Consider the following 72,089-nt stretch of genomic DNA (forward strand, 5'->3'; position numbering starts at 1 on the left):
CTGGGAGATGTTTTACCCCAGAAGAACTGAGGAAAACAAAGCCATTCAAGGACGGCCACATCCCAGTAAAGAAGTCGGTCACCGAAGAAGAGGCTGAAGAGTTCCTGAAAAAGATGAAAATGCAAGACTATTCCATTGTAGAGCAATTAAGGAAAACACCAGCTCAGATCTCTCTTTTGTCTTTGCTGATACATTCAGATGAACACCGCAAAGCCCTGATGAAGATTTTGAATGAGGACCATGTTCGTGATAAGATCACGATGAACCACTTGGAAAAGATTGCTAACAAGATTTTCGAAGCAAACAGGATCACTTTCTCAGATGATGAACTTCCTATAGAGGGTACAGAACACAATCGAGCTCTTTATCTCACAGTGAAGTGCGAGGGGATTCTGCTGTCTCAAGGGTACTGGTGGATAATGGTTCCAGTGCAAATATTTGCCCTCTGTCCACTTTGCAAAAGTTGAAAATTGGCACTGAAAGGATCCACATTAATAATGTATGCGTTCGAGGCTTCGATGGAGGAGGGAAAGATTCTGTTGGTGATATAATGCTCAGATTGTCAATAGGGCCAGTAGAGTTCACTATGGAGTTCCAAGTGCTAGATGTGGTTGTCTCCTATAACCTGTTGTTGAGCAGGCCCTGGATCCATGCTGCCAAGGCAATCCCGTCTTCTTTGCATCAAATGGTAAAGTTCGAATGGGACATGCAAGAAATAGTTGTGCACGGTGATGAGAACTTATCTGTTTACAATGACACAATCATTCCATTTATTGAAGTTGAAGATGATAAAGGGCCTTGGGTTTACCAAATGTTCGAAACAGTGTCTGTCGAGAAAATTCCCGAAGGAGAATGCATTCCAGGTCTGAAGATACAATCCGCGTCCGTCATGGTAGCAAATGAAATGTTGAAGAATGGTTTTCTGCCGGGCAAAGGTCTGGTTTCATCTCTGCAGGGTATTGTGCATCTGGTGTGTCCACGTGAAAGTTTTGGTACATTTGGTTTGGGATTCACACTCACAGGGAAGGACGTCAAAAAGGCTAAAAGTTTGAAAGGAACGGCATGGTCACTCCCTAAACCTGTTCCACATATCTCCTAGTCTTTTGTAAAGTCAGGGGTCGCCAAACGCCCAATATCAGTGGTCCCAAAACCTGTGGTCGACTTTGATGAAGAGCTGATCAAGAGGTTCCAGAGTCTATTTGATGAGGTTAATATGTTCAAAATTGGGGAAGGTTCCAGTAATGCCGATCTGCAGCTTGTTGGGCCAAATGTGAAGCTTAGCAATTGGAAAGCTACTCCTCTCCCCATCCGGAAGGAGTTTTGGTAGTTTGCTTTGTTTTCCTTTCTGTTATCTGGGTTATTCCAAGGTTGTAATCCAGATTTTTCTTAGTTTTGCTTGTTTCGATGTACAAACCCTTCTATCCTCTTATTTTCAATGAAATACAATTTCCTGTTTTCCATTAGTCCTGATAGCGTTTTATTTTTATTTTTTGCTTTTTCTCTCTGTACAGTTCTTTTTATGCTGGTTTCAATGACATGACATGCATGAGGAATTTTCAGCCAAATCTTAAAAGCCAATTCAATTCTGAAATAACGATCCAAGAAGTAGAGGGTGATGATGAAACAGAATACGATGAAGAAGCGGCATTTGAGGAAGTCAGTAGAGAACTAAAACACTTCGAAGAAAGACCCAAGCCTAATTTGAATGAAACCGAAGCAATCAATTTAGGAGATTAAAATAATGTCAGGGAAACCAAGATAAGTGTGCATCTGGAACCGCAAATCAAGGAAGAAATAATCAAAACACTGTTTGCATACAAAGATGTCTTTGCATGGTCGTATGACGACATGCCGGGCTTGAGCACTAATTTGGTAGTTCATAAATTGCCAACTGACCCTACATTCCCTCCTGTCAAGCAAAAGTTAAGAAAGTTCAAGACTGACATGAGTGTGAAGATTAAAGAAGAAATCACAAAGCAACTGGAGGCAAAAGTCATTCGGGTTACTCAGTATCCCATTTGGTTAGCTAATGTGGTGCCAGTACCAAAGAAGGATGGTAAGACGAGGGTGTGTGTTGATTATCGTGATCTCAACAAGGCAAGTCCAAAGGATAACTTTCCATTGCCGAACATCCACATTCTGATTGATAATTGTGCCAAGCATGAGATTGGGTCTTTTGTGGATTGTTATGCAGGATATCACCAGATCCTGATGGACGAGGAAGACGCAGAAAAGACAGCATTCATCACGCCATGGGGGACGTATTGCTACCGGGTAATGCCATTCGATTTAAAGAATGCTGGGGTAACTTACATGAGGACAATGACTACCATATTTCATGACATGATACACAAGAAAATTGAGGTTTATGTAGATGATGTAATCATAAAGTCAAAGAAGCAGTCCGACCATGTTGGGGATTTGAGGAAGTTTTTCCAAAGGCTCTGCAGGTACAACCTCAAGCTCAATCCGACGAAATGTGCATTTGGTGTCCCATCTGGGAAACTGTTGGGATTCATAGTCAGTCGACGCGGTATTGAGTTGGACCCGTCAAAGATCAAGGCCATCCAGGAATTACCACCGCCAAAGAATAAAACTGAGGTGATGAGCCTGCTCGGGAGGTTAAACTACATCAGCAGGTTTATTGCTCAACTCACGACAACTTGTGAGCCCATCTTTAAGTTGATGAAGAAGAATGTTGCGGTTAAGTGGACTGATGAGTGTCAGGAAGCATTTGATAAGATCAAGAATTACCTATTAAACCCCCCTGTGTTGGTCCCGCCAGAACCTGGGAGACCTTTAATTCTCTATTTGACGGTCATGGATAATTCTTTTGGTTGTGTGTTGGGTCAACACGACATCGCGGGCAAGAAAGAGCAAGCCATTTATTATCTCAACAAGAAGTTCACTCCTTATGAGGTTAAGTATACTCTTCTTGAAAGGACATGTTGCGCCCTGACTTGGGTGGCACAAAAGTTGAAGCATTATCTGTCATCCTACACTACTTACCTCATTTCTCGCATGGATCCTCTAAGGTATATCTTTCAGAAGCCTATGCCCACAGGGAGATTGGCAAAGTGGCAGATTTTACTCACAGAATTTGACATCATCTATGTGACTCGGACCGCGATGAAAGCCCAAGCCCTAGCCGATCACTTGGCCGAGAATCCGGTGGATGAAGTATATGAGCCACTGAAGACTTATTTTCCTGATGAAGAAGTGATGTATGTTGATGAGGCTGATCAGGATGAAAAGCCAGGTTGGAAACTCTTATTTGATGGAGCTGCTAACATGAAAGGTGTCGGAATAGGGGCTGTACTCATTTTTGAAACAAGGCGTCACTACCCCGTAACAGCCCAGCTTCGATTTTATTGCACTAACAACATGGCTGAATATGAGGCATGCATCCTGGGTTTGAGGCTAGCCATAGACTTAGGAGTTCAAGAAATATTGGTTTTGGGAGATTCAGATTTGTTGGTTCACCAGATTCAGGGAGAATAGGAAACTCGGGATTTGAAGCTCATACCGTATCGATAGTGTCTACATGATCTTTGTCAACGGTTCAGGTCGGTAGAATTCAGGCATATTCCGAGGATTCATAATGAGATTGCCGACGCCTTGGCTACTCTGGCATCAATGTTACACTATCCGGATAAGACTTATGTCGACCCTCTGCATATCCAAATCCATGATCAGCATGCCTATTGCAATATGGTTGAGGAGGAACCCGATGATGAGCCTTGGTTCCATGACGTCAAGGAATACATCAAATCGGGGGTATATCCGGTACATGCCACAGGTGATCAAAAGAGAACCATTCGACGTCTGGCTAGTGGATTCTTCTTAAGTGGGGGAATATTGTACAAGAGAACTCCAGATTTAGGACTACTAAGGTGCATAAATGCTAAACAAGCTTCGACTATCGTGGCCGAAGTGCATTTCGGGGTTTGTGGGCCACATATGAGTGGGTATGTCTTGGCGAAGAAGATTCTTCGAGCAGGTTATTATTGGCTCACCATGGAACGTGATTGCATCAGCTTTGTTCGCAAATGTCATCAACGCCAGGTGCACGGTGATTTGATTCATTCCCCGTCATCTGAGCTGCACACAATGTCGGCGCCTTGGCCCTTTGTTGCTTGGGGCATGGATGTCATTGGACCGATTGAGCCGGCAGCGTCAAACGGGCATAGGTTTATTCTTGTGGCCATTGATTATTTTACCAAGTGGGTCGAAGCCATAACTTTCAAGTCTGTGACCAAGAAGGCGGTGGTGGATTTTGTCCATTCGAATATAATTTGCCGGTTCGGAATTCCCAAGATAATCATCACAGATAATGCTTCCAACCTCAACAGTCATTTGATGAAAGAGGTTTGCCAACAGTTCAAGATCATGCATCGAAACTCCACTCCGTATCGTCCTAAGGCAAACGGAGCTGTTGAGGCTGCTAACAAGAACATAAAGAAGATACTTCATAAGATGGTGCAAAGTTCGAGGCAATGGCATGAAAAGTTACCTTTTGTTTTACTGGGTTATCGCACTACTGTTCGCACTTCAATAGGTACAACTCCCTATTTGCTGGTATATGGAATCGAGGCAGTTATACCTGCGGAAGTTGAGATTCCATCCATGCGGATCGTTGTTGAAGCTGAAATTGATGATGATGAGTGGGTCAAAACCCGGCTAGAGCAATTGAGTTTGATTGATGAAAAAAGATTGGCAGCAGTATGTCATGGTCAATTGTATCAGAAAAGAATGGCAAGGGCATACAACAAGAAGGTTCGTCCCCGAAAATTTGAAGTGGGTCTGCTGGTATTGAAACGCATCCTTCCACATCAGGCTAAAGTTAAAGGCAAGTTCGCCCCAAACTGGAAGGGGCCTTTCATTATGACAAAGGTGTTGCCCAATGGTGCTTTGTATTTAACAGACATAAAAGGTAAATGTGTGGATATGGCTATCAATTCTGATGTAGTCAGGAGATATTATGTATGATTTCTTTGCTTATCTTCAATCGCATTTTGTACTAGGCATGTTCAAAGTTGGAATGACGAAGGCATTTTATTCTGCTATCCCAAACACTTTTATCATTTGTTAGCCCTTTTTGAGCCTTATTTATTTTCTTTCATACCCCTCTTTTGGAATCAGAAGCAGAGTTAGAAATATAAAAGAAAAGAAAAAAAAGAAAAAAAAGAAAAAAAAGAGAAGGAAAAGAGAAAAGCAAAGAAAGAAAAGAGAAAAGAAAGGAGAAAAAGAAAAGCAAAGTAACAAAAACAAAACTCTTATGTTGGAACTACGTTAGACTTGATTCCTTTTAAGGATACGTAGGCAGCCTTACTCTGAGGTTCAGTCCCATCAAATAAAAAATTTAAAATTTCCCAGATTCAAAAAAAACTGGGGCAGAAGTTTTAGTTTTGCAATAGGTCTGATTCCAAAAGTTGTAATTTTGAACCCTTTCATCTTAAGTCATGTTGAGCCTTATACCACATTTTCTTTCTAACCCTTTCCAAAAGCCTATACTACGGTCCAAAGAAAGACCTTCCGATCAATCTTTGAGGATGCCAAGTCAAGTGAGATAGAGGTATGATTTCCATCATGGGTAACACTTTGTTCATTGGGTACAAGGAAAATAAATAAAATGAGAGAGTCTTATTGGTGAAAACCCTCACGGGCACCGTAAGGCGATGGTGAGCTGAGGAAAAATTTAAAATGAGAGAGTCTTATTGGTGAAAACCCTTATGGGCACTGTAAGGCGACAGTGAGTTGAGAGAGGAGCAAATGAGAGAGACTTGCTGGTGAAAACCCCTCGGGACATTACAAGCCGAATGGGGTTCATAACTTTACAGAGAAATTGAATTATGGAAACCCCGGTTTTGAAGTATGAAGACATGGCATGAACTGAAATGTGATTAGTTGGATGGATTAGGCTGATTAATCCGAAATGCATGTCATGATCATTGGAGCCAGTTGTTTCATTCAGATAAGTCTCTTTTCCATTTTTCTTCAAATAGTCATCTCAGTTTTTCCTTTTTATTCCTAATTCTCGAAGTCACTTCGCTTCATCTCTTTTTGGTCTATTTTTCTAAGTCTTTGTCAAATCAGTCTTTGTTAAGCAAGCAAGAAAAGACTTCAAAGCTCATTACCAGCTTTTTATTTACACCAAGTGAAATTCGGCCAGGCACATCACAAGTGACATGATTTAGAATGAGCAATGCGGTGGTAACTAAAGGTCAGTGGTCAAGTGATTCGTGAATTCGTAGGAAATGCAAAGGTTCAACAGTTATCAGAATGAAAGTGCCATACGACGAGTTGAGTGTAAGAGATTCAAGTCATTCAGAGGTTTTGTGGTCGAGGTCCGATCAAAAGGTCAAATAATTCTTTGTAGCCCGAAGCAGCTAATCAAAATGAAGCGGGGTAGTGGCAGAAGCAGACACTTTCAGCAAGGATGCCACAAACTAACCACCATATTTTCAAACTGACAAAATTTTCTTTGTTTTAGGCAGGGGAAAGAAATCTTGTTTGCTTTGCTAGGAATCCCCCATGAGGAAAGCATGTTCCAGATAAGTTTAGTTTTAACTGTTCAGGACCCTCCTAGATAATGGGATTTAATTTTAAGTTTTCAGAACCCTCCTGGATAATGGATCTAGTTTTAAATTTTCAGGACCCTCCTGGATAATAGGATTCAACTAACACTCAAGAATGTTCCTGGCATAAACTGGGGCAGAAAAGTTTCTCTGTTTTGTCTGTGTTGTCATAATTGCAGGCGCCCACCTGGAGAACAAGGGAATTCATTTTAAGTTTTAAGTCATCAGGCGCACACCTGGAGAACGAGGGAATTCATTTTAGCTTTAAGTCAAAATCAGGTGCCCACCTGGAGAACGAGGGAATTCATTTTAGCTTTAAGTCAAAATCAGGCGCCCACCTGGAGAACGAGGGAATTCATTTCAGTTTTAAGTCATCAGGCGCCCACCTGGAGAACGAGGGAATTCATTTTAGCTTTAAATCAAAATCAGGCGCCCACCTGGAGAACGAGGGAATTCATTTCAGTTTTAAGTCATTAGGCGCCCACCTGGAGAACGAGGGAATTCATTTTAGCTTTAAGTCATCAGGCGCCCACCTGGAGAACGAGGAAATTCATTTTAGCTTTAAGTCAAAATCAGGTGCCCACCTGGAGAACGAGGGAATTTATTTCAAGTTTTAAGTCATCAGGTGCCCACCTGGAGAACGAGGGAATTCATTTTAGTTTTAAGTCAAAATCAGGCACCCATCTGGAGAACGAGGGAATTTATTTCAAGTTTTAAGTCATCAGGCGCCCACCTGGAGAACGAGAGAATTTATTTTAAGTTTTAAGTCATCAGACGCCCACCTGGAGAACGAGGGAATTCATTTCAGTTTTAAGTCAAAATCAGGCGCCCACCTGGAGAACGAGGGAATTCATTTCAGTTTTAAGTCAAAATCAGGCGCCCACCTGGAGAACGAGGAAAGTCATTTCAGTATTCAATTCAAGTTAGAAGTAGCAAAAGCTCGCCTCAAGAATGCGAGCTGACAGTCCGAGATGACCAAAGGAAGAAGTCTCAATCCAGAATAAAAGAAAAAAAAAACAGAAGAGAAGTGAATCCAAAATGCAGAAGCCGATGAATGATGTGAACTGCTCAATACATGGCTGAAGTCACAAGCTTTGCATGTCCCGTCTTGATCCGAAAAGCTGAAGAAGAAATAACTAGCACCTGCAACTAGCAAGCATCAAGGTTCAAATCAAAAGTCCGCATGAAGAACCATTCAAGACTCAAGAACAAGCTTCAGAAGATTCATAGATAGGAATCTTGTAACTCGTAGCTGATAGGCTTAGTTAGTTTCTTTTTCATTTTGACTTTGGTGTAATAGGGAGCTCAGCAAGAAAGAGCAGCAGCAGCAGCAGTGAAATTACAGTTTCTCGGTAGTCCCAGCTACCAAAACTTCCAGAACTACACTAACCTGATTCCTCCATAGCCGAGGATATGTAGGCAACCTCGGAAGCAAGGTTCGGTCAAACGTTTTTTAAAATGCTTCCCATGGAATATCTAAACGGGCAAAAGATCGCTCGTATTTGCTCAATGTATCTTTGCCCAAAAACTCTTCGTGTTTTCAAGCAAAGAGGGGCAGCTGTGAGTACGTGATTTTTGCCCGACTAAAATATTCCTATAGAAATTCACAAATAGATTTTTCTTAATTGTTTTTAGTTTTATAGAATTTGTAGGAATTTTGGTTAAAAGTTGCTTGCATTTAGTTGCATATTTAACATTCTAAAATCATAAGAAAAATACCAAAATGTCTGAAGTATTTTGTGCATAACATTTTTGGTCTAGTTGCATTTAGGATTTAATTGCATGAGTTAAATGCATTATTAAACGAAAATCACAAAAAATATGAGCCGTTTTTACATTTTTAGCTTTAAATTATAAATTAGTAATTCTTCTTTTATTAGTCTAAATTCATTAATTATGGTAAAATAGATAACTAGGTTTATTTCTATAAATTAGATTGATTTAGGACTTAATTTAGATTTTTAATTAATTAATTTTATTAGGATTTAAAATCAAGAAAAAGAAAAGAAAAGAAAGAAAAATCTGTTTGGTCTCGAATTTGGGCCAAAACAATTTCTGGCCCAAATAATTACCCCAAATCCGCCCAACCCAACACCTACAAACCCCCTCACTCGGCCCAGCCTCGTCACTTAACCAAAACGACGTCGTTTCGTTAACGGCGATCTCAGCCGTTGATTTTCTTTGATCGAACAGCCCGCAACTCCCCCCTCTAACCCTTATATCTGTCGTAACTCCCCTCCCCCCCCCCAAAACCCTTCAGACCCCTCTCATTTTCCTCTCTTTCTCTTTTACTCACCCAAACCCTAGCCGCCCCCAAACCCCTCGTCTCTCTCTCAAACTCACTCCAAACCCTAGCCGCACAGAATTCCCACACCGGTGGCGCCACTCCAAATCCCCTAAAACTCACACCCTATGACCCTCATACCCTCCTAATCCCTAATCCCCTATCAATTACATCAGAAACCCCACCAAAATTAGCGAATCTTAGATCTAAAATTTCAGAAAAATTCTAGTCTGGTTTATTTTTAAATTGCTTTGGTATTTTTGTTAGTTCAAGACTCACATGCATCGAGTGATCTTGATGAGAGCAATTATTTTAGACTAGTCTTGACCCATTTCGAAGTTACCGGAGTCCGGTCCATTCATCGTTCGCGGCTAGAGTTCATCATTTTCGTTGCTCGTCGGTCTGTTTCGTTTGCTCATTTCTTTAGCGTTTAAATTAGTACTCTTTTTCCTCATTTGTTCTGGCTCTGTTTTTTCTTTTTTTTTTTTTTTGTGTTTGGTTTTCTTTCTTTCTCCTTTTCTTTTTTTTCAGTTAATTGATTAAACTTCGTCGTTAATTGCATGCTCAATTAGTTCAACTAATAAAATGATTTAAATTAATTAAAAGTTAAGTACTTAGTAAAATCTCTGATTTTATTTGAAATTCAAATATGGCATGTGTTGTTTCATTCTTTTGTGGGCTGTTTTCTTTAAGGTCGGATCTGGGCTTGGTCTTGCGCCATTTAGGTCATAGCATTTGGCCCAAACCTAAGTAGATAGTCTGCTTCTAGAAGTGGCAGCTGGCATTTTTCAGTTAGAAAAGATTCCCTCCCCTCGGTTATTTTCTTCCCTGAATTCACACTGACAGAATATTCACACACTCCCTCTCCCTCATAAAAAGGACACTCTTATATTCTATAAAAGAGGACTCTTCCTCACATTCTAGAGGACAGAAAAAAAGGGACCTGCATATTCACTCACAGGGATACAAACACAGAATTCACTCTGTATTTTTTCTACTCTCATCTCATACGGATTTTGGGTCATTTCTGGATTTCTGGGTTTGAGTTTGAAGCTGTTGTGTTGTTGGTTTTCTGCTGCTGTTTTTCTTGCTGCTGCTTCTGCCCAGTTTTTTTTTTAGAGATTTATTTTCTCTTTTACTTATCTTTGCTGCTCTAAGCTGGACTTCGCCAAAACCAGTGTCTTATTTTCCTGCTATTTTTGTTCCAGTCTAGGTATTTCTTTTGAACTTTGGATTGCTAATTGGATGGGAAATGTATCTCTGATAGAAGACGCATGTGGATAATGAAGTTAATGGAATTAGTTTCGTTCAGCTCTAAAGCTTTGTTGCTTTATCTCTGTTTTTGGTATTTTATCTCCCTAGTGTCGTATTCTACTTTAAGGTTTACATAAGAAGAAACATAGATTTATTGCTTGTTGTAGTTTATTTATGGTTGTAATCAACCAATATGTAAATAACGATGAAGCTGTCTCTACTCCTCGTCACTTTAAAATACTTCGTCTGTCAAAAACCGAGTACACTGAGAAATAAGGATATGAGATGAATTCATAAATAACTGTATGTGCTGTTTGGACATTGTTCGAATTCCTTGAATTTTGAACTTTGAAATTCTGTTTGTTTTTTGTGCAGAATTAGTATGAAATGAACCTGTAATGACTATATTTTGGGGTTTTAGCGATTAGCGAAATTTGTATGTGAGTGACTGTTATTTGCATAGATTTCCTAAGAGTCAACTAGCTCATTTATCTAGCATATAACAGGAACATGAAATTAGTTTTAGATTGGGGGACCTTATAGTTCATAAATGCCAATTGCTGAATCTCCGTGGTTTTGAGTTGAACAGAGTTCTTAGACCATGAATTGTGTTTGTCTGGGTTACCATGGCTAGCACTCCGTACCGGTGAATTTGTTACAGAAGCCCAAACTCTTTGAAACATTGCAAAGTCTCTTTGAAATCACTGTATGCGCATATGAGCTTTTATAAAAAATGACTGCCAAAACAATTCTAGTAATTCTAATGCTTTTCTCCAAAATAACTTTGTTAATAATCTAAAAGAATGAACTACTCTCCACATATGAAGATCCATGAATTCTAGACTTCACACTTAATCCCGATCATAGAAAGAAATACTAATGAATATCGTAGCTTGCTTTAGGAACGAATAATCAATCATCATGACTATGGGTACGGCTCCCGTGGCATAGTCATGATACATAACCGCAATTCAAGTGTGCATTTCATGCGACTCGACCTTTACTTCAAACAATAATAAAAACAAGCACGTCGTAAATCACGGGTACATTTCATGTGGCGCGGTTTGTGACGTGTGCCAAAATGACAAGTGTACGACATCGTGACTTGTTTCAAATAAATTCCATAAATATTAAAAGCGGTCAGAAAGCTAAAAAAGCACAATAGATTTTAAATATGTAATAAATCATATAATTGGGCCAATTATTAATAGTTGAGTGACCGTGCTAAAACCACGGAACTCGGGAGTGCCTCACACCTTTTTCCGGGTTAACAGAATTTCTTACCCGGTCTTCTGTGTTCGCGGACCATAAATAGAGTCAAATTTCCTCGATTTGGGATTTAAAATAAACCGGTGACTTGGGACACCATAAATTATTTCAAGTGGCGACTCTGATAAATAAATAATTTTATTTCGATTAATGTCACTTAAATTGGAAAAACTCCCCGATCCCCTATCCTTTCGGAAAAAAGGAGGTGTGACAACTTGTTCCGAACTCCTCGAACAGCGTAATGCATAAAGTATTCCGCGCTCGGTCGTTTATGTAGGATCTGGGAAAGGTCCTAGTCTCCCTTAGTGTACTTGTTCCAAACTCCATAGCTGCAAAATCTAAGGTTTTAATTTCATTCTTTTATTTTCCCTAACATTGCAATCCAATTAAAGAAATGGTATATCCAAAAATTTAACATTAGTCATAGTACCATTAAGTGATCATCATGTCTCATTTAAGGGAGGCAGCAACTTGAATGGATAAAACTTACCTGCCACAGAGTTTGTTGCATGCATTCATTTTCAAATTTATTGTTTATTCAATGCTCAATTCGGACGAATATAATAGTTTTTGTTTAAACTCTATATTTGTATTAAAAAGTAATTAAATATATAAAATATTTAATTGCGAAATTTAAAAATTGAAAGGATAGGGGAGTCACAGCCCCCAACCAAGGTAGTGGTTACATTCACTATGTCCCCCTTATTCCCTACGTGCTACTCAATAGTTAAAACGAGACGAGGTACGGTAACTTTCAACTCTCGGCTCTATCTCTATATAGTCAAACATCTCTATAATAACCTCGTTTGTTCTGAATATTTTTGAATGTTATAGAGAAGTGTTATTATAGAGAACATATACTATAACATAACATGAAAATTTATTTTGAAAAAAGCTTGGCTTTTATAGTAAAATGTTGTTATACAGGGATGTGTGATCGTATAAAAAGATGGTCAATGGACCTTTTGTTCCAACTTTGCAAAGTAATTTTTTTTGGTCTATTTGGATTGGGTCTATTTGGTACTTTCTCATATTCTTTTTGCATTTTATGTATTTTAACGAGTTTGAACTTTGTGCACAATAATATACAGATTTTCTTACCCTATGATCAAGTCAAGCTAATTACTATAATAGTAATTAACTCTTTATAGAAAGTGTGATATAGTAACTTAAAATATAGAACAACTTTGTTGTAGCCAACTAAATTGCGTTAAAACCTAAAAGTATATCTTTATTGTTAAAATATTATACATAATTTGAATCTTTCTAAAGCAATATAAAGGATTATCTTGTTAAGACTAACTCACCTTAACCACCAACCACTAACCTCCAAAAAGTTATTTATTTAAAGAAAATTAAAATAAAAAATTTCCCATACTTATGTTGCATTAGTGTTTGTGGCAATTGGACAATAATTTTTATTCGTCTTGCTTAATACAGTTACTTGCCTCAATCGACAAGGCAGAGTCAGTCTTTCCGTTGCGAGTTCGATCAACTTCATTAGCTTTATTTCAAACCTTACATTTGTCTTAAAAAATTTCTTGAATTAAACACAAATTATTAAATTATAATTCAATAACTTAAAAAGACAAGAACTCGAACTCATAAGCTTTAAATTCTGACTTCGCATATAATAGCGATTTGTGCTAAGTTAGAATATCCTTATCTTTTTCTTGTAATTAATAATTTAAATATCAAAGCTTGGCCCCAAAATTTCGTTCCTCGTTGTTTTTGTCTTTCAGAAGTACATTAAGATATATGCCCACCTCAGAAAAATACACTATTTATATAGTTTATAAAGTTAAGAAAAGTTTAGATGTTACTATCTGCCATAGGGAGAATCTTCCACCAATTTCTCCACATCTGTCCAAGACAATTAATTAAAAAAGTTGAAATTAGCAAGAAAAAATTAATGGTTTTTATTACTGACCTCTAAATCTAATGATTAATGTGACATCTCGTCTTTTTCATATCATAGGAGGAGTGTGAAATTGCAAACTTTTTTTTTCAAACTCATTATGCATGCATTAATAGAAAGCCCGTGACTCACTTTTTTTCCTTTTTGATGGCATTATTTTGAAAGTATATATATATATATATATATATATATATATATATAGTTATAGTTAGTTTTTTTTGTTAAATTATAAAATCTGCTTGTCTTTTTCCATGGTCGAGTCAGCTTTACGTGCACTTCGATTTATCACGATGAGGAGTTTCTCCGTTCTCAGAGTTCATTAGAAGCTACTCCTATTGCCACCGCTATTTTTTTTATATCTTACTCATGAATTTGGGAATAAATCTAATTAATATTCCTTTAAAATTATATCATTTGGTTATAGTAAAATATTTATGACTAGTTTCAAAACAAATTAATTAATATATGCATATAAAACCATCAATAAAATATGTTGTGAAATCATGCTTATTATATGGCCAAATACACGACCAAGTACTGGTAAAATAAAATTCTTTTTCCACCTCATAGCTCGGGGTTTAACAAACTAGAAAAATTAGCCATAATAATGATTAGCCAAGACGAATTTTTTTCGAAAGTAGCTGAAATAAAGGAAATTTAGATAGAGATGTCTATTAATTAACATCAATCAAGCGCTTATCAAATTAAATCAAAGTTAGATGGAATACTTAATTAGCTAAGACAAATCCGAGTAAGAGTAATTTTCTTGAGAGTGACTCTCTTTCCTTATCCTAAAAAAGAAAACTTCTTGATAGTTTGTTTGTCGCACCATATTCATTTTTTTGTTTTGAAAAATAACATGTATAGCCGCTGTAAAAATAATAGCCGAAAAATATATAAAATATATAAATTTTGTATGTTATATACACTTTTTCACCTACCAGATATAAATAATTTCTGTTTGGGCTAAAACTGATAATAGCTCTTTTGTTTTTCGCTTTGTATTCGACTTATTCGAATTTTATCTACCCAAGGCTCATAACTTCGTATTATGATTTTCTTTATATCTAAAGCTCAAACTTATTTTTTATCAAGGGTGAAAAATCCTATCCATCCCACCAAAATGTTTGATAGTTTGTTGTAACACATATAGTAGTGGTAATATGTGGATAGCCCTTTATGAAAGATTTGGAGAAAACATAAATTAATTAAGATAGTTACTGTTCTTTTAACATTTTCTCTTTTTTTAAAGTTTTCTTGAAAGATCCAACTAACTTTTTTTTGTCTTTTTGAAAGAATAGAACCAAACAAGCACATAGCGAAAGCTTGTACACCTTTTTAAGCACAAACATTCAAAAACAATTTGTAGGTTTTAGAGCAAAATGTGGGTGGAGTTGATTGTGCCATATGGCTTGAACTTGCCCATAATTCAAACCTTGATTGTTACTTCAATTTATGGCTTTTTTATGTTACGTGTTAGAAATTGAGAGACTCTTTAAACTTTTCACATAGATAGAGTGAAATGATCGATAAACCTATGATTTAGATAGTGACTAGGGTAGCTTCTCATTGTAAATTCACACGTATCTTAACGTGACGGTATGGATGAGATTTCTTTTTTCTTAATTAAATATTTCATGTTCGAAGCCCGAAAATTAAAATCTTTTTGATAGAAAGTGTTTCCTCTCTAATGTGTATATCTCTAATGTGTATAACTCGATGCTATCTGACTTAATTAGGCCAGTGGATTCCGGATTACGTTGACTACACAAAACAAAAAAGATTTACAAGGTGTCAATGATGAATTTAATTTCTATGCATAAGTTGTGTTTGAAATTATTTACATTATATATCAAGTAACTTAATTAAAAGATAATAACATGTAATAGTACATAAAATAGGATTAATAAGCTGGAAACAAGATAAATTATCTGTCACAACAAGTTAAAAAATATGGACTAACATAAAAGTTCTTTACACTGCTAATATATAACAGAAATTATCTGTAAAATTATTTGAGGCACACGCAAGCCGAACCAAATATTACCGTACTGTTATGTTATTTAAAAAAAATTGATGAACTTAAGAAGCTTTGATTGAACTCGACCCTAGAATGAAAACTTGGTACAGCAAAGAGGTCATTGATTTCATGTCCAATATACATCATTATTTGTACTTGGTTAAAAACCCATGATAGTTTTGGAAGACACCATAGGACAGAATTCAATGGAGGAAATAATTGCTAATTTTCATTTTCAATTCCATTGGTTTCATTTCACCTACAAGTTTGTGTTATAATTTATGAAAAGATGCCAATGAGCTAGTACAATCTCTTAATATCCTTCAGCTTCCATTTTATGTTTTTTTTCATGCAACAAACTAATGTTTTTCTTTTCCTCTTTTTTTTTTTCCAAGAAAAGAAAAAAAAGGTGTTTACAATATAATATCTGTCAATTATATATCCGGAGGAAATTTAATCTAGGCCTTATGTTATCTTCTTATTGAATAAAGTTTTTCTTATTTGATATTAAGCTATGATTAGTTTTTTCTTGGATATATAAGTTCATGATCTGTATATACTATATATATCCTAAGTTGCTCGAACATAAGTGCGGGTATCGAGCATGAGTGCGAATATAGAGGTCGGATTCTTCGAGATGTAAATTTTAAGACTTGGGAATACGGATCCTAGTTCGGATATGGGTGCGGGGATCCGACTAAAAATAATTAAAAAAATAAAAATATAAAAATATCTCTAAATTATGAGAAATTTTGTAGAATTCTTACATATAGCTTGTAAAGTGTGAATTTCTTTTTTATTCTTAATTTATAGATAAATAAAAAGATTGATTTCCTAGATAAGGTATGCTATTTTCTTTAAATTTATCCTAGTTTTGATTCTGATTCGGGAATCAAATTGTATCTCATATCGACACGAATGCGGTACCTAAACTGCCATGTCGGAGCAACTTAGTATGTCTAATCCCATTAAAGGATTAAAATACTGTTACAGAATAAAATATAGGGAAAATAATGAATATTTATAATATGATTCATATAATTGCTTATTTCCATGTGAAGACTTGGTAATTAAATTCTCATTATTCCTTTATTATTATTATTATTATTATTATTATTATTATTATTATTATTATTATTATTATTATTATTATTTAATTTGCAATATCCGAATTGTAATACACTCTTACGCTTTTTCTGGGGGGGGGGGAGGGGGGAGGAGGTAAATCTATCATTATCATTATCATAAAATTGAAAACGATAAGAATTAAACAATAGACACTTATTGCTAGATCTTTTTTTATAATTATTTAAATCAAATCAAAGCAAAATTAAAATTTCCACAGAGTGTATTTTCTGCTCAATTTGTCTCAGACAAGGGATGTCAATTGGCAAGTTTTGATTGATGTCTGCAAAACACCAACTATTTGAAATAGACCTTATACCAATCCTTCTAATTTTCTTAAGCATTTACATTATATTATACACTATGAAATTTAGTGCCAAATTATGTGCTTGAACATATTAATTTTCAACTGTATGATTGGCACAATGGGGCCCCACCATTTCAACTGGATCCCATTAACAGAAACATTAGTCAAGAAAAGAAATATGAACAGAAAATGACTGGTAATAGGAGAAGATTCTATATATGTTCTAGACCACCTTATAATTTTAAGCAAGATTGATTTCCACTTTATTGCTTTTGATAATTAGCTTTTAATTTTCTTAATAATAAAGGAAAATTTTAAAAATATAAAAAGCAAAAGATAGCCAAAAGACATATGTTCTCCCCTTTTTTCTATCGAATTTTATCATTTTTGTGTCTAAAAGATACCAACTCTTGGTTAGGTGAACAACAAAGGATTATAACTAAGAAAAAATTAGGCCATAGGCTGTTTCTTTTACTATTATAGTAATATAGCCCCTTAATATTTATAAAATTTATATATTTTAACTTGATATAAGTCTATGAGTGGAGAAAAAAGGTGGAGCTAAAGAATTACAAAATTTAGAAAAGAGAAAATTATGAACAAAGAAGAAAAAAGAAATAAGAGAAAAAGAAGAATGCAATGATTACTGTTCTTGATTGTCCTAAAACGATAAGTAGAAAATGTTTGAACATCAAATTAAAATATACTGTCTCCGCTCACTTTTAATTGTTAAATATTCTAAAAATAAATTTTCATTTTTACTTGTCACTTTTCGCATATCAAGAGAAAAATAATTTATTTTTTCTGTTTTGTCCTTAGAATTAATTACTCATTCCAAATTATTTTCCAAATCCATTAACACTATACACCAATTAATATGGTTATCATGATAAATTATGCACTTTATTTATTATTTTTTAAGGGGGTGTAAAATCCAAAATGGACAAGTAAAAGTGAACGGAGAGAGCAGTTAAGAAAGACTAGTGGATGAACAAAAATATAACTTTTTTTCATTACTTTCATGGTCGTGTCTCGTGGCACGATATTACCCGAATTAATGAAATGGTTCGTCAATTTTCTAAAATACTTGGAAAAAGATATGGAGAAAATTATAAAGAAGATAGTGAAAGGAAAGAAACAATTAATGGCTAGTGAAATGGTTCGTCAATTCTCTAAAATAGTTGGAAAAAGATATGGAGAAAATTAAAAAGAAGATAGTGAAAGGAAAGAAACAATAGCTAGAGGACAAGTAATTGCTTGCCAAACATCCACCTTTTTGGATGTGCCTTGTGCTTTGAGAAAATTAAAAATTTGTTCCTTGTGCTTAGAAAATCATGTCCTCATAAAAAGCTAATTACTTAAATTTCTAAATTTGTCTTCCTGATTAATACAATAGGACATAAAATTATTTTATCTATTTTTTGTTATTTTCCACCTTTCAACTCCATTCACCTGTTTTAATTGTGGATGTTAATAACTTAGCTCTCCTTAGAAACAGAATGAAAGAAAAGGAGAATTCCCTAACTGGAAAACCATACCTTTTTTTAATTAAAAAAAAAAAATCTTGTTCCAAATAAAAACTCTTTTTTATTTTTATTTTTCTCGTTTTTAAGGTAATCGTAGGTTGGTAGAAGGGTTATTTCATAGGGAAAGAGTATATGGCTCAAAACTAAAGGAAAGAAAGAGGAATTCTCTAAGAAGAAAACCAAAAGCTTTTTAATTTATTTTTTTTTAAAATATTTTTATTTAATTTTAGGTATTTACTTAATCTTGTTAGGTCTAGTTGATTTTCTTTTAGTATTTAAGGCTCTTTATTTTGTAGGCATATATGATATTTGGACTCCGGGAAGGAGAGATGTGATTCAAGTGAAATCCAATATTATAGATCCAACTTTCGATGAAGGAATCCTTTATCATTGGTTGTGAATGACTGATTTTTTTCAATCTTTTCGACGTTAGTTTCATATGAGCAAGTTAGAAAAATTTAGAAATAGAATCATTTGAGTTATATTCTTTATTTCTTCTTCTTTTATTTTCTTTTTTCCTTTTTAGGTTCTCATCGGGTGGTATAAGGATTATTTCATAGGGAAAGAGTTTATGGAGTGGCGGAGCCACCTTATAGGAAGGAGTGTCAAATGACACCCCTTCCCGAAAAAAATACATTGTGTAGTTAGATGAAAAAATAAATTATATGTAAGTATAATATGTATTGACTTCCCTTAATTTTTTGGTATGTTTACTTTTATATATTTTGACACTCATTAACGAAAATTCTGACTCCGCCACTGAGTTTATGACTATGAATTTATCAATGACTATAGTAAGATGATTAAAATTTCCTTATTCTTAAATGAAGATTTTAGTTTGAATTGTCGGAATAAAAAAATTCCTAACAAATATATAGTACTGTTTCCACCTATAATAAACCTTAGGTAACGCGAATACAAATTAGTAATATCAGTTGATCTTTAATATCACATAGAAAAAGGAAAAGAAAAGAAAAAAAGCAGTGGCTCAACTACAATTTAGTAGCAAGCAGTAGGTAACTATGATCATTATAAAACAGCTTACAAACAACTCAAAGTATTATCTTCAAAACCGCGTTTGGCTTTTGCTTTTCTTTTCCCCTTATTTCCTCTTTGTCTTTCCTTTTGTTCTTTTTTCATCCTTACAAAAACCATATAAATAGCCAAACATCCACTCCACTCTAACTCCCAATACCAACCACCCCCTTCTTCACCCCTACCCAAATTCTTGAATTTTCTTCATGGAAATTTACAAAGCTTTCTTGCTTCTATTTCTTAGTTTTCTTCATATAACAATAGCTAAAAACTCCCATGAAAATAAACCATTTTCACTTTCTTTTCCTCTTACTACAACCCCTTTATTATCTCAAAACTTTTCTACTAAATCCATTTTTCAATCTTCTAAAGCCATGACTAGAATTCCATCTTTAAGTTATAAATCAAATTTCAAATATTCAATGGCTTTAATTGTTACACTTCCTATAGGGACACCTCCACAAAATCAAGAAATGGTTTTAGATACTGGAAGTCAACTTTCTTGGATTCAATGTGATAAAAAAACTCCTAAAAAACCACCTCCTACTACTTCATTTGATCCTTCTTTATCCTCTTCTTTTTCTGCTCTTCCTTGTAATCATCCACTTTGTAAGCCGCGAATTCCCGATTTTACCCTCCCAACATCGTGTGACCAAAACCGTTTGTGCCACTATTCTTACTTCTATGCTGATGGTACTTTAGCTGAGGGTAATTTGGTACGAGAAAAATTTACCTTCTCCAATTCCCAAATTACCCCTCCTTTAATTCTTGGTTGTGCGACGGAGTCTAGTGATGACAAGGGTATTTTGGGAATGAATCTTGGACGGTTCTCTTTTGCTTCCCAAGCTAAGGTACAAAAATTCTCTTATTGTGTGCCTAGTAGACAAGGGAACTTATTACCTAGTGGAACATTTTACCTAGGTCAAAATCCCAATTCACATATGTTTCAATACATAAATCTTTTGACTTTTCCTCAAAGTCAACGCATGCCAAATTTGGACCCCCTAGCTTACACTATTGGTATGGTAGGGATAAATATTGGCGGGAAAAGATTAAACATATCCGAGAGGGTTTTCCGGCCTAACGCTGGTGGTTCCGGCCAGACGATGATTGATTCCGGCACCCAGTACACTTTCCTAGTGGAAGAAGCTTATAATAAAGTCCGAGAAGAAATTATTAAGTTAGTAGGTTCGAAATTGAAGAAGGGGTACGTTTATGGTGGTTCGCTTGATATGTGCTTCGATACTATAAATTCTGTACAAGTCGGACAATTAATAGGCGATATGACGTTAGAATTTGAAAATCGAGTTGAGATTATGATTAATAAAGAGAAAATGTTGGATGACGTAGGTGGAGGAGTTCATTGTATAGGGATTGGACGATCGGATTCACTTGGAATAGCAAGTAATATTATTGGAAATTTTCATCAACAAAATTTATGGGTAGAATTTGATTTGAGTAATAGAAGAGTGGGTTTTGGAAAAGCAGAGTGTAAGTAGGGTATTAGAGTAGTGTAGTGGGTGTTTCGAGTACATATTTTTATGAAACTTTTTAAAAAGGTGTATATGTCAATCCGGAGTAGTTGTTGGGGGCTTGTGTTTTGTACATGTAAAATATTTTCTTGGTCAAATAGATAATTTCATAAAATATGGATGTACACTATGTATAAATTATTTTCTATTTTAATCTTCTTCCACATTATTGAATATTATTGGTAGGATCGAACTCTTGTTTTTTGATATCAGCTTGAACGCATCTAAGATTATGTGTTCAACCGGTCAAAATCTATAACCTCTAGTTAGTCTAAGCTAGTGTTTGGGTATATATTTAATTCAAACTTGGAAAAAAAATTTAAAGTTGTGTTGAAAAATAATTTTTGAAAGTTAAAATTGTGTTTTGACCTGCACTTTATTTGAAGAAGAGTTGAAGTTTTGTGAGTAGAAAAAAAAATTCTCCCAAAAATTACCATAAATCAGTTTTCGGAAACTTGAAAATTTTTGTATATGTTTTTTTTAAAATATTATCATATTTTATAAACAAACAATATTTTTATTTTTTTCGAAAAAATAAAACCAAAATCTATAGTCAAATGGGAGCCAAATATCAAATAATTTTGCTTACTAAAATTAAGAATAAAAGAATTTTATTCATTTTACCACAACTCTAGCTTGCATTACTAGTCAATTTGATGACTGTGACAAGACGAGATCATTAAAATTCGTTAGTTAAAATCTTAGAAACTATATATACTCTCCTTATTCGTACCAATGCTATAGATATGGATGACTACACATGAACCTAATTAAAAGGACAAGAAAAAATAAACACACAGAGGAAAAAAATTGTACCTGTGTCCTTGTCCATTAATTAGTTTGCCGTGGCCAGTCACGTAAAGATTTAATCGTTGGACAGACTTTAGTGGATAGTCGTACTAACCACTACTCCTCCATAATTTTTACTGTAGTTTGAGGCTAGTAAAAGAAATTAAGCTAGCAGTTGTACATAAATTTGTATAAAATTTGAAGATTTTTTTTTTTTAAGATGATATGAAAAATAATTTTTGAAAGTTAAAATTATGTTTTGATATATATTTTATTTTAAAAGAAGTTGAGTTTTTTGAGTAAAAACTTGAAAAATTAACCTGAACCACTTTTTGAAACTTGAAAAATCCATCTTTAAAAACTGCCCAAAAACTGATCACTTTTCATAACCATACAATGTTTTCGAAATTTTTTAAAAAGGTTAAAAAAAAAAATTATGGCCAAACGGGAGCTTACCATTGTAGAAATTTATGTTGGTCAAATAATAGCGGCGAACACAAATTTTTTAAAAACTGAAATAAGTAAATATGTGGAAAAGTTAAAAATATTTAATATCTAATATATATATGTCCACCTGTCATCGCCGACATAACCATAAAAAAAGATCATTAGAAAAGCGTAAGCCGTTATTAAAACATCATAAAGTTGATAATTTTCACCAACAATCTGATCGTCGGGTCAAGCTAATTCCATATAAATCATTTATATATATAAATATAATTTTTTTTGGGCTAAAAGTAAAATTGAGGTGTTTAACCAAACTTTTAGAAGGAAAAACGTGTTTTTGAGGTGAAGCAGAAGTAATTTTTGAGGAGCAGAAAAATAGAGCTTCTCTCCAAAAGCACTTTTCTGAAAAGCACTTTTGAGAAAAATACACTTAAACAGTTTTTAAAAATTTGGCCAAACACTAATTATTGTTCAAAAATACTTTTAAATTAATTAGTCAAATACACACCAATTCTTACCAAAAGTACTTTTATAAAAAATAATTTTTAAAATAAGCCGATTTTAAAAGGTTAGGTCAAATATGTTATTAATTTCCAATAGACACAGTTCGTATGAACCCCTTCCCCTTCTAACTCTGCCGATAGACTCAAGCAAAAAACAATGATTACATGCAAAATAATGGTAGGGTCTACCATATCGGCAATTTGCATGCAACTAATTAGAATTAGAAGACAAGCACTTTGGAGTCTTTTGCCGGCCTTTGTTAAAAGTGTATTCCTAACACTTGCATGATTAAGACGATTTTAGATGTTAATTGAAGTCATTTAAATTAATCCCCCTTTCCATTCTTTTTTCTTTTGCACAAGTCTATTTGTACTTGCGTCATTATGTCTCGAATAGTTTACTAGCGTCTAATTGCATTTAACCACGTTTAGAGAATGACCCCCTTTTCGGTTTAATTTTTACACTATACATAAAATTATTAGTTTTAATTTTTTTTCCCTTAAATTATGTGCCCAATTACCTACAAACTAGAGATGTAGTTACGGATGGAATAATATTTTTATCAAAAAGAAAAATTAATAGAAAAGGGGAAACCATTTACCTTGGGTGGAAGGGAGTAGATATTTGGCTTTTTATATAATATCGTGAATCCAACTTGCTCTTGTCTTGTCAAACAATTATTACTATTTTGGTCGGTACCTTGACTTCTCTTTATTCTTGCCAACAAAATAAATTTTTAGGTAATCAGTAAATTGTAGACTTAGAAGAAACTTCTTAGCTGTAAAAACATATGCGTCTAAGAAAAAAAAAGATATTACTGTCATATGTACTTGAGAGAAACTTCTTAGCTGTAAAAACACACACTTGCAAGTAAGAATTTTTTTTTTTTTTTTTTTTTAGTTTTCACTTGGTGTCTTGTATCCGTGTTAGAAATCTAATTAATCTGGATTCGTGTTGCGTAAGACTTATTAAAAAGGGAAGCGTTTTCTATGAGTATTTTTTTCGTACTCTCAAATGCGAAACTTTTGATTATAGATAGAGGAATCATATTCATCTCACCATAATGTTTATAATAATAATAAAAAAAGGATATAATTACTATCACATCATTAAATATCTTTGTTCTCGATTCTTTAGCAACATGACTTCTCAACTAGAAGAGGACCTTATTCTTTTCTTTTTGTTATAATTGACCAAACATTTGAAAAAGAAATTCTTTCCTTCTTTGAGGTCTAAAGTTATTTTGTTCTTTTTTTACTATTACTGATCCTTTGATCTTTAATAAAGGAGTGGATTTTACTATGGAAAATAGGAGAATTGAAAGTGACAAATTTTAGACGTTCGATAAGGTTTCACAGGGTGTCTTTAATTTTATCTTTTTCCCGTGCCAAGAAAAGTAAAATCTCAATAATTTTACTAAAAGTTAAGTCTTGAAATTTAAATTACTTGTATGTATTAACTTACATGTGAACAAGGATATGAAATATTTTAAAAATAATTTACCGTTTCTAATCGATTTTCATGGTGCTTGTTGATTATAATTTTCATGTCATTAACTACAATCGACATTCTTTTTATGTAAACTAAAAATGAATGACAGGAGTAATAATTCACACTAGATTATAATATTTTATGTATTTTGTATCTTTTATGGTTTTTTTTTAATACTTTTTATATGTTTATAATAGTTGACTAATAACCAACATTTTGCTAGTTTATTTATTTTACAAAGGTACTCAAAAAAGAATAGCTGGCTCCTATTACCATATAATTAAATTAGAATATCTTTTCTCCCCTCAGTCGAAATTTAGACAATCTTTTGTTACTCTATTTTGAAAATGTCAAAAGAAATTAATAAAGCATCACGAGACTTAAATTTAGAAGAGCAAGACATTAGCTGGTACCAAACCTAAACGATAAATGCAAACCAAGTACAACTAAAAGGAGCTAGTGTAAATATAGAATAGCAAACGGCAGATAAAGAAAAATGAAATGAAATTTAAGAGGAAACAGCTGGCTATAGCTATAAAGATAAAAGAAATAGGGTTTAGGTTCAAAGTTGTCCAATGACTTTGGTTTGGTAGTAAGAACTTATATCATGAGACATGAAGTATGCGTTAAATACATGACGCACATCATAAGTTTGAACTCTGTTCAACAATCTAATTTTAAGTCGAGAAAGATGGACGGGTAAATTTATTATCCATTAAATTACCAACTGCATAACACTGACTTTTCGAGGGTTTTTAATTATAAAAAAAGAAGAAGAAAAAAGGTGATTGAGAGATTGTTTTCAAAGTTTTGATTTTAATAATAATAATAATAATTGCCAACTGTAGTTTACACGCACGCTTGGAGAATCTTACTTTAAGTAATTAAATGAAAAAGGAGACTGCAGAGAAATAGTAGATAAGCAAGTATATAATAAATAATAGAAAAAATATTTTTGTCTGCTATGAACAAACGCCCACGAATTTTGACTCGATATCTTCAACAAATTTGGTCCCCCCACCCCTACCCAACCACTCCATAATTCTTTAAATCTTTTTTTTTCTTTCTTTTTTTGTTCAAAAAATATGTAAGTAAATCACATATATGTGGATTCAAAATTTAAATTTGATATATATATATATATATATATATATATATATATGAACATATTTATAATGCAAAAAAAAAATTTATTTTAATTGTTGATTCTGATCCGAAATTAATATACGCCTAAGTCGGAATAGTCGCCAGTTTGATTCGTTTGGATCTTAATTTTTATGATCATCTTTATTGATATTGACGAAAAATGAATAATTTGAATAAGGAGCAACCACTAGTAGGTTACACTGTGTTCGTCATAAAGTTAAACTATGTAAATAGAGTAAATATAATTTTTTTATTTATTTGTAAGCTGTTAAATTCTCATGACATGTAGAAAAATCAAGTATAGTAGTAAAGAGGGTACAAAATTGCGTTAGGTCATAGGTTCAAATTTCAAACTATGACATCGTAAAAATTATTTTGAATTCCCTTATATAAATTCTTGATTCCGCCTATATTGATGTGACTCGTCACCACGTCCAATTCAGGAGTGAAATCAAGGCATTTTACAATTTTGCGCGTTGAAAATAAAATCTAACTCTAACTTACTAGTAATAGTAGTAACTTACATTATTTTCTAAGTTATTAATCTAGGGGTTTATCACTTTTAGCCCGTGCCAGAAACTATTTACATTCGGTAGCCGAAAAATATATAAAATTTGTATAATTTTTGTATATAACATACATAATATATATACAAAAAATATATATTTTTCGGCTATTATTTTAAGAGTGGCTATTATTTTGAGAGCGACTATAAAATATTATTTTTCTATTAATTAATTAATTAATCTACTTGTCAATTGTAATTGGTTATTTAAATAACCTGAGGCTGAGTGTAACATATTTCAGTGAATGCAAAAATCCCAAAATCTGGTAGAATTAATAAAATCTTTTGATATGGTGTATAAGATAATGGGAATATTGGGGCTTTTTATGTGTTTTATATGCTGAATTCAAACTAAAATTTTCTGAGCTCCAAATTTTTCAAAATCGACGGCAATTTTTGTTGTTACATTGTGCTGTTCCCCATTTCCCTTTATTGGGACAATCCCTATGCACTACTTTCTGATATCTGAATTTTATTTAAATTTCTATGAGAATACAATATAGTGGATTCTTTGGCTTATTATTAGTCTATGGGACCAGTTTCACTAGACCTTGGCAGTTGCTATCCATTTTAGACTTGAAAATAGTGACATTCTACTTTGCTTTTTGATAACCATAGTGTCCCGACCAACTTGGTTATACCTCGATTAATTCCACACATCAATATTTGAACAGATAAGGCACACATATTTTATGTGACTATTTATGTGAATCTATTTTACTGGACACAAAGTTTGAAAAAAAAAAAGGCTTTTAAATTTGTGATGTAAAATGAGATAAATATATTTTATGTGGCTATAAATCATCTAAATTGTAAAAATGAGAATTATCAATTGGACATTTTTTAAATTGCATAAGGAGACAAGGAACGGCCGGACCGGGGAAGGTGGACAATGAGAGTTGAACCGAGACCTATTGTATAAGAAACTCCCGCCACTACACTAGTATATGTGTAAGGACTTAATAAAATCACTTATTAATGGATCATGAATCAGCCCATTAGTAAAATAGGTGCTTACACTTATTTTTTGTGCCAAAGAAATAGGGAAAATACAAGCTATATCCATTTATAAGTAAATTATTACAAAATTAGTCAATTCATAAAATATTACTAATATTAGCCAATTAGCTATTTGTAGCCAAAAATGTCAAATTTTTGCTTTCTTTTGAGTGAGTGTTATTAGAATAAATTGGGTACATCTTAAGGAGCTTGAATCTCAGTTTTGGGGTGATTTGATTGAGTTTTGAGGCAATTTGAATTGAAAATTCAAAGTAGAAGATGAACATGAAAAAACTGATGTGTATCACACTGTGTATCACAATTCACATATGCATCAAATGTGTATTACATGTATATCCATGTATACCGGCGTGTGAGATACATGCATGATACAGGTGTCGCAGAAAAAAAAAATTAAACTCGATTTTAACTACGAATTTTGATACCAAATCACATCCAGTTTTCCTTATATTTTGTATATTGACTCATCTATACGTTTTCAATGAATCTCAACCATACCCGTTGAAAAAAGTCATATATATATATATATATATATATATTTGTATTTTATCACTTTATTTACTACCTCATCCGTGAATTTCCTTTCCGTCTTGCATCTAATGTTACTAATCATGCTTGAAAATATGGAAGAAGATCTGTGTATGATTCTTGGAGAGAAAGAACCTTATTTCTTTGGGTTTTCAATTTTTATGTGTTTGGCTAGTTTTGGTAAGTTTATGATTAATGGCTAGAGGTTGGTAAGTTCGAGAATTTTTTGGGACATTTCTTGTAAGATTCCCAAAGAAATATTATACTACTTAATATGAATTAGCACAAATTTGGGTGCTTATATAAGCACTTTAGTTGTATTAATATTACATGATGTAATACGTCTACCTGAGACAAAGAAAGAACTGCAAAATGTTAATACTAGTAGTATTAAGCATCCTACACCCATGCTTTGCCAGTTGGTTTACTACTTAAAACTTTATAATGCACATAGAAACACTTTGAGCCGAGGGTCTATAGGAAACAATCTCTCTATCTCTATAAGGTAGGGGTACGGTCTACGTACGCACTACCCTCCCCAAACCCAATGTATGGGAATACACTGGATTTGTTGTTGTTTTGTATCATTGACATAAGAACTTGAAAGATAAGTGCACATTAGCAATTGAAGAAAGTAAACTGGAAGTTGTAATGATTCAGATTAGTCATTTAGTATCCTCAACAGAGCTATAGTTTGTAAAATTCTTATAGACTGGCCTCATTGGTAGAAAGGAAAATCCCATTTTCAGGACCAACAACTCCAGCAACATCATCTATGTCAAAGATAAAGTTCTTTCTTTTCTGTTTTCTCACCTATCAGTTTATTTTGTGCTATCAAAGTGAACAATCACCGCCAATTTTTGCCGGTTGGACTATGTTTTCTTAGGAGAAACTGATTAAAACACCTTGGCTCTCAAGGCTAGAGTGTAAACGACACGATGTTGAGAGATTGTTGCTGGGATTTCGTGGTTTTGAATCCTCACAATATGGTGCACCGGTTCAGGCCAACAGATGTGAAAAGCTTTCTCAATTGGGACAAAATACCTGAGCGAGGTGGAGGCGCTGTTGTCTGATGAGTTCTCTCTTCATGGCTGTCTAAATTGTCAAGATCGTCTTTCTCAAAATTTTCACCTATAGCATCATCCCCTCTGTCATTAGTCCCGACTTCTGCAATCTCACCAGGTCTTTTGTCAAACAGTCCCTTAAATTGCTCACGAACCCTCCTCTCGACTTCCTGCTTGTCCAAATGATTGGGAATTACAGTCAAAAAACATAAAATGGATAAAAGGTTTATGTACAGTACACCTACTAACCTGTTCCTCCTTTTTCAGTTTCAAAAGTGCTGCCTTAGCACTCGCCTCGGATGACTTGTCGATGCTCATCATCTACAAGCATTGCATGTGTAACTTAGAATGTCTCAGCATCCAATTAAGCATAATATTTAACTCTATCTTAAATTGAGCCAGGAGCGCTTAACTACTCTAAATGTGGCACTGATCCCCTTTTGTCTTTGATCTATTCAGCACCTAAACTTCGAAAAATGACCTCATTAAAAGTTCTTACAATAACATTCAAAAGTGAGAGATGTCACTCGGTATTTGCTAGTCATTTCGGCCGACCTTGATGACAAATACCTAGGGGATGATGTTCATGTTACTCGGTATTTGTTAGTCATTGCACATTGATGATAGAGACTTGAGGGGAGTGACGTTCCGTGTTACTTATTCCAAAACCTCGGAAAAGACTTCTGAAATCTGTATTTTAAGACTATCTAATTAACATTTTTGCCATTGTTTACGGCATTTCTCACAAATGACAGTGGAAGCCTGGACGGACCTAGACCATCTGAAAGGTTAAGAACTATAATACGGTCAACAGGGTAAGTTTTCTGTTCGTAAAATTCCAAATGCCCCAGTACCTTTTACCTAATAGCCTAAATACAAGAAGAAGAAACCACCTTATTAAAATCAGCTCTTGCTTCTTCGAAATCTCCAGAAGCCATGTAGGCCATTCCACGCCGATAGAAAGCTTTCACGTGAACAGGATTTGCGTCTAACACCTACACAATACCATCAGAAACAAGTCTAGCTAGATTCGAAAAAGAGAGGCCTGCATATATGCCAGCTAGCACAAAGTTCGAGAGTCACCTTATTGCACGCCTCAATTGACTTCTTATGCTCTCCCAGTTTCAGAAAGCAGGCAGCAACATTAAGATGCAACAAATTCTTTGTACATTCACAAGGGAAAAAAAGCCTTTAAGAAGTCGAAAATTGACAGAAAGGAAATAATCAATCATTTTGATTGTAATGAAAGTAAAATTTTCCTTTTTTTTTCAAAAAAGTAATAATATACCGTCAAACCTCTCTATAACAACTTCGTTTGTTCCGATAGTTTTTGGTTGCTATAGTGAAGTGCTGTTATAGAGGACATATATTGTAACATAATATAAACATCAATTCCGAGAAAAACTTGGCTTTTATAGTAAATAATTGTTATATAGGGATGCTGTTATAGAGAAGTCTGACCGTAAAATCCTTTTTCTAATAAGTTAAAATAATAACAATATAATCTGTTCTGTGAACAAAATTACCCTAGTGTTCGAAAATTCCTTTCCCTCCTCGTCATCTTGAGGATGAACATGATTAAACTCGCGAAGCACCTGTAAGAAAAATACAAGTTCAAAATTCATCCCTTAAGTTTAGAATTCCTCATTGATCCAAATAGAAATGCCGCATAAAATGGAATATCTAACTTTATGGGACCCTTGTTTCTCATAAATGTGAAGTAGTTTGAGGAATCAATAGCTAGCAACATCTTTAATTTCAAATAGATATTTATAAGAAGGCAAATTCCAAGGTTCTTGATTGCTTTAAAATATAGATCAAAACACAATGGAATGGAGGAGGAATCAATCAGAAGTCTTAAACAGGCAGTCCTTAAGAAACAAAATTCTGGCGATTATGCTTAACACACAACAACCACCCAGTATAATCCCACAAGTTGGGTCTGGAAAACTCTGGCGATTATGATTAATAAAAAACCAAATAACTCAAAAACTTATTTAGTAGCAACAAACAGTTCATTAGAGCTCTTTTGCTTGAACAAGGTATATGTGGCAAATTAGATCACGATGCTAACAGTACAAAAAACCAACATTAAGTCACATTATTAAGCCCCCCTAGAAGTGACAATAGAATGTAATAGAGCTCCAATTTCAACTAGTGAAAAAGAACAATCAATTTGAACACTGATCCCAACTGAAGTTAATCCGAGAGTTGGAGGGAAAAACCACCAAAACAACTTCTGATCAAGAAGAAAACCAAAAAACAAAAAAAGGAAGAAAGAAAGGAAAAAGAACAAGAAAAGAGAAGAGAGCACTTGCCTTCTCATACTTTGCTTTCGCTAGTTCAAATTTCTCTTCCTTGAAAAGCCTGTTACCCTGAAAAGGAACATGTTGCAGCAAAGGACTTCCCTTAAAATGAATACTAGCTCTGTTGTAACCAATTTTTATCCAGGTATGACAGCGTTTCCAACTACAAAAGCAAACTTTCTTAAAGGATCAAATATATCCAGATTACAGGTTAACAGTTGAGGCCCTAAACCTAGTCCAAGCATCCAGATTAATATTAGGACAAAGTGCCCGTTTAATGCATATACCAACCATACTCAAAGCTATAGACATGTATCTACCGTGGAAACTCAATAATCATTTAAAAAGCAGCAGAATATCTGTATTAATCAACGTTTCTGCAAACATACACTTGATACATACCGTGCCTTTGATCTTCTCTACGTCTTCTATAATTTCTCTGAAACTGAAACCAGTCCAGTCCTGCAATTTGGCACGGAGAGCACAAGCATTCAGTCCTATGAATCAGCAGTGCGTGCAGATTCTTTCCCCTTCTCTCACCTTACCATTTTACTATCTTATACATAGCCTCTATTGGTACTTTTACCTTCGGTGTGTTAAAGTCAAGAAGCTCAATTTCCCACTGCACGTAAGCACCTTCAGGAACATTAGCTGGCCTGAGCACATGAAAAATGAATTATAAAATGCTATGATTAGCGGGGAATTCTCATCAGAAAAGACGTGTTCGTGATGATCAGAATTCAAATCGAGAGCACCAAGAAAAGGCAAAAGTACAAGCCCAAGTTTTCTACCTCCTAACCTTTCAAATTTGTCATAAGCATAATCAGGCGGGCATGTTACGAGAGCTATCTCTCCAGGCAACATCAAACGAACACACATTTCAAACCCTTGAGGTACCTAGATGTTGAAAATAAAGAACTTAGTCATACAAACTGGAAGAATTAAAATCAAAAGAATGTTTAACTCCTAGATACAGTATCCTTGTAAGCAAGCTATACTGACAATGGTGAAATAAAAAGACAAACAAAAACAAGGAATAGATCATGTTATGAGGTCAAATGACTTACAAGCCCTTCTCCAGAGCTGAACTCTAAAGGCTGACCATTGTTATCGAATTTTGTATCGTAGAACACCGTCTTTTCTTCATTAAGAAGCAAGCCTTTGTAGTGTACACGCAGTAGACTGTCTTGCAGAGGGCAATCCATAGGAAATTCACCTAATTATTTCATAAAAGTGCGAATGCTTTTATCAGTTAATATTAACCCTACCGTATAAACGCAACAGGTGTACATGGCATTGGAATCAAAAGGACATCTAACACCTCCATCAACAGGAACATCTTAAATACAAGAGTGAAGACAATAACTGTCGACTCCATACAGAAACCAAGCAAAACTATTATCATATTTTACCATGAATACAGTTAATATCCTATAACAAAGTCCCATAAAAGAACGACCTTGGTGCCTAAATAAGAACGTTTACACCTAGATTAGTCATAGACCTTTTGTCTGTCAGTAAGTGTTGACCACTAATTAAGGAGTCGTAGGATAGATTAGCGGCAGCCAGACACTATAGTAGATAAGTTATAAGTATCATGCAATATAATCTAAAATAAGATGGACCAGAAGGAGTGGGAAAACTCTTGCTGGGTTTTGTAAATCAACATCCAAGTGTTTTCACCTCACTGGACATCTATTCCTCCCAATCATTAAGATAATTGTCGTCTTGAAAGAATTGGCAAATTTGAGGTTACGTCAGATTCAATTGCATTTACCCAAAAGGGAAATAATTAAGCAAATGATGTAAGTAAATAAATGAGCTATAGTTTCTCAAAATAGTCAATCATAAATACTGCAGTTTAACAGTTGAGAAAGATAACCAATTCATGAAAAGGACATAAATTTAGGGAAGTAAATGCCGTGTGAAACAAGGGAATAAGATGAATCACCATGTGGATAACAAATAGACTGTACTGTAGGTCTCAGATAAGCTGTTTGATTCTGATATAAATACTATTAAAACCCAAAAATAGAATAGCTCAATTGTCTTATGTCACTCGGATATATTATACAGTACTTGACAGATCACAGTGATGAGGGGTGCTGAAGAGGTAACAATATATAAGCTCAAAGTCGTGTGTGGAACTTAAGTCTCAACGGTACCTCTTCCATCACGAATTCGGCGTTTTATGAGGCGTCCATCGCCAAGCACATCTCGCACCTGCGTCAACAATACCCGCATTTAGATTTTCAAAGCAGAAAAGCAGTAAAAGATAAATCGAGCAGACTTCTTCCTTGCCCATAAAATGTAAATCGCACTGAAGTTAAAAGTCTGCGCCACTTTTCCAAATTAAAAAGCAAATGCATAAAACACAATCAACCAAACAAATCATACCTCAATCCTAATCAGTTCGACTCAGCCATACAAATCTCATATTCATTCTCGCTTTATTCAGACCTGTTTCGTTCCAACACTAAGTAATTTGTTTCTTACAGGAATTAGGAGTTCATTAATACTATATGTTCCCTAGATCTCTCACTTATCCTTAGACATATTCCAACTAGATTGAAAAAGATGCCTGATTAACGCCAGATCTAATCTAAGTGTAATAATAACAACTAAGTCTTAATTCCATCTAGTTGATATCACATATATGGATCCTTTGCTTCCATTGTATTTTTTCTCTGGTTAACTTTACCCATCATTCCACAAATGAGTCACTACCCCCAAGAAGCCCAAAAATCTGAAACAAATATGAGAAACCAAAATTACACTAATTTGTGCTCCATGGAACCTACACACCACACCAGTGCTCTGAAGAAACAAGTTCCTTTCTTTGGCCTCAAGCATATTAGTCAACAATGGAGACACATAGACGTTTATGTTTACACTTGTGGTTATCTTTGCACCCATCCTTATGAAAGTGGAATTCAAGCATGAGATTATAAAAAAATGGTAAAGTAGTTACAATTATAATGAAATACTTCCTACCAATAGAGAAATTATATCAAGCACAAGACAAAAGATCATGATTACATTCAGAGGAATACACCAAATTATAGTGGTGAGGCTGAACAAACACCAAATTGAAAGACTGAACTCATTAAACATGTAACCGCGAGTTACTGAGTGAAATGGGAATATCATTGAAGACCTATGTTACACTGACTTGAGTATTGGTATGTATCAGGGTATAGGTTACAGGTGTGTATACAACACCTACATGTCCAAATATTAGGAAGTCTTAGTGTAGCTTTAAGGATCTGTCAAGTACCCATACTCATGTGATATCTGCTCAAAACGGGTAGGTATTTCATTTATAATATAGTGAATGAAAGTTGAAGATGAAGAACACAAAAAATATAGATAAAAGAATATGTTCTGCGATAGAAAGAAGCACCTCTGGAATAATCAAGATATACAGCGTCTACCTGAACAAAATGGACAAGTTCAACCTCGAAATGGACTTCGTCAACACCTTCTACCACAGGCATCAGAGGTGATTCTGTATAATATTGACTTTTAACATAAATCACTGCTTTCTCTCCACGTGACATGGTCCCCGTTCCCAGTTCGAGACCTTTGGGTACCTAAAGTTGGTGAAAAAAGAACCCAAGATTAGATAATAGATACACATTGGCAGTCAATATAAAAGGAGAATTCAAACCCTGGACAGCAAGATTAAGGAGTTTGGCATCTGAACTCAATTTAAAATGAAACAACAATACTAGTAGTAGATAGTAGCTTTTTCTTTAAATAGGGGAAAAAGCGAATAGACAAGGGATAAGCTAGTGTATTAAATACTGGAGCAAGAATCAGCTATCAAGAAGGTATAGCAAAAGTTCACAAGGTATTAGCGAACCTCAGATTTACCAAATGTGAAGAAATATGGTTCACCCTGAGTCCGCGATAGAATCACTTTCCCATCCCCCGACTTTGCGGAAATCCTAGAATAAATAATAATTCAGATTATACACATCTGAGTGACATTTAAGGACGGCTCAGATGTTCACAACTATCAGTGCAACATCCTTAGGAATTAGCTGCCTCAGGAGAAATAAGGGTTTCTACCAAGCTTTTACTTCGTAAGGTTCCCGAGGTGTTTCCCAGCTTTGTCCTTCTTCTATAACCTGTTTAGTAATGAAAAGAAATAGTTAGAAACAATCATTTTACTTATTCCATCTAATACACTTAAGTTCAATATGCTATTACACTGATAACCAGCTTCGAATAAAAACACCAGATTGTGACAGAGACTCAGACAAACACACATACGCACACTTGCACATATTTTACCCATGTGCTCAAATAAGTTGCTGTGGTGCAGGGTGGATAAAGTAAAAATATTCTTAATACCTTCTTTAGGACTCCCAGATCAGCAGTTATCACCTGAGAATTTAAAAAAGCAACTGTTAGAGATACATCTTACCATCAATGAAACCACCAAAATTTCTTAAAAAGAGGATTAAAAAGGTAATAATTCAAAGGTCCGAGAGAAAAGTTTTCGACAACTTTGGGAAATCTGGTACTGATCTGAAAAGGAAAGAAAATAACAACAAATGCATATATAAGAAACAAGATAAAAGGAAAGAACTCAAAATGATAGAAACTTCCTTAAGTTGGTAGCTGGCAGTTTTTTCTATGCTCCTTCAATCCTAGTCATTCTCCAAATTGAAGAAATATCAACAAATCTAAATAGTCAGCTATAGGTGTCCATGCTGGCCATGCTTTGTATGTAAAGTGTACAACCCTAGTATTCATATTTTTTTAATGCGTCCACCTTCTCTTCGTTCCTACATGTTTCTAATAAAAATAGAACTACCATCCTTGTGATACTTAAAGATATAGAATAACAAACTAAGGGGCAAAATAAATGATATCAAGAGTTGCCATAGTCGGGAATAAACAGCAGTGCATACAGCTCCAACAAGGCTATGAAGGCACCAACTCATATGAGCAATTACAAAAAGTAAAAGGGACTAGAGGGAACAGATTGCTCTTTCATTGTCATTAACATTATATAGGATTTACAAACATTCTTGCCTTGACTTTGGAGAATTCAGTCAGCTCAATCTCAAAATGAAGCTCAGAATCCTTGGGAAAGTTATCTGGAACTGCAACTGGACAATCCTCCTCTCCATAGTGCATTTCAGGTTTCATTTTGAACTGCGATAACACGAGCCACACTTAAAGTGAGCTAGGAATATGATTATTCATATCATCCATGCAAAGGTGTAAGAACAAAGGGAAAATGACTTCACAAGCTCATATTAAGGGGCATATATAAAGCAGGTGGAGTTGGCAACTACATTTAACTTATCAGAATGATCGGAAATTATTTTATCATTTTTATCCCCTTTAACGGTATTGGGTATCCAAAATATTACTTGAATAAAAAAAATGTATGCAAAATATTGGAGATGTATCATATTCTGAAGAGGTTACTAAACAAGTAGATTTAACCGCTGCTATAGTGCTGTCAACAGAAAATTAAGGTTTGACTGATTCACTACATCTTGTTTGAGGAGATTAATTTACCATTGAAGTGTTTTGCACTTATACTTCTATCCAGGGACAACAACAACCCAGTATAATCCCACTAGTGGGGTCTGAGGAGGGTAGTGTGTACGCAGACCTTACCTCTACTCTGGGATAGAGAGGCTGTTTCCGATAGACCCTCAGCTCCCTCCCTCCAAGAATTCCCCACCTTGCTTTTGGGGTGACTCGAACTCACAATCTCTTGGTTGGAAGTGGAGGGTGCTCACCACTAGAGCAACCCACTCAGTGATACTTCTGTCCGGGTAGTATCACTAAATATTCGTTCGGGTTTTTTTTTTTTTTTTTTTTTTTGGTGGGGTTCAAGATTACTTAACTGAAAAAAGTAGAATGTTATGATTTGTTTACTTTTAACAGACTTTAAATGGACAGATTTGCATTGTGATAACTAAATTTGAGGTTCAAAATGATCTACCATTGCAACTTCGCCCTTCAACATTGTCGGAATCCCCTCTAGCAATCCCAAAATCAACTTGCTCTTTCCCAAAACATGCCTTATTGGGGTACCCTTTCCTGTGTAACAAAAATGTAAAAGAGAAAAGATCGCAGTGCAATGAAGCAATATGAGTTGGCATATTGCAAATTAGAGAGCAGAGGTAAGAGTGAGTGAAGCAAAAAGTAAGTGTAATCATTCAAAGAAACAAAGTTAAAACAATTTTATGGCATGAAGTGATGGCAAACAAGCTGTAAAGTCCTATTGCATCCATGGGAATAAAACGGAGTTAACTTATATGACAAAATCAAAATGTAGAGGTGGGGTATATTTAATTTGTAAATCCTGTCATCATATAGTTATTTGTAAACTAAAGTATAACTTGGTATTCCTTATTCCAAAGCAAGAACAGTGAATTAAGCAACACGTCACATCCATAATCCTTCTGCATAAGTTGTTTGACAGTAAACCTATAGCTTCTCAAAGGTTCCATTATATCAACCCTACCTCCAAATTCTGACCGTGTTGATTCAACTGTAACTCCATCCAGTGTTCTAACTGTGCAATGATATATAACCTGTTAAAAGATTCATTGAAAAACAAAATAAGCTACCAACATTTTTCCCACCTAACACTCACAAAAACTGACCAATCCATCAATATGAATCATCATCACAAGCACATATTTCAGAAAAAGTACTACCTGTTCACCCTCAGCAGGTCTTGATTCACCACCACCAGGCCTCACCACAGCTTTCATCAAACTACCAGGAACAATCTTTTTCCTTCTGCATACAGCTCATCATTGAACAAAATGTGAATAAAACAGCAAAAAAACTTCAATAAAATGCTTTTCTTTTCATGAAAAAGGTGAACTGAGTCAGAATAAACATTTGATCCTTTGTCATCCGCAGTCTCTGGTTTCTTGGAAAAAACAAGTGATAAACAGCGAAAAACTTCATTAAAACACTTTTCTTTTCACAAATTTATGAATTAAGTGAACAGGGTCAATTCTTAAAAAAACAAAGATTACACCTTTTGACATCCTCAGTCTCTGGTTTCTTGAAAAAAAGTGATTAACAGCTAAAAAAACACTTTTTCATAAATTCATGAAAAAAGTGAACTGATAACAGAAAAAAAGATTTGACCTTTTATCATCCTCAGACTCTGGTTTCTTCTTTTCTTGTGGTGGCTTAACTTGTTGCTCATGATCATCATCATCTACTACTGCCATTTTCCCTTTAGCTACTGCAAAGAGTCATAATATATTCCAAGAACAAATTTTTATAATCAGTAACTCCAATTAAGATCAAATAATGAACAAAAACACATAACCCCACTTAATAAAAACAAACAAAAAATCAAGAATTTGAAAGATTTTACCTTAATGGATATGTAAAAATCGGAGTTAAAGATTGAAGCTTTTCCACTAGCTACTGCAAAGTGTAACAATACATAGCAAGAACAAATTATTATATTAAGTAACTCCAATAAAGATCAAATAATGAATAAAAACACATAACCTCACTAAATAAAAACACAAAAAAACCAAGAATTTGAAGGATTTTACCTAAATGGGTATGTAAAATTGGACTTAAAGGTTGAAGCTTTTTATTAAAAAATGGCTAGAAGTTAAATGGGTATTTTGGTCTGCTGATGGAGTTTTTGATGTTTGATATTCTTGTTCACCAACTACTCACTGACAAACAATAAAATTCCAACTTTTGGCTCCGACTCTGAGTAGTGACCAAATTTAGCGGAAAATTGAACAAGATTGGGCTGGACTTGGAGCCAGGGATTAGTGGGCTGCTACAGCCTGTTTGGCCCAGCTGGAAATGTTTTTTTGATAGTCTGCTTATTTGGAGAAGTGTTTTTTCATAAGTGCTTCTCGAAAAAGTACTTTTTGAGAGAAACAATTTGTATTTGACTAATCAATCTGAAAAGTATTTTTAAGCAATAATTTGTATTTAGCCAAGCTTTTCAAAAAATACTTTTTAAGTATCAAATTACGAATAAATACATGAAGAGATTTACTTAATAGTTAATATTATATGAATAAATAAATAATCTCAAATATTTATTATTAAAAATAATAATTAAGTTTTTTTATTTTATTTAAGTAAAACATGAAAATAAAATTTAAGAGTACTTTAATTCTTTCAAGATGATTTAAATATATCAAAATATTATTTAACAAATATAAAAGTATTCATCTCAAAAGTCACCATCTATTAGAAAGCTATCCTAAAAATAAAAAGAAATATTTATACATTAGGAGAGTTCAATAATATAATCTTTAATTCTAAGTATTAAGTTTAAAATAAGTAAGGTTATTTTGATATATACCATATTTTGCTAAGGTTACTTTTGGTAAGAAGAAAAGTCAAAACTGTTTCTGCTTCTCGGGAGAAACTTCTTTTTTTCGCTTTTCTAAAACTGCTTCTACTTCTTTCCAAAATCAGTTTTTTCCCAAAAAAGCTTGGCCAAACACCTCAAGTTGAGAAAAAAGTATTTTTTGAGGGGAAAAAACAGTTTTGAGGTGGGGAGAACCTTGGCCAAACAGGCTATGAGTGTTTGACCAAGAATTCACAAATATTTCCTTTTTTCCACTATATTTTCCTAATTTTAATTTTAGGATAAAATTAGTTTCCCTCAATTCAAAAAGAATAGAGCAGGGTTTTGAGTACGAGGATTGAATTTTTAAATTTTTTGGATAACTCGGATATTGATTATTTAAGTTTTAAATAAGATTTTAATATTTTAAAACTACATAAAACGCATTTCAAAGCATGAGTAATTTTTATGATATTTAAAATGCATGAAAATTTGCAATCAATAAATTAAGAGAGAGAGAGTTCTTCTTTTTACTGATAGAGATTTTTTTTAACATTGACTTTTCTTAATAGTCTTTTCTTTAAATATGAATTTATGATTAAATTTTGATTTTTTAAAATATTTGTTAGAGCTATATAATTTTTTTTCTTCCTGTGAGCTTAGATGTCTCTGAACGAAAATTTTCACAAATGTTTTCCTCCTGTTTCAATATAACAGTCCTAATTTAAAATAAATTTCTTTATTAAGTATAAAACTTTTAGGCAGAATACATATAGAAGTACAAGAACAATGTTTATTACCGACCAGAAAAATGGTCCTTAAAAGTCAAATTTTGGTCCCAAATGGTAAATAGCGACCAGGTAAATCTGATCGCTACTCGTCGCTATAGGCTCCGTCGCTAAAGGTCATTTTGCAACGAGATTGTGTAACTAGTCCGTAAAGAGTTTCAGTAACTGCCAAAATACTGGTCCCTAAAACACTTTTAAGGACCATGTTTCTAGTCCTAAACAATATCACCGACCAGCTCCTAATTATCCTAGAAAATCTTTAAGGGCCAAAATTGGTCGTTAAAAATCAGCATGGCTGGTCATAATAATTATTATGGATAAAAATACTGTTAATATAAATATATAATGTTTTCTTGTCCTATATATTATACAATTTATAATATAGAAAAGGAATTGTATATAGACTATCAATAATATCTTCTTTCGTATATATTTTGCAATTCACTACCAAAAAAAATGGATTCACATTCCATTAGGTGCACAGAGTATGACAATATTATACAAATCCTTGTACTGTTTACACAATTTTTAAATAAAATAGCTGAATTCCCTGCCAAACAATATAAACTTTTTTTTAACAATCCTAGAAAATGATTATCAACTTGTCAGCTCATATGAGGCCTTCGAACCCTTCATCTTGACTTGTAAACTCGAGTCTGCAAACCCGGTAAAAAGTATAAAGCAAATTCACTTAACAAAAAACTATAAAGATCGACAAAAGTTAGTTAAATAATTTTACTATTAACATAACAAAGATTTAGCCACTCACCTAAAAAACTCAAATTCAAAAAAATTTAAAACAAATACTTGAAGTGAATTTTCTAAAACATAAAAAATATAGGTAAACATTACACAGGTGGAGATAAACCTCAACACTTATTCATTAGTAGTACTCTCTGCAACTATTCACATACAACTTGACTCTCATATACCGTTTAAATTGTTAAGATACCAAATAGTTATAAGTAGCTCCCACACATCTTTTGAGGATCATCGAACAACATGTGTTTCTAACAAATTTATCAATATTATAGAAACAACAAAAGGAGTGGCTAAATCAAGACCTTCATGAGAAAATGAAATTGAGTGATAGTAGGGCTATTCTTTATATAAATTCAAGAGAGCCAAAAGCCTGAAATCTATGAAAGCCTAAGTCTATTATGCAAATCCATTTAGATAAAACAGAGGCAACAAAGTTATTTATTTGAGAAACACAAACTCCTAGGCTAATAGTAAACATCATAACTTTTACAACATTCAAGAGATCAACGTCAACATTTTGTCAAGAACAAAAAACGAAAAGCCGAAACTACGCCTAACAGAATGTAAGGAAAATATTCAATTAGGCAATAATTTAATAACAAAAACTACTCTATCTTCATTCCTGCTATTGATCAATCTGGATGTGAATTATTCCACTTTCATTCCTATTATTGATGAAACTGAAACTGATAATATTCTTAAAGATATCATCTTCTTACATACAATAACTGTTGAAAAATCATTGAAGTACATATCTTAAAGATAATACTGAGATATAAATTATAGCTATATAACGGATTGGGTATTTCTACCTAAATCATTTTTGTTCTTATTATATTTTTTCATCAGGTACAAGTATCAGAACAATTAAAAAAGTATAAATTGAAGGGATCTTTACACAAGAACAATATGACAGTTCCTCTTTCATTATTCTTTATCTTTATTGCTGCTTATGCTTCAACAATCAACATGGCCTAACCATGTAATCTATCTTGATAACTTTTATCAATCACATGCTCTGCACAATGCACAACAAGAAAGCAGAACCAACACAATGTACAATAGATAAATGTATAATTTGCTCAAATAATGATTTAGCTATATGCTACCACACATTCAAATCAGAAAAACAAATTAATACTTCGACTAAATTCTTACTAACTTGTATGTGCCTCAAGTTAATGTCTATTCTCCCAAGTTGGGCGATGTTGAAATCTGAACATCACATTGCTGAATATTATTGAAAGCTGAATATCACATGAATTCAGGAGTATAAAGATACAGGTACAGAAGAAAAAATCGCAAATTCTCGAATTTCACAAAATAATATAACCCCAATTTATTTTAGCATGAACTCATTATGCTTTAATTTGATACCATTTTGAGTTGGTGCTCTTATGCTTCACGAGAAAAAAAGAAAAAGCTAATCTTCATTTACAAATTCTGTGTTCATTCAGAAGTAGGAAAACTTCCAACTTTAGCAGCGTAGGAAATAATTTGTTCCAAACATTCAATTTTAGCCTAGGAGATAATTTAAGATGATAAAATAATTGCATCACAAAACTCGTTTATTAGAACAGATTTAAACAAATTAGATCTGCAAAAGTCAAGCCGCAAAAAGATTGAGGAAAGAATAGGAGTGGCGTCTTTTTCCCCGCATAATTTAGAACACTAGGGACCGTACATCCATAAGTTCAACGACCAGATTAAATCTCTTCGTAGAACAACAAGTTAAAACTGAAACTTGTGGACCATGAAGGAATCTCGTCCCTATTAGTGTACCTAAAGTTGGCACATACTTTCACTTAGATACCTTAATTAAAGTGTATCGATTAGCTACTCAACCTGTGTCTATTAAATCCCTTATAACAAATCAGTACAAAAAACATCATGCGTGAATCTCACACGCGATATGTGGCAAAATTAACAAATCATAAAAAGCCACGTGGCTGTTTATTCTTTGTTTAATGAATAAACAAAGAATATTTTAAAGAAAAAGAAAAAAATCTATTTTAAAATATTTACCGAAAAATATTTTTTTTCATATCAAACATGGAGACTAAAAATGTACCACTTTATTAAAGAATGTAAACTATTAGTGCTCCATGTGAAAGAAATATGACTAATTTGAGTTAAAGTCCTGGACTATTTTGGGCCTTTTAGGTAGCCCTATATGTATTCTGCCAAAAATTTACTAATGCCTGACAAATTAGTCCTTTCTATTGTCTTTTCTTTTCTTGAAATGATAATAATGAAATGTCACACTGTTTATAAAGTATAAGTTTTATTGATCTTGTGATATGAATGTGGATCATTGATTCATATTTTCATATTCCAGTAATGGCCATGGCTCGTAGAAGGAGATTTTAATGATGCCCTTACGTCAAGTGAAAAACTAGGAGGAAGGCCTATTAGCCTAGGTAGAACATCAAAAGTTTGGGAATATATTAACAATTGTAAGCTTATTGATTTAGGATTTAAGGGATGCAAGTTCACCTGGTCTAGTCATAGGAAAAGGAGGAAAGATTTAATTATGGAAAGACTGGATAGGATTTTGGCCAATGAAGAGTGGCTTTCGCTTTTTCCTCGTGCATCTGTTACCCATCTACCTAGGACTTATTTAGACCATAACCCTTTATTAATCAATCTTAATTCCTCTAATAGTGCCACCTAGAAACCATTTAGGCTTGAAATTATTTGGTGTACTCACCCGGATTTCATTAACGTTGTCGCCTCTAATTTCATTAACGTTGTCGCCTCTGATATATTGAAAGAACAATTCTTTTGAGGACCTTTTCCGTAGGAAAAAAAAGACTGCTAGCTCGATTAGGTGGTATCCAGAATTCTAGTAACTATCCTACTAGTATGTTTCTTCAAAACCTAGAAGACTCCCTCAAGTTAGAATATAATAATATTCTTAAACTAGAAGAAGATTACTGAAAGTTGAGGGATAGAGTTTCTTGGTTTATGATTCCGACGTGCCAGGATTCCGAAAATTTTCGAAAATGAACTTTACCCATAAAACTACAAACTTAAATATATGATTTATTCCTAATTTCATGTCCAATTTCGTGGTCAAAATCCAAAAATACCAATTTTTAGGTTTTTCTTCAAAATTCAAAATTTTTACTAATTTCCATGTTTAAATCCAAATATAATCCATGTATTTCACTAAAATAATGTGGAAGTCACTTACCTTGCATTAGATGATGAAAATACCCCCTTGAAGAGCTCCAAAAATCGCCCCAAGTCGTGTGAAAAATGGGTGAAATGAATCCAAATCCCGTTTTAAAACTAGTCCGCCCAGGCCTGCTCCTCTTCGCGTTCGCGAAGGCCAAAAATTTCAGTCTCCAATTTACTCTACGCGTTCACAACCTCCTCGTCACGTTCGCGAAGCCTTGTGACAACTACCCTTTGCTTTTGCGGGCCACTATCCGCGTTCGCGAAGGCTTAACGCCTGGCTGCCTCCAACTCTCCCTTCCTCTTCGCATTCGCGGCCTCCAGCTCGCGTTCGCGTAGGCTTCCCAGCTTCTGCCTCATGTTTGCGTCTCCTGTATCGCGTTCGTGATGGCCAAATCACAGTAGCCCCAAAATTCCTCTTCGCGAACGCATGAAACCCTTCGCGTTTGGGAAGGAGGAAACCAGACACCATCATAACAGTGACAAAACAATGAGAATTGATCCGAACCACCCCGAAACTCATCTGAGGCCTCCAGGACCCTATCCAGTCATACCAACTAGTCCCAATATATTACACGAACTTGATCGGGACCTCAAATCGCATAAAAAATGCTAAAAACATGAATCACACCTTGTCACGACTCAAAATCTAACTAGTCGTGATGGCACATAACTCATCCCGTTAGGTAAGCCAATTACCAACTAACCAATTTTAATAATAATTATTAAAGCAATTTAAGTGAATAAAGATCCTGATCTTATACAATCCCCAAGAACTGGTAATACAAATCATGGGCTTCTAAGAATAGAGTATACAAAGCGGAAATGAAATAAATACATAGTCTGTTTGAATAATACATAAACAAAGCTTTTATAAATCTAAGGCTACCCTGAACAAGAGGCAGCTACAACAAGAACGCAAGTACATCTTCAAATCCCGTAACCATCGAGCACAGCAACAACAACAGCCAACATCTGCACGCAATGTGTAGAAGTATAATATCAGTACAACCGACCTCATGTACTGAGTAAGTAACAAACCTAGCTGTAGGTTGAAAGTAGTGACGAGCTTCCACCAAGGTCGGGTCCAAAATCAATAGTCCACAACAATCCATAACAACATAAAACAAATAATACCAGAAGTAACTCAGGGATAAAATACTCAGCCAAATCATGATTTCAACAAAAAATAGTAGTTCTTTCTTTCAAATACATCAGTAAAAACCCAAATCGTTTGCCGAAGTTGCCAATAATATGAATAGTTTGAAAATAATAAATTTCTCCAAAAATCTTTTCAATAATAAATAAGATGTTTCATTCTCCTTCCGGATAACTCGTGTAAAACAAATGCATCACTATGCCCATCTGTCAAAATGTGTGAGAAATCATGAATGATGTGATGTTGTACAACATGAGAAAAAATACATCTCTATGCATGTATGTCATGTGTGCATGCCAATGCGATACAACTCAATGAAAAAAATCATAAACAACCCCTCGGGCAGAACATCACTCATATACAGCCCATCGGGCAAACCTCACAGTCACTCGTGCCACTCTAGCATACCTCACAGTCACTCGTGCCACTCTAGCATACCTCACAATCACTCTTGCCACTTGGGCATACCTCACAATCACTCATGCCTCCCAGTCACTTAGCACTCGGCACTCGCACTCAGTAGGTACCTGCGCTCACTGGGGGTATGTACAGACTCCAGAGGGGCTCCTTCAGCGCAAACGCTATAATCTGCATGGACAACTCACGTACTACACGGACAACTCACGTGCTATAATAATAAAGTATGTTGCAGGCGGGCAGCCCCGATCCACATTCATCCTCACAATCAGGCCCTCGGCCTCACTCAGTCATCAATCTCTCCAGTCTCTCGGGCTCACAATGTCATAAAAAATAGCCCAAAAATAATGATATGATGTATCAATAAATAACAACAGAGACGGAGATATGATATACAATGAAATGAATATGACTGAGTATGAATTTTTAATTTAACACAATAATTCACAGCAATATGACCATGTGGGTCCCAATAATACTGGCACATATCCTCAACATGATTTTTAATATATTTTTCAGCTCAATTTCTTTAACACATAAAACCGCATGGAAAATGCCAAGATTATTTAACTATAAAATTCCATAGAAATAATTATGTCACTATTTCTATAGTGCACGCCCACACGACCGTCACCTAGAATGTGTGTCACCTCCCAACAATTCACAAAATACATATATTCAGGGTTCATACCCTCAACTCCAAGATTAGAAGAGTTACTTACTTCGAACAAGCCAAATCCAATGTCGAGCAAGCTAAAAAATGCTCCAGAAATTCTATTCTGCGCGTATCAACTTCCAAACGGCTCGAATCTAGTCATAACAATTTGACTCAGTCCACACAATTTATAAGAATTAATTCCATATCAAAATGCTAATATTTTCCAAAAATTCGAAATTACACCCCGAAAATCACCTGTGGGGCCCACATCTCAAAATCCGACAAAACTCACAAAATACGAGAACCCATCCAATTATAAGTTCAACCATACTAATTTCACTCAAAACCGACTCCAAATCGGTATTCAAACTTGAAAATTTTGTTTTGTGACATTATAGAAATTTCCTTCTATTTCTCTTGAAGATTCAATAATCTTACACCAAAAATGAAGATTAATTCATAGAATATAATCACAAGGGAGTTAAAAACACTTACCCCAAGTAGTGTGGAAAATTTTCTCTCTAAAATCGCCCAAACCGGGCTCCAAAATATCCAAAATGAGAAAAAATCTCGGAACCCTCGTTTTAAACACTGGCCATGCATTTTTGCACCTACGGTGCCTGGGCTCGCACCTGCGCATCCGCATTTGCGGAACAAATTTCGCGCCTGCGGACAATGCCAATACCTTCGCACATGCGGCATCGCAGATGTGGCAAATTCCTCGCACCTGCGAGCACTACCCAGTCCCACTCTTGGCCGCTTCTGCGGCTTATTTCACGCACATGCGGCTTCGCAGGTGCGATCACACCAGTTGGCAGCAGTTGCAGCATTTCCTTAAGTCCAAATTTGATCCGTTAACCGTTCGAAATACATCCGAGGCCCCCGAGACCTCAACCAATTGTATCAACAAGTCCCATAACATAACACGGACCTACTCGAGGCCTCAAATCACACCTAACAATATTGAAACAACGAATTACTCCTCAATTCAAAATCAAGGACCTTTGAACTTTCAAATTCTACATCTTGTTCCAAAACACATCAACTCAATCCGCAATGACTTCAAATTTTGTGCATTAGTTACATTTCACATTACGGACCTATTTCAACTTCCAGAATCGGATTCCGACCTCGATATCAAAAGGTCAACCCCCGGTCAAACTTCCCAAAAATTCATCTTTCGGCATTTCAAGCCTAATTTCACTACGTACCTCAAAAGAATTTTCCGGACACGCTCCTAAGTCCAAAAATCACCATACGAAACTATTGAAATCATCAAAACTCCATTCCGGGGTTGTTTACACATAAATCGACATCCGATCACTATTTTAACTTAAACTTTAAACCTTGGAACTAAGTGTTCCAATTCATTCCAAAACCTCACCGGACCCGAGCCAATTGTCCCAGCAATTCACACAACAACTGTAAAGTACAATTTGAGCAGTAAATAGAAAAATGAGGTTGTAATACTCAAAACGACCGTTCGGGTCGTTACAACATCCCAATTCAAGCTTAGTGAACTTTAGAACTTCAAGCTTCTACATTCAACGTCGAACCTAACAAATCAAGTCCGATTGACCTCAAACTTTTCACACAAGTCATAATTAACATTACGGACCTACTCCCACTTCTGAAATCAGAATACGACCCCGATATCAAAAAGTCTACTCCCTGTCAAACTTCCCAAAAATCATCTAATTTCCAACTTTCGCCAATTGACACCAAAACGAACTACAGACTTCTAAATCAATGCACAGACACGCCTCTAAGACCAAAATCATCATACGGAACTATTTCGAGGCTCAGAATCCTAAACTGATATCGATAACATCAAAATCCACTTCATTCCAAACTTAGAAAATTCTTAAACCTTCAAAATGCCAACCTTCCGTAATAAGCGCCGAAATACTCTCGAGCCATCCGATATCTGACCCGAACATACTCCCAATTCTGAAATTATCATACGAACCTATTGGAACCTTCAAATCCCGATTCTATGGTCGTTTACTCAAAAGTCAAACCTTAGTCGATTCTTCCAACTTAAAGCTTCTGAAATTAAAATTTTCTTTCCAATTCAACTCTGATCTTCCCAAAATTTCAATTCTGACCACACGTACAAGTCATAATACCTGAAGTGAAGCTACTCAAGGCCTCAAACTGTCGAACGATGTGCTAGAACTCAAAATGAGAGGTTGGATCGTTATAGTCTTCAACTAGCTTTGGATATGAATCTCACTCCTCTAGAAGTGAAAATTGACTCAAACGAGGTAATAAAATACTTGGATCAAGGATACTCTAGTTACAACACTTTACTTCATGATTGCAGGTGGCTAATATCCAAAATAGGAAAGTTGAAGGTCATGCATAACTTCAGAGAAGGAAATGAAGTAGCTCACTTGTTAGCTAGGGAAGCAGCCTACGAGATCAACATCAATAAACCTATTTATTTAGAAGTACCATCTCCTCTTGTTATGACCAGGAAGACAAAAATGACGCTACCTTTGTTAAGCATGTAGTAGACGATGCTTGTAGGATGTTGGCCAAACTTGGCAACTGGGATGCCCTTAAGGGTATTAGTATTTTGTGTAACGGTGTGGAAGCACCTTAGTATGTTCTAATAAAAGTTCCAAATTCAAAAAAAAAAATGGTAACATAATTAATATAATTTTTTTAAAATTTTAAAACTACAAAATAACTCTTACTTATTTTGTTCTACTAGTCTTATGGTACTCGCTTTGCGCGTGTATCCATGTCTGAGTATACAACTTTTTTTCAAAATTATATAAAAATTATTAAATAATATGTTTGCATTAAAAATATTTAAGTTCCTAAAAATTAATGATGAATATGGATTATGTGCAGCTGGCTTAATAAATAAGAAAATATGAATTATTGTAACTTTTGGTGTTCCGCCAATGATCGAAGTTATGAGATCGCTCATTCTCTATCTCTATTATAATTTTTAACTCCCTCCTTCTTTCTCTCTATCTCTATTATAATTTTGTTTTTCGTTATTTGTTTTGATAGTTGAGTATTGTCTTAAAATATTATACAAAATAATCAATAAAGGGAAAATTATTATTTGAGTAATTAACTAAAAGAGTTTTAAGATAACATCGAATGAATTATAGTCATGTTATGCCCAAAAGAATTATGAGAATATTATATTATTCAAATAAGAAAATGATTTATATAAGATAAAATCTTGATTGCTCTTAAAATCCTAAATATCAAGACTTCCAACATAAATCAAATAAGAAAGAATTTAAAAGGTAAAGATATTAATGAATATTCAGTTATAAATCTTAATAAGAAAGAATTTAAAAGGTAAAAATATTAATGAATATTCAGTTATAAATCTTAATCATTTTTGTTTTCACTTGCCAAATAGTAGTTAGGAAAAATTAAGACTGGCCTTAGAGTGAGACACTCGTAAAATGCTCTTGGATTACATGTGGACTCTTATCTTATGAAGCTTCCGCCTCAGGCGCCCCAAACTTATGCTTGATATGTACCCAACGCCTCGCACACAAGCTCGTCCAAAAGTTATTGATCAATTATGTGTAATTACCTTTGTATGTAGATTATCAAAAATTTATTAACAATCACTTGACTCCTCAAAAGCTCTATTCATTAATTGTAGTTCATAAGTTGAGACCGAACACTAATATCGCACCATGAAAATAAATTTGAGAGAACCTTTCATCCGAAAATTCTTCATGTTTTAACTTTTGTTAGATCTTCATTATTTAATTCTTTATAATTGTCTCTCAAAATCTTTTTTTTTTAACTTTATTTCGTTTGATAGCAATATTTTTGTATTTGTGGACTATGAAACTTATTATTTAATAATTAGTGTTAGTAACAACAATGTACAAATAACTATATTCATTAATATTTTTAGTAATAAATTAGAGTATTGAATTGTTTTTAATTTATTACTTCTAACATCTTATTGGAAGCACAAAATGGTAAGTTACATTATATAATTATGAATTATTCCTCTAAGACTAAATGCAATTTTCTTATTTTTGAATTTGTTGCTTGGTTGCTTCTTAAAAAAGGTCAATAAAGAAAACAATAGTCTTTCAATAAGAAGTTTAAATTGTCGCATTAAAAAGTTAATTTTGTATTTACTTATTTCTCCCCCAAACCTACTTTAAAATGATATTTTATGTTTAATTTCATATTATCTATTAGAATAAAGTGTTAATTTTCTTTTTCGATTATGCTCCGTTTTGAAACATACATGTAGTAAAAGGCTTTCTAACTTCTCTATCTCCATTGAATTGAAGGTCATAAATACTACTACGCGGTGCCTTCCTGAGATTCCTTGGAAGGGCAACGTAAGGCTAAGCAACCGATATCAGTGCAATTACTATCTGCCAACTGAGGTCCTCTTCGTACGCTAGACGAGATTGTCAGTGCCGTACGAAAAAACTAATATCAAGAGAAATTGAGAGAACAAAAATGAGAATTGAGAATGAAAGAAAGCTTGATTGCATTAATGAAAGCTATTACAGAAAAGCAACACGGTGTCGAGGGGGAGAGACACAAGTACATAGATTATTTTCTTACTAGAAAGTTTGATTGCTTGATCCCCCCTAACGGTGCTTAAAAAAATAAACCAAAGTTACAAGACTTGACCTTAATAAGCTAAGAAGACATAATGAAAATACATGAAATAAAACTACTTTATATTTACAATGAAAAGAACTTAGATCCTACAAAGTAGAAGCCGGTCCGTTGGCAACAACCTTGTCTTTAGCATCAAGGTCTGCGCATGCGGCGCTGTTGACATCTTCCTGCGGTTGTGCGCTGGCGAGGGCTATTGGTGGGGCGACATAGGCACAATCGCGCTTGTAACTTGGCGCGGCCAAGACCACTGGGCTGGCTATGGTGCTAAGCATTGGGAGTCTTTCGAGGACGCCATGAGGCGCGTCCAAGGGGTCATGGGGCATGGCTGGAAAGCCGCTCATGACATTCTCCCCCACCTGAGTTGGCGTTGTCCTCGGCGCCTTACTTGTAAGATAATCATCGATCAGGCTCTTGTAGGCTTTGAGGTTTGTTCCCCTCTCCCAAGTATTTTCTTCTGCATCATAACCCTGCCATTTCACCAAGAACTCTTGGTGATCTTTCCTTGAAGTATGAACTACTCAATCATCGAGAATAGCTTCTACCCACCTTTTCCCGATTGAATTAGGGCCTCGAATACTAGGTATTATGAGTTGGCTCCGTCAAGGATCCTCCATGTCTTCCCGAAAAGGTTTCAGAAGACTGACATGGAAGATTGGATGAATCTTCCACTAGGCTGGGGTATCCACCCGATATGCAACTTTCCCCATGCGCTTCTCAATGGAAAAAGGTCTAATGTATTTTTGCAATAGACGAGGGTCAAGGACCCCTGCAAACAAGTATCGCTTTGAAATTTTCACCATCACTTTGTCTCCTACTTGGTATTCAACAAAGCGACGACTTTGATCAGCATGCTTCTTCATCCGCTTTTGGGCTTTGACCAGATAGCTCCACACTATCTCCAAATTTCGCTTCCATTCCTTCGAGAAGCTAGCAACTCGAGGAGATTTTGACATGTTTGGGGCATTCATAGTGTATGGGAGTAGCGGTTGTTGTTCGGTAAAAATTTCAAAAGTGCTTTTATTTGTACTAGAGATCTTTTGTGCATTGAAATGCAGTTGAGCAACATCCAGAAGCTTCGCCCAATTCTTCTACGATATGGTAACAAAATGGCAGAGGTATTCCTCCATCATGCCATTGAACTTCTTCGTCTGGCCATTAAATTGCGGAGGAAAACTTGAGCTATTACTCAATTTGGGCCCGAGGCACTTAAAAAGATGAGTCCAAAAGTTGCTAGTGAAGCGAGAGTCGCGATCACTAACGATGTCTTTAGGCAGACCCCAATATTTGATAGTATGAGAAAAGAAGAGTTGGGATGTATCTTCTGTTGATATATATTGTGGGGCATCTATAAATGTAGAATATTTGGAAAATCGATCTACCACAACTAAGATAGTTGTGAGATCTCCGACCTTGGGTAGCTCAGTGATACGCTTTCCCAAGGTCTCTTAGGAATAGGCAATGTCTCCAAAAGTCCCACTTGTGTCAAGCGGTCTGACTTGTCTTTTTGGCATACTAAGCAAGTCTTCACATACTTAGCAACATTATCGGCCGTTTGAGGCCAATAATAAGCACGACGCAACAACGTCATGGTACGCTCTTCACCTGGATGACTGGCCCACAAAGTATCATGGCATTCCATCCGAATAGTCCTTCGCAGATCTCCTCCTTTAGGAACATAAAGTTGGTTCCCTTTCACCTTCAGGAACCCATCTTCCATGTAGAACTGGCGGGTCTTGCCCTCTCCTACCAAATCGATCAAATACTGTGCAGCAGGATCCTTTGGGAGTAGATCTTATATCTGGTCTCTTATAGTGGTGGCCATTTCGCTCCTCCTTAGGGTTGCGAGTAGGCACACAGATGCTAAGTCGGCCCTTCAACTAAGCGCATCAGCAACTTGGTTAGTCTTTCCGCTTCGGTACTCCAGATTGAAGTGAAATTCTGCTAGGAGTTCCTGCCACCTGGGCCTGTCGGCCATTCAACTTTGGATGGGTCATGAAATGGCTAACAACTGTATTGTCTTTCTTTACCACGAACGAGGTTCCCAGCAGATAGTGCCTCCAAATGCATAAGCAATGGTCGCTAGCCAATAATTATTTTTCGTGGGCGGCATAGCGCCGTTCTACATCCTTCAACTTCTGGCTCTCGTACGCCACTAGATGCCCCTCTTGTAGCAAGACTCTGACCAGAGCATAATTAGAGGCATCCTCTGTACTTCGATTGGCTTGGCCAAATCAGGAAGGGCCAAGAAGGGGCTACTAGACATAACCGCTTCCAATGCGGTGAAAGCCTCTGCTCGCCTGTGGTCCCAATCCCAAGGCATGGCCTTCTTCAGGATTTCTGTCAACGGCAATGCAATGAAAGGGTAATTCTTCACAAATCGCCGATAAAAGTTGCATAGGCCAAGGAACGCCCTCAAGGCGTGGATATCCTTAGGCGGCGGCCAATCTGTGACGGCCTGAATCTTCCGTTGGTCCATCTTTATCCGCCCTTCCTCGATGATATGTCCGAGGAAGTCAACCTATTTTTGGGCGAATGCGCACTTGGACAGCTTTGCATATAGTTCATGTTCCCGCAGTCAGGCTAAGACCTTCCGTAGGTGCTCCAGGTGTTCCTCTAATGTTTTGCTATATATCAAAATGTCGTCCAAGTAGACTACTATGAACTCATCAATGTACTCGCGGAAAACTTGGTTCATCAATGTGCAAAATGTGGATGGAGTATTAGTCAAGCCGGATGGCATGATCAGGAAGTCGCACGACCTATATCTTGTCACACAAGCCATTTTGTGTTCATCTCCTTTAGCAATTCAGACTTGCCAGTAACCTGTCTTCAGATCTATTTTGGTGAACACTGTGGCACTACCTAACCTATCGAACAAGTCAGCCATGAGCGGGATAAGGTACTTGTTCTTCACTGTGATTTTGTTTAGGGCCCGATAATCCACACAGAGTTGTAGGGTGTCATCCTATTTCTTTTCGTCAATTGTCTCTGAAGCTCGGTGAGCTCAAGTTCTGACATTCTGTAAGGTGCCCGGGTGGGTGGCTTCACACCCAGCACCAACTCATTCTTATGGTCCACAGTGCGCCTAGGCGGGAGTCGCTTTGGCATATCCTGTGGCATAACATCTTCAAACTCTAGTAGCAACTCCTTCATGGGTGCATGGATGGGACCCCAATGAGTGTTCTATATCTTCAATACAGAGGGTAGCCAGCAACGTGGGTTTATGTCTTTTGACTCCCTTCTTCAATCGCAAGGTCGAGATGTTCTCATCGACCATCTTTATGGTTGTGCATGGAATAATACAGGGCTTGGCCCCATTTTCTCCCATCATCAGTATCATGTCGTCATAAGGTACTGGATTGGTGTTGGTTTGTCTCATGAATTCCAACCCAACTATCAGCTCGAAGTCATCTATGATCACCACGCGCAAGTTTACTTTTCCTTCATAAGGTCCAAGCATAATTGACACTCCTTTGGCTATTCCACCCACCGCCTGAGGTGGTGAGTTAATAACCTTGACACGACCTCTGCCCTTTCCCTCAACTAGGCCAAGGCGTTCTACCTGAGTTGAGGCTAAGTAGTTGTGAGTAGCGCCCATGTCTATCATCGCCCTAATGGGCTTGCCATTAATTTTCATCTCGACGAACATTAAGGCCTTCCCTTGGTTAATATAAGGCCCTTCATCCGCCTTCTTTTTCCCTTTCTTGGTTGTTGGGCATTGGTCTTTCTTCTTACTGGTTCCATCTAAGGCTTCAGAAATAGAACAAACAAGTACGTTGAAGGCACCTATTAGTTCGTTCTAGTCAGCATCATTTGTGTCGTCATCCATCCCATAATCAAAAGTTTGATGGGCGTTCATCTGTGCATGTGAGAATTCATTGTTCCAATATGGCCTGCCGTAATGACGACATCCTGAAGGGGTCTTTCTCCCTCGATCGTTGTTGTTTGATGCAACACTATTGCTACCTAAGGAAGGAGACTTGGATTTGGTTGCACTCCTATCTGCTCCACTTCTGTTAGTGTAACGACCCGATCGATAGTTTTGAGTATTACAACCCTGTTTCCCCATTTACTACTCAAATTGGGCTTTACCGTTGTTGTGTGACTTGCCGGGGCAATTGGTTCGGGTCCGGTGAGGTTTTGGAATGAATTGGAATATTTAGTTTCAAGGTTTAAAGCTTAAGTTAAAATAGTGACCGGATGTCGACTTATGTGTAAACGACATCGGAATTTAATTATGATGATTTCAATAGCTCCGTATGGCAATTTTGGACTTAGGAGCGTGTCCGTAAAATTATTTGAAGGTCCGTAGTGGAATTAGGCTTGAAATGCCAAAAGTTAAATTTTTGGGAAGTTTGACTTTTTGATATCGGGGTCGGAATCCGATTCTGAAAATTTGAATACATTCGTTATGTCATTTATGACTTGTTTGCAAAATTTGAGGTCAATCAGACATGAATTGATAGGTTCCGGAGTATTTTGTAGAAACTAGAAATTTCAAAGTTCATTAGGCTTGAATTGGGGTGTAATTCATGATTTTAGCGTTGTTTGAGGTGATTTGAGGGTTTGACTAAGTCCGTATGATATTTTAAGACTTGTTGGTGTATTTGGTTGAGGTCCCGAGGGGATCATGTGAGTTTCGGATGGTCAACGGGTTGGATTTTGGACTTGGAACTCTGCTGGAATTTTTCTGATGCACCATCTGGTTTCCTTCATCACGTTCGCGAGTGGAGCCTCGCGTTCACAAAGAGGAACTGAGAGGCTGGCAATATTTGCTCTTCGCGTTCGCGAAGGGTGGATTGGGTGTGCATCGCGAATGCGAGATCTATCACGCGTTCGCGAAGAAGAGAGGAAGCAACTGAGGACCCCATGCAATTGGTCTACGCGTTCGCGTAGGGGGTGTCACATTCGCTTAGTGAGGGGGAACGAAGAATCGCGTTCGAGGGTGATGTCGCGTTCGCGAAGGAGGAATTTGGACAGGAGCTATTTTGTGCTTCGCGAACGCGAGGCACTGACCGCGTTCGCGAAGGAGAAAATCCTGGGCAGTGAGTTTAAGTTCTGAAAATGGGACTTTCAGGTTTTGACGGATTTGAGCTCGGGAAGAGGTGATTTTCAGGAGATTTTCAAGGGAAACAACGGGGTAAGTGTTATTAACTCAATATTGGTTAAATTACTCGAATCCATGGTTGTTTTTATCATTTAATTGGTGAATTCAATTGGAAAAGTTTGAAAACCCTCTTAGTTTAAATTGAGGATTTGAAGGCCGAGTTGTGGTCGGATTTGAGTAATTTTGGTATGGTTGGACTCGTGGTTGAATGTGGGTTCGAATTTTGTGAGTTTTATTGGATTCCGAGATGTGGGCCCCACAAGTGATTTTTGGGGCTTAATTTTGGATTTTTGGAAAATATTAATATTTTGATATGGAGTTAATTCCTATAATTTTTGTGAGCTGAATCAAATTAATTGTGACTAGATTTAAGCCGTTTGGAAGTTGATACGCGTAGAATGGAATTTTTGGAGCATTGCTTAGCTTGCTCAACATTGGATTTGGCTTGTTCGAGGTAAGTAACTCTTCTAATCTTAGAGTTGAGGGTATGAACCCTGAATATATGTATTTTTTAAATTGTTGGGAGGTGACGCACATGCTAAGTGACGGGCGTGCACTATAGAAATTGAGACATAATTATTTCTGTGGAATTTTGTAGTTAAATGATCTTGGCATTTTCTATGCGATTTTATGAGTTAAAGAAATTGAGATGAAAAGCATATTAAAAATCATATTGAGGCTATGTGCCAGTATTATTGGGACCCACAAAGGTCATATTGTTATGAAATATTTATTTTAAATTGAAAATTCATACTCCGTTATGTTCATTTCATTGCATATCATATCTCAGTCTCTGTTGTTATTTATTGATACATCATATCATCATTTTGGGCTATTCTCATGACATTGTGAGCCCATGAAAGAAAGACTGGAGAGATTGATGACTGAGTGAGGCCGAGGGCCTGATTGTGAGGATATTATTTTTGGGATTGGGCTGCACGTCGCAGCAGGCCATGTTGGATTTATATATATTATTACTATTATATGGATCGGGGCTGCTCGCCTGCAGCAGGCCTTATTGGCTTCTTATTGCACGTGAGTTGGCCGTGCAGCACGTGAGTTGGCCGTGCGGATCCTTATATTATTATTGCACGTGAGTTGGCCGTGCAGATCCTTATATTATTATTGCACGTGAGTTGGCTGTGCAGCACGTGAGTTGGTCGTGCAGATCCAGAGCTTTATATTATGGCACGTGAGTTGTCTGTGCTTATAGCGCTTGGGCTGTAGGAGCCCCTCATGAGTCTGTACACCCCCAGTGAGCGCAGTCGACTATAAACAAGGATCGGGCTGCAAGCCACAACAGGTATTGTATAGTGCCGAGTGATTAAGTGTGCTGAGCACATTGAGAGAGAATGTGAAACAATGAGATTGAGTACTCTGAGAGAGTGTGAGTACATGAGTGCAATCTCTGAGATACACTACATTGACATGCACACATGACATATATGCATAGAGATGTATTTTCTCATGCTGTAGTGTATCACATTATTCATGATTTCTCACACATGCTGACAGATGGGCATAGTGATGCATTTGTTTTACACTGGTTATCTGGGAAAGAAAATGAGATATTTTATTTATTATTGAAAGGATTTTGGAAAAATTAATTGCTTTCAAACTTCTTCATATTTTTGGCAATTTCGGCAATCGATTTGAGTTTTCACTAATGTATTTGGAAGGAAAAACTATTCTTTTTGAAATCATAATTTGGCTAAGCATTGTATCTCTGTGTTTCTTCTGGTATTATTTATTTTATGTTGTTATGGACCGTTGTGGACTAGTGGTTTTGGACCCTGACCTTGGTAGAAGTTGTCACTACTTTCAACCTACGACTAGGTTTGTTACTTTCTCAGTACATGAGGTCGGTTGTACTGATACTATACTTCTGCACATTGCGTGCAGATGTTTGCTGTTGTTGTTGTTGTGCTCGATGGTTGCTGAATTTGAAGATGTACCTGCGTTTCTGTTGTAGTTGCCTCTTCTTCAGGGTAGCCTTAGATTTATAAAAGATCTGTTTATGTATTATTCAAACAGACTATGTATTTATTTCATTTTCGCTTTGTATACTCTATTCTTAGAAGCTCATGATTTGTACTACATGTTCTTGGAGATTGTACAAGATTAAGACCTTTATTCACTTAAATTGCTTTAATAATTATTATTGAAATTGGATAGTTGATAATTGGCTTACCTAACGGGTTGGGTTAGGTGCCATCACAACTAGTTGGATTTGGGGTCGTGACAAGGTGGTATCAGAGCTCTAGGTTCATAGGTTCTACAAGTCATGAGCAAGTGTCTAGTAGAGTCTTGCGGATCAGTATGATGACGTCCATACTTATCTTCGAGAGGCTACATGTCATTTAGGATATATACTTCCCATTTTTTTTTCCTTATCGTGCGAGATTGATTCAGCTTGAGACATAAACTCTTTGAACTCCTTCCACATATTTGTATGCGCACATGAGCGCTCAGTATCAGCTGTGCATCGTCGGTTTATGATTCTATGAACGAGGTTCGAGGTGAGTATTCTGTGATTTGGTGATAGGCCATTCCGGAGGACTTGAGGCCATGGTTAGACCACAGTTTAAGCTCGGTAGCTTCAGTTAGAACTTGTACATTATGACTTATATGTCCGTAATGTTCCTACAAATGGAATTTGTGGCTCGATGAGCAGTGGAATGTCCTTGTGATGAGTACGATGTAACTGCGGGATGTGTTAAGACGATTTGAATGTGACGAGAAACGTTTCTGTGAAATGTAAAGGAAAGGCCATTGGGTGCTTGATTTTCATTTTGATGTGACGTACAGTCTCGAATGTGAATGTTTTGAAAGATATTTCACGTGTTTAAATTGTGGGACAAATTAAACTCTTGGGTCTTGGAGGCCCTCGAATTTGCCAAAAATTTCGGTTGCCTATGTGGCTGCCGTATGCCAGTCTCCCTCAGAGTTACGACTGATGTTCGCAATGTCACCTTCGGCCTGCCACATCCTGCGGACCAGGTTGTCCAACCTTTGCTGTAGGCAGGTTCTTAGATCAAGCACTGTATCCACGATGGGTCGTAATACGTCAACCGTCTCTTCAAGGGCCGCAATGCGGTCCCCATGATTCACCATGGTTAGAAATGGTGGTAATGGCAATGTGTTCCCTCGTCCGATGTCGAGCCTAGGCTCTGATACCAACTGTTACGCGACGCCTTCCAGAGATTCCTTGGAAGGGCGAAGTAAGGCTAAGCAACCGATGTTAGTGCAGTTACTATCCGCCAACTGAGGTTCCCTCTATACGCTAGACGAGATTGTCAATGACGTACGGGAAAACCAATGTCAGGAGCAATTGAGAGAACATAAATAAGAATTGAGAATGAAAGAAAGATTGATTGCATTAATGAAATCTATTACAGAAAGAAACACGATGTCGAGGGGGGAGAGACACCAGTACAAAGAATTGTTTGCTTGCTAGAAAGTTTGATTTCTTGATCCCCCCTAATAGTGCTTAAAAAAATAAACCAACATTACAAGACTTGACCTAACTAAGCCAGGGATACATAATAGAAATACATGAAATAAAACTACTCTATATTTACAATGAAAAGGACTTAGATTCCTACAAAGTAGAAGCCGTTGAGTTGGTAGCAACCTTATCTTTAGCATCAGGGTCTGCGCGCGCGACGCTGTTGGCATCTACCTGCGGCTGGGCGCTGACGAGGGCTATCAGTGGGGCGACATAGGCACAAACGCGCTTGTCACATGGCGCGGCCAAGACCACGGGGCTGACCATGGCGCTAAGAGTTGGGAGGTTTGCCAGGACGCCATGGAGCGCGTCCAAGAGGTCATGAGGCATGGTTGGAAAGGAGCCCATGACATACATGTGATGTAATCCTTTATTTTCTAAGCATTTATTAAAAGTTTTTGATATATTACTAAAATAGAAAAATAATTTATATAAGGTAAGATATTTGAATTCCTAAATATTAGGACTTTATACATAGTTCAAATAAGGAATGATTATTATAGTAAGATTTTAGTTGATTTAAAAGTCGTAAATATTAGAAAAGTAACTTAAATTACAATTTTATCCAATATGAAATCCATTTTTAAAGGGTAAAAAAGGCGAACGACTGTAAATCCCCGAAATATTTTTGCTAAGTATTATGTTCTCGCTCAAGCTCTAAGTTGGACACAAAGATGTGTGAAAAGTTATGAAGGAATAAAATACATAAATATTATGTTTAGAAGTTTGAATGGACGATTATAAGAGGAGAGGAGTAAATTTGAATCTATTGGAGTTGTTTAAGGGATGAAAATGACTTTAGCCGCATATGACCTAAGTTTCAATGCGCATATCTATAAATATATAATGAATTGAGATCTGAGCTATATATCAAAATAAAACCCTTGAATTCTAGTTTCTAATACTTCAAACCGTTTGTCATTTCGATATTCCTATAAAATGTTATAGGCGTTTTACCGAAGACTATCTTGTCAGACAAATGGGCCGGTTTTGGGCGCCTAGGGAGGCGCTAGCCGCGAATCAAAACTCCAAAGTGAGAAGAAAAATATATGGGGCATTTTGGGTGGAGCTGGGCGCAGATCGTGACGCCGAAGGCGTGAAATTGGAATAAAAGGGACAGGGAGAGATAAAATAACCTCATTCCTTAAAGATTAAGCCTCCCCTATCATCCTCAAGTCATCCAAGGGTTATCATACTACCTAAGGTGAGGTTTCAATGCGATTAGCATTAGAATACTACTTTCAAACATTAATTCTAACAATATTCCATCTCAAAATCGCTAGATTCTCAACAAGAACTCAAGAACAAAGTCTCTCAGCTAACCTAGGATTTTACTATTCAAGGTAAGTTTCGTAACCGCTTTCAACCATAATTGTTAGAGAGGTTTATGGTTGATATTTGTTCCTAGAAACTACTACAAGAACTTAGATTAACGATGAACCCTAGAAGGAGATAAGAATCAAATCTAGGTTTTCTATATTTTGGAAATCTTGGAACTTCTAGTATCGATTCTTAAATTAACTATGTATAGATTTGTTTGGTGACTTGAACCCATTGGATTGAAGCAAACGAAGGTATTCAAAAGCAAGGAATCAAGGTGAGTAGAGACAATGATTTTACTAAAGTTTTCTTCTCACAAAGATCATACCATAAGTTATTGAGAGACGGTATAGGTGTTAATGTGGGCTCTGAATGGAACGAGTGGACTCACATTATCCATTAGAATTTTAGAAAAGATCTTAGATGATTATCATGGTTAATAGCTCAAGAATAGTTTGTTGTTCCATAAATTATGTCTCATGCAGTCATGACTTGCATATGTTTCTTTAATGTATAGACTATATTGAAAATTTCTTTTACATATTTTATGAAACTGTTTTGATGAGAACTATGAATATATATCATTGTTTTAAATTTTGTGATTCAAGAATTAATCAGAAGAACATTTTAGGAGTTTCCTTAGATCTCTGAGAAGGGTTCATAGCCTATAGTGGTTTATGTTATCTCGAAACTACTCGTGCCAGAGTAGGAGATTAGTGTACCATTGGTTCAGGCACTATGATAAGAAGTGACCTGGTAAGGCACAAGAACGCGAGCATGTTAGAACCTTGAACTGTGAGGCACCACATGAATGGGGTCCAGGCGATCGGGCTATGATCGTCCACCATACTGATCATATTCTAACCTTTTCAGAATCAAAATCAAAATAAGAAAGAATGTCAGAATCAATGGAACTCCTTGGAAAAGAAAAGAAAAGAAAGTGCTTTAGAAAGTTTACAAGGATTGTTTCGAGAAAGTTTATATATGTATCTATTTGAGTTTTATATTTTTCCCAGAAAAGAAAAGAAATGAAAGTGCTTTAGAAAGTTTACAAGGATTGTTTCGAGAAAGTTTATATATTTATCTATTTGAGTTTTATATTTTTCCCCAGAAAAGAAAATGCTTTAGAAAGTTTACAAGGATTGTTTCAAAAAATTTTATATATTTATCTATTTGAGTTTTAAATTTTTCCGAGAAAAGAAAAGAAAATGTCTTAGAAAGTTTACAAGGATTGTTTCGAGAAAGTTTATATATTTATCTATTTGAGTTATATATTTTTTCTAGAAAAGAAGAGAAAAGAAAAGAAAAATAATTTTCATGAATGACATCAAGAAGAATTTTATAATAGATATATGAGTTGTCTATTTTAATTTTTTATTAGAAGCTTTTAGAATTTTCTTTATCATGCATACATACTTCTTTCAGAGTGTTGTTCTAGCTTTAGTGGGAGAATTACTTTACTTACTGAGTACCGCGGTGGTATACTGATGTTCTTTTCATGGGAACCTACATTGACCTATGTCAATGTAGGCAAATATGTTGCAGGTAAGCAGGCTACGAGCTAGGATACTCTCCTCCCATTACTAGAATATTTTGTGAGCTCCATTTTAGTTCGTCGAGTTCGTTGATTCTAGATTTTTGTCTTATTATTCAGTATTTCTTAGAGGCTTCATAGAGAGAGTCAGAACAGATTCATGGGTGTCCACTTTGCATTATAGAGAAATCAAGATGGTTCGCTCGGTCAAGTTAAGGCATCGAGTGCCGTTTACAACTTTGTTAGGAATCAGGTCGTGACAAACTTGGTATCAGAGCAACAGGTTCAGAGAGTACTAGGGGTCTATGAAGCCATGTCAGTAGAGTCTCGTTTATCGTTATGAGGGACCCACTTCTATAAACGAGGGTCTTCAGACATTAAAGAAATGTTTTCCATTCTTCCTTACTCTAGATCGTGCATTAAAGCTTAAAGTGAGAATCAGACTCCTATTTTCGTCGACCAATAGAATGATTAACATACCGATTCAATTAGAGAATTTAAGAAGAAAAGCTAGCGAGACATCGCCATCTATAAATGAGGTGATTCACGGTGTTAATTACCTTTAAGGGAGAATGAAGGCTAAGTCGGGAGCTGACCAAGAAAATTAACCCTGAAAGGGAGAATGAGGTAAGAATGAGATGACCTGATTCAAGACTGTAACAAATTAGAGCTATCATAAATATGCCAAAGACTTTGTACAGAAGAGATGAGGTGATGATGTCTTCAATAAGGTTAGAGTTGTCATAAAACTCACAAGGAGTTGGTGCTAGTAAGGTTAGTAGTAACATGACGAAAGACTATATCCCTAAGCTATGTCCAGATTTACCTTATATACCAAAGAGGTCAGCCATAGCATATGCTACTATTAATGTGAAGAGATTAGGCAGATGAAATACATATCCAAATTTTGTATCGGAGTTGAGATCAAATTTTGTTCAAATCAACGAGGACAATAAGTTATGTGCGGGGGTCAGATAAGAATTGTGCATACTCTTAGGATGAAACTTATGGTAGTTACAGCGAGTACTTTGTGGCTCCTATCAAAGAATGTTCTTTATATAATGAAGATGATAAGAAGAAACAAGTAGTTTATTATTTTGATGAGAACCTATGAGTAACACAATGAATAGATATGTTGAACTGTTGAAGTGCATGCGTGATCTACTACAGTTTCAGAAGTGCAAAGAGACATGACCGCATAATTTCAAAGTTGAGATAAATCACCACCATGAGGTGAACCACGGTAGAATAATGTAACGACCCGGCCGGTCATTTCGAGAGTTATAGCCCTGTTTCCCCCATTTCTACTTCTTTTTGTATTATTCAGCTATATTATGTTATATCGGGTTAGTTGGTTCGGGACCGGAGTGGTTTCAGAGTGAATTGAGACACTTAGTCTCTTAAGTAGAAACTTAAGTTGGAAAAGTCAACCAGATATTGACCTATGTGTAAACGATATCAGATTTAAATTCTGATGGTTCCGTTAGCTCCGTTAGGGGATTTTGGACTTATAAGTGTGTCTGGAATTTGATTTGGAGGTCCGTGGTAGAATTAGGCTTGAATTTGCGAAATTAGAAATTTGGCGATTTCAGTCGGCAGTGGAAAGTTTGATATCGGAGTCGGAATGGAATTCCGAAAGTTGCAGTAGGTTCGTAGTGTCATTTGTGACGTGTGTGCAAAATTTGAGGTCATTCAGACGTGGTTTGGTTGGTTTCGGCATCGGTTGCCGAATTCGGAAATTTAAAAGTTCTTAGGCTTGAATCCGAGGGTAATTTGGTGTTTGGATATTATTTTGAGTGATTCGAAGGTTCGACTAAGTTTGTATGTTGATATATGACTTGTTGGTATTTTTGGTTGAGGTACCGAGGGCCTCAGAGTGATTCCAAGTGGTTAAAGGATTTGTCGAAGTTGGAATTTGTAGCTGGAGGTGCTGCTTCTGCTATTTTTGCACCTGCGGAAGAAAGCCTCGCAAGTGCAAGGCCTCTGGTACGCGTGGGGAGTGCGAAGGTGCGGGAGACGCTGGGCCAAGGCTTGGAATGCAGGTGCGAAGAATTTGCCGCATCTGCGAGCCCACAGGTACGAGGCCTTGAGCGCATATGCGGAGATGGGAAGTTTGGGCTAGTTTCGCAGATGCGCACCAGGGACCGCAAATGCGAGTCCGCAGGTGTGGAAGCTGGGTGATTAAGTGAGTTGCAAAGGTGCGGCTCCTTGGACCGCAGGTGCGGTCGCGCGGGTGCGGGAAAATGGCAGCAGGTACGAAAAACCTGGGCAGAAACCATAAATAGAACCCTTCACGATTTTGGTGCATTCTTCACCATTTCTATTCAGTTTTTGGAGCTTTTGGGAGAGATTTGAAGAGGTAATAAAGGGGGTTTCATTGAGGTACGTTACTTGATCCCTAATACTTGTATATATGGTAATTTTTCCGTTGTTTAATCATGGTAATTAGTAAAAATGAGGAGTTAGGGCTTGGAATATTTGGAGAGTAATTTAAGGATTTGAAAGATCAAACGATGTCGAATTTTGATGAATTTGAAATGGTTATACTCGTGAGTGAATGAGCTTTCTAGTTTTGTAAATTTTGTCGGATTTCGAGGCATGGGCCCGGGGGCCGTACTTGAGCCAATTTCGGGTTTTGGTCTAATTTTGTAGTTTTTCTTGTGAAATTCATTCCATTAGCGTATATTGATGGTATTGTACTGATATTGAATAGATTTGGAGAATTTGGAGGCCGAGTCCAGAGGCAAGAGCATTGCGGGTTAGAGATTTGACCGGTTTGAGGTAAGTAACGATTGTAAATCTAGTCCTGAGGGTACGAAACCCCAAATGTTTTATTATTCTACTATTTTTAGTGATGCACATGCTAGGTGACGGGCGTGTGGGCGTGCACTGTTGGAGATTTGAGACTTGGTCCGTCCCGTAGCAACTGTAAAGTTGCATACTTTGTTGAAACCATTTGATACTTATATGTTTTAGAAAGAATTTCTGTAAATTGGGCTGAATGCCATGTTTGGGCCTTGCGCCAATGCTGTTTGGACCCTTAGGGGCTGTTTCTTACCATTCTCTCATTGTTTTCGATTGAAAATCTATACTCAGTCATGTTTATACTTGTTTACCGCATAACTCAGTTTTATGACTCTATTTGATGCATATAAATGTTTTGGGCCGAATGCCCTGTTTTACTGAAATGCTCGAGTGGCTTGAGAGGTTTATGACCGAGTGAGGCCGAGGGCCTGATTTGTGAGGATGAGTGTGGATCGGGGATGCCCGCCTGCAGCATACTTTATTATTATGGCACGTGAGTTGTCCGTACAGATTATAGCGCTTGGGCTGAAGGAGCCCCTCCGGAGTCTGTACACACCCCTAGTGAGCGCAGGTACCTACTGAGTGCGAGTGCCGAGTGAATGGGAGGGATGAGTGATTGTGAGGTATGCTCGAGTGGCAAGAGTGATTGTGAGGTATGCCCGAGTGGCAAGAGTGACTGTGAGGTTTTCCCGATGGGCTGTATATGAGTGATATTTTGCCCGAGGGGCTGTTTATGATTTCATCATTTTTGCTCACCTTTGCATTGAGCCTTTGTTTGAAAAACTGTTGGAAAAATATCTTTAAATGATTTTTACTGGAACCGGGTTTAAACGAGATGATTTGATTCAAACACTGATTTTTAAAGCATGTTGTACTTTACTGAGATTTCATGATATGGACGTTATATGCTTTATTGATCATCACTACTGCTCAGTCTTTATTTATTGTTGTTACTTACTGAGTTGGCGTACTCACGTTACTCCCTGCACCTTGTGTGCAGATTCAGGTGTAGCTGGACACGGTAGTGGTTATTGAGTGTTCTGGTTGCAGAGTTTCTTGGAGATGACAAGGTAGCTGTTTGGCCAACGCAACCCCTGATCTTCTCCCTCTTATCTTCCTCTAGTTGTATTTAGCTATTTTTCAGGCTGAGTTAGCCTTGATATTATTAGATAAATTGTAGTAGATGCTTATGACTAGTGACACCCCGATGTCAGGCTTTTCTTTTTCGCACTTTTGTTTTTCTTTGTTTTGAACTCCTTAAATGAAGGTTTTATGTTAAATAGTATTGAAATTATCTTTGAAATGAAAATATCGGTTTGTTTGGAAATGAGTCGGCTTTCCTAGTTCCACGATAGGCTCCATCACGACATATTAGGTTTTTGGGTCGTGACAAATAACAACACCGAGCTTTTAAATATACGATGTCTGGTCATGAGTACCAAAGAACAAGATGATATAGAAGAGAGGGGAAATATATATATTATAAGGCGTCCTCTTAAGGGAAAAGAAAAGTCACAAAACTCAGAAAGTCATCCTTGCATTATGGAGAGAATGTATGCTACATATAATGGGATGAAGTGAATAGTATACTTCCAATAAGATACATGAGTGAAAGGCCCTAGAGTTCTTAAAGTGATACCGAAGCATTTTAAAGCTAGCATAGTTATGAAATATTTAGAGATATTGGATAAAGGGACTCGAATCTCAACTATATAATGTTTCGATCGTCGCCAACAGTACTTAATATGACTTAAGGTTGAGCTTGAGAATAATCGCATGTCAACAAGCTAAGTTATAGCATGTAGGTATATACATAATGATAATATATGATATTTATATATTTTAATAAGATAGATGTTCAGTCTGGCTAAGGTACCATAGTATCATAGAAAGATACAAAAAAGTCAAGCCCTAAGGGGAAATATATCAGAAATGTTAGCCTTCGCGCTAGAAGTTTAATTTCGAGATACCCCAAGAAATTTCATAAATGTAAGATATCAAAGGGGTAAGATTTCATAAAACATATATTTTCCATGGTGCACACAAATAGTTGTATCAATGCAACATAGATTTTGAGAGTTGGCATATGAGTTTCTCGAAGAGACTCATTTTCTCAAGTTCGGCTAAATGTGACTCAAAATAGAATAGAACATTACAAGAAATAGTTCACGGTGATTTGCTTGTGAAGTGTGCAACCTAATGTAATAAATTGGATGGTATATGATGTTTAGACATAAGATTAGTAGTTTTGAAGTGCCGTAAAGTTCGGATTTAATAAGAACCAAGAGGGCCAAGGATGTGTGAGCCAATTGATCAAATAAGTTGTCAGATGTGAGGTATTGTACGAGATAGACCATGAAAAAGAAGATATGTCCTAAAGAGAAGGATAACAAAAAGAAAAAAGGGCCACTATATGAGATCATGACTAACTAGTGGTATTAAGATATGCGAGTAGTGAATCAGGAAGGGTTCATTTACAAAGTATTGAATCGAGGAAGTCTTGAATATTATGAAAGGATTAAATGAGCGTGGAAAGCACATTTAAAGAGATGTTGATGATACAAGGATAAATCTAGACCAATGGTTAGTACTCAACAAACCTATATGCAAGGTAAGTATCAAAGTAAATGGAGGATACTTTGCTCCAAGAAGATGGATGCATGAAATAATATATCTCCTTACGAGAATAGTGATTGATTACTAGGTTACTGAAGTGAAACATCTACAAATAGGGAAGAATCCTACGAAGCACAAAGAAGGGTAAAGAACAAGTCCAATCCTTTCAAAGGTGAATCATGATAAGTAAAAGGCAGTATGAGATTGGCCCAACAAGAAAAGACCTCATCCATCTGAGAAACAAATAGATAGTAAGTACATATAATTGCAATGTTTGTGGTGTCAGAACCATATATAGACTCATACCAGAAAGCGAATTAACATCTTCTTTTCAGGATCAAGGCCAAAGCCATTTATCGTTGGCTAGCAAACAGTCATCGAAGCATATTACAGGTCGAAGTATGTACACAAATATTAAAGGTGCTCGTGTCATGCAGATTAAATACGAAAAGTAATATAAAGGCACCATGGAAGTTATAGTAGATTAGAGTGTATCAAGGGATTAAGAGAGCCAAATGAGGAATAGAGTTTTGATGATTTCAATAGCTCTGTATGGTGATTTTGGACTTATGTGCATGTCCGGAAAATTATTTGGAAGTCCTTAGTGGAATTTGGCTTGAAATGGCGAAAATTGAATTTTTGGAAAGTTTGATCGGGGAGTTGACTTTTTGATATCGGGGTCGGAATCCACTTCTAAAACTTTTCATAGCTCTGTTATGTCATTTGTGACTTGTGTGCAAAATTTTAAGTCATTCCGGATTGATTTAATATGTTTCGGCACAAGAAATAGAATTTGAAAGTTCAAAGTTTATAGATTTTGATTTGAGGTGCGATTCGTCGTTTTGATATTGTTTGGTGTGATTTGAGGCCTCTAGTAGGTCTGTGCTATGTTACAGGACTTGTCGGTATATTTGATTGAGGTCCCGGGGGCCTCGGGTGAGTTTCAAATGATTAAACGGATCAAATTTGGACTTAGAACAAAGCTGAAAATTTGTTGCCTACTGATGCAATCACACTTGCGGAGTTGGCTCGCAAGTGCGAGCCCGCAGAAGTGAGCTTGGCAAGCGCAGAAGCGGCAAGGGATGGTGAGGCAGAGTGCGCAGGTGCGAGCATTTTACCGCACATGCGAGGTCGCAAGTGCGAAAAGAAACGCGCAGAAGCGGAGTGAGCATTGTGGGCGATCGCAGAAGCAAACATTTCGTCGCACCTGTGAGACCGCAGATGCAGCTAATCTGGTCGCAGGTGCGACATGCCCTGGACAGAATAAAATTGGAGGAGTTCCGAGTTTTGCCATTTTTGGACCTTCAAGCATGGGTTTTGGGGCAATTTTCAGAGAGAATTCAAGGGAATCTTGAGGTAAGTCACTTGTGATCATTTCTACTTCATAATATTGAATTATCATCGAATAATCCGATTAGATTATGTGTTTTTGAGATGTAAATCGGGGATTTGAACCTAGGAATTTGAAAATAAGATTTGAGGTTTTGGAGGTCGAGTTAAGGTAAGATTTTGGTAAAATTTGTATGGTTAGACTCGTGGTTAAATGGGCTTTCGGATTTTGTAACTTTTGTCGGATTCCGAGACGTGGGCCTCAGGGGTGATTTTTGAGTTAAATTTTGGATTTTGTTAGAAAATTAGTATTTTCTTATGGAATTAATTCCAATAAATTTTATTGACTGAATCGAATTAATTGTGGCTAGATTCGAGACCTTTGGAGGCCAATTCACGAGGCAAAGGAATAGCGGAATAAAGAATTATACGATTTGAGGTAAAAAAAATACTTCTTAACTTGGTTCTGAGGGTATGAATCCCCGAATTTGGTATGATATAAAATTTTTGGAGGTGACACATATGATAGGTGACGAGCATGTGGACGTGCACCATATAAATTGTGTCTTGGATAAATCTTTTGCAGTTGTAAAATTAATGAATCATGTTATTATCTGAACATTCTCCACGTGTTAGAGAAATTGAGCTGAGGCTCCTATTAAAGATCATGTTTAGGCTACGTGCCAATATTTTGGGACCCATGGGGTCGTGTTGCTGATGAATTAATTGTTACAAAATATACATTTTACACTGAGTAATATTTGTCCATTGTGAGGATATTTATGGGATCGAGCTGCGCGACACAGCAAACCATATTGGCTTTACATATATGATTACTACATAAAATGCGGCTGCCCGCCTACATCATGCTATAATGGCTTTATACATTATTATTATATAGATCGGGGATGCCCGCCTGCAAAAGGTCTTATAGGCTTTACTATTATATGAATCGGGGATGCCCGCCTGCAGCAGGCCTTATAGGCTTTACTATTTTATGGATCGGGGTTGCCCACCTGCAGCAGGCCTTATATGCTTTATTATTATATAGATCGAGACTGCCCGCCTGCAGTAGGCCATATTGTCTTTATATCACGCTTGGGCTGAAGGAGCTCCTCCGGAGTCTGTACATACCCCAAGTGAGCGTAGATGATTATATATATTCGAGATGGATTTTTCCAGGGCATGGACTTGCCTTATTTATATTGTGATGGATTTACCTGGACATGGATCTTGTCCGTATCATTTACATTTGTGGATAAAATCCCTGAGGCTGGATTGGCCTTATACGGTATTGAGTGACTGACTGTCAGTCGATGTGTATATGTATACGGGATGGAATATCCCTAGGCCAAATTGCCCATAAACATTACCGAGTGACCGAATAATTTGTGACTAGTATTACATGAGGTCTATCCACTGAGATATCATATTCCTCATATCATGTAGTATTGATTTATTTTGCTTGTACTGAGTTTAACCGTTGACCTTGAAAGCATGCCTACACTTTTGCACCATTATTTATGTACTAGACTGTACTTGCAGAGATCACCACTACTTTCAGCCCAGAGGTTAGTCCTGTTACTTATTGAGTTGGTGGTACTCATACTACACTCTGCACCTCGTGTGCAGATCCAAGTGCTTTCGGACACGACGACTGTTAGATATCAGAGTGCTATAAGTTGGAGACTATTAAGGTAGCTGCGTGGAGTCTGCTGACCTTGACTCTCTTTCCTTCAGTTATTGTACTATTCTATACTTTCAGACAATGGTTTTTATCAGTCAGACATTATATTCATATTAGATGCTCATGTACTCAGTGACACCGGGTTTTGGGAGTGTTTATATATGTATTTGTGAGATTCCTTCAACTGAATTTAAATATTATATTTTCAAACTTAAATGATATGGTAGTTTATTGAGATTGTCGGCTTTCCTAGTATTGAGATAGGCGCCATCACGACAAGTGAGATTTTGGGTCGTGACATCAGTATTACTTAGAGGCTTCATAGATAAAGTCAGAACAGAGTCATGGGTGTCCACTTTACATTTGTTTTTCAATGTATTAAAGTTAACAGAATGAATTTCTTTTCAGAATATTATTTCATTTGAAGATTTATAAAAGTATTTACTTTAAATCATATCAAATTGTGTTGAGATGCATTGCATAACAAAAATAGAACAGAATAAAGAAGCCAAGATGGTTCGCCCAGTCAAGTTACGGCACCAAGTGCCAGTTACGACTTGGTTAGGAATCAGGTCATGACAACAATATTTCGCTAAGGGGTTTCGTACTTTTTATATAGTATAGATTAGTTTAGTCGTAGACATGAATTCCATGCGGCCTAATATTCAAATTTTTCTAATTTGGATTTCTTTTATATGGGTTCCAATTGATTTATTTTTATTTCTTAGGCAAACATACAACCTGAATCGAATTGTGAAATGGAAGTTGGGTTTATGTAGTTGTAATAAAGAACAATAGAACATTTATACGGATTTTGAGTAAATTCCACCATGTGTTGGTAGGAAATGTTATAAAAAACATGGCATTAATGATACCTATGAATGAATATTGGTCAGTGCTGCGAGCATGCGAGTTGTGTAGTATGTTAAGTGATTATATTTGGGGTTATGGTTATGACTTGATATAGCTTGTTCATACTCATACAATGTGTAGATGTGAGATTCAGGTCTTGAAAAGAAATTCTGAATGTTGGAAATTGAATTCCAAGGTTTATGGGCTAAGGTTGAAGTAATGATTTTCAATTATGTTGTGTTGTCAGGCATATACAATTTACACAGAATAGGGTGGCGTGGGATCACCCTCGGGTATGTGCGTGGGAGATGGAATAGTGATGTGATGGCTTGGAAATAACTCTTGGCACGTTCGAGGACGAATGTATGTTTAAGTGGGGGAGAATGTAACGACCCGACCGGTCATTTTAAGTATTACAACCCCGTTTTCTCATTTACTTCTCAATTTATACTTTTACAATTGTTTTATGACTTACCGAGTTAATTGGTTCGGGTCTGGTGAGGTTTTGGAATGAATTGGAACACTTAGTCCCAAGGTTTAAAGTTTAAGTTAAAACAGTGGCCAGATATCGACTTATATGTAAACGACCCCGGAATAGAGTTTTGATGATTCCAATAGCTCTGTATGGTGATTTTGGACTTAGGAGCGTGTCCGAAAAATTATTTGAAAGTCCGTAGTGGAATTTGATTTGAAAT

General features: G+C 36.0%; 2 protein-coding genes and 1 pseudogene across 3 annotated transcripts; 2 read left to right on the top strand and 1 right to left on the bottom strand.

The window, feature by feature from the left end:
• Positions 1-4,989, top strand: part of LOC142165714 (uncharacterized) — a 5,416-nt pseudogene extending 427 nt beyond the window's left edge.
• Positions 4,990-19,192: 14,203 nt separating this feature from the next.
• LOC107774894 (aspartic proteinase PCS1-like) lies at positions 19,193-21,002 on the top strand. The gene has a single exon (XM_016594553.2). It carries the CDS (start codon positions 19,523-19,525, stop codon positions 20,813-20,815), a length of 1,293 nt encoding a protein of 430 aa, XP_016450039.1. The 5' UTR covers positions 19,193-19,522; the 3' UTR covers positions 20,816-21,002.
• A 6,961-nt stretch (positions 21,003-27,963) lies between these two features.
• LOC107774900 (peptidyl-prolyl cis-trans isomerase PASTICCINO1) lies at positions 27,964-38,420 on the bottom strand. Of its 2 annotated transcripts, none has more exons than XM_016594565.2 (22): positions 38,271-38,420; positions 38,084-38,136; positions 37,849-37,948; positions 37,404-37,488; positions 37,208-37,277; positions 36,683-36,780; positions 35,755-35,877; positions 35,068-35,100; positions 34,783-34,841; positions 34,574-34,658; positions 34,143-34,301; positions 32,874-32,931; positions 31,776-31,924; positions 31,508-31,605; positions 31,295-31,364; positions 31,111-31,170; positions 30,721-30,777; positions 29,929-29,997; positions 29,486-29,563; positions 29,296-29,397; positions 28,652-28,723; positions 27,964-28,572 (listed from the first exon to the last, which is right to left on the bottom strand). In XM_016594565.2, the coding sequence occupies exons 3-22, from the start codon at positions 37,932-37,934 to the stop codon at positions 28,318-28,320; spliced, it is 1,866 nt and encodes a 621-aa protein (XP_016450051.1). In that variant the 5' UTR covers positions 37,935-37,948; positions 38,084-38,136; positions 38,271-38,420; the 3' UTR covers positions 27,964-28,317. The 2 variants fall into 2 exon arrangements, with proteins under 2 accessions (XP_016450051.1, XP_016450058.1); XM_016594572.2 differs by having other exon boundaries at positions 38,084-38,133; positions 38,271-38,411.
• Between the last annotated feature and the right edge of the window lie 33,669 nt (positions 38,421-72,089).

The sequence above is a fragment of the Nicotiana tabacum genome, chromosome 11 (assembly GCF_000715075.1).
Source record: "Nicotiana tabacum cultivar K326 chromosome 11, ASM71507v2, whole genome shotgun sequence".
Taxonomy (NCBI): domain Eukaryota; kingdom Viridiplantae; phylum Streptophyta; class Magnoliopsida; order Solanales; family Solanaceae; genus Nicotiana; species Nicotiana tabacum.

Coding starts and splice junctions, on each gene's coding strand:
- LOC107774894 (XM_016594553.2), top strand. CDS start 19,523: ATGGAAATTTACAAAGCTTTCTTGCTTCTATTTCTTAGTTTTCTTCAT.
- LOC107774900 (XM_016594565.2), bottom strand. CDS start 37,934: ATGGCAGTAGTAGATGATGATGATCATGAGCAACAAGTTAAGCCACCA. Junction 37,278..37,403: donor GACCTGCTGAGGGTGAACAG/GTAGTACTTTTT, acceptor ATCTTTTAACAG/GTTATATATCATTGCACAGT. Junction 29,564..29,928: donor AGGAATTTTCGAACACTAGG/GTAATTTTGTTC, acceptor GAATGTACAAAG/AATTTGTTGCATCTTAATGT.